The 66,089-nt window shown below is 36.6% G+C and overlaps 2 protein-coding genes across 2 annotated transcripts; both read right to left on the reverse strand.

Moving 5' to 3' along the window:
- Positions 1 to 15,510: 15,510 nt before the first annotated feature.
- Positions 15,511 to 22,726, reverse strand: LOC150083418 (uncharacterized). Its single transcript, XM_090377261.1, has 6 exons — positions 22,533 to 22,726; positions 20,013 to 20,068; positions 19,502 to 19,603; positions 18,552 to 18,587; positions 15,987 to 16,019; positions 15,511 to 15,662 (listed from the first exon to the last, which is right to left on the reverse strand). The coding sequence occupies exons 1-6, from the start codon at positions 22,675 to 22,677 to the stop codon at positions 15,609 to 15,611; spliced, it is 426 nt and encodes a 141-aa protein (XP_090233387.1). The 5' UTR covers positions 22,678 to 22,726; the 3' UTR covers positions 15,511 to 15,608.
- A 24,559-nt stretch (positions 22,727 to 47,285) lies between these two features.
- Positions 47,286 to 54,997, reverse strand: LOC150083419 (uncharacterized). The gene is made up of 6 exons (XM_090377262.1): positions 54,828 to 54,997; positions 52,661 to 52,716; positions 51,161 to 51,262; positions 50,222 to 50,257; positions 47,738 to 47,770; positions 47,286 to 47,413 (listed from the first exon to the last, which is right to left on the reverse strand). Exons 1-6 carry the CDS (start codon positions 54,970 to 54,972, stop codon positions 47,360 to 47,362), a joined length of 426 nt encoding a protein of 141 aa, XP_090233388.1. The 5' UTR covers positions 54,973 to 54,997; the 3' UTR covers positions 47,286 to 47,359.
- Between the last annotated feature and the right edge of the window lie 11,092 nt (positions 54,998 to 66,089).

The raw sequence follows: 66,089 nt of genomic DNA on the forward strand, positions 1-66,089 counted from the left end.
ATGCGAATGACTTATTCGTAAAAATATTATTTAAAGAATGAATATTTTAAATAATATTAAACAAATATAAACCATAAAAAGGTCAGAGTTGGTATTTTAAAATATGAAATAAGAAACTTTCTAAGAAATGGCACTTCAGTTCGTGCCTTTGTACTCAACATGCATTTGCTGATTGGTATCCTAAAAGGAGAGTTTTTTGAAAGGTTGTGGTATAAGCTCGGTTTTGGTATAGATTCTCGGTCGTACTTGATTTACACTCCATCTGAAGGAGGCATTTTCTTATGTCTTGGCAGAATCCCTTATCTGTTATAATGACACGTTAAAATAATTTACAGACATTGAATTGGGAATCACCAACTAGCAGCATTCAAGCTGAGTAAAACATACCGAGGTGTTGTCAGTTCGCTCATAAAAGTCGCTTTTGCTCATTTTTTTGTTATAATTGATGAATTATTAATATTTTTTGAAGGGCCTGAAAAATGACGAACTGTATACATTAAACTATTCGTAATCTTAATTACTTGCCATTTTTTTATTTGATAAGTTTTGTGGGAAGTAAAAATGTTATCCCGGATATATGAAATAAAAGCGCCAGGAAATGATAAATAAAAAAAATCCGCCTGTTTATTTGATAAGCCCAATCAGTGGTCATTAATTTTACAGTTCCTAATAAAGGAAGTAATTTAGGGGCTTCACCCCATCACGTAGCCAACTTTTGTAATAATACGATTATTTAGAAGTAATGGTTTTCTGCATTTAGATTTCGCACTATTAGAAATTAGAAAACTTTCAATAAAGAAATGAGCAGCGTTCACGAGTACCGAGTGCAGAAGTTGGTGTGGTCTGTGGTAGGTATTCGTCTTACGATTTAATATTGCCTTTCAGTCTATCGTATACAGTATGGGGTCGTTTATCCGGTATGCTTCGCATCTGAGGGTTGTCTCATATTGGGTCTATAAGGAAGTTAGACCACAAGGTTTAAAATGTGCAAAAACGAACAAGCAAAAATTAAAAATTATACATATAAAAAAACATTAACTCATTTTTCTCTTTTTTCATTGTTTGGCTGTCATATGAAGGAATGGCGAATTTGTTTATCATCAATTACTTGGAATCATCGAAGTTAAAAAATCTTTACAACTATGGGAAGATGAATTAGTTGTAGAGACAGGATTGTAAATTTAAGGTTGGGATCCACGCATTCATGGCTGCAGGGAAGCGTTCATCGTACAGAATAATATTGTACAAATTTGGAGACCAGACCAATCAGTTTTCTGAAATTTTAAATGTAGTCGTGCAACCAGAGTTTTTCTCATCATATAAATCTCCATCTTTACGAATATGTTTTCACTCTCCAGATAAACATGTGGAAATATGACTTCATGAAAGGCACTAACAGAAACGCTGTAATCAGTCAAATAACAACCCGATCCAATACAACAGTGGTTACGAAACAAGCATTTCAGAACACACAACTCGTCATGCCTCATCATGCATACGGTGGGCTTAGATGAATCAGAGTTCCTAGTGTGTCGCACTGATTGGAGGCTTAGAATATGGTCCAATAAGCCAGATACGTGGATTCGCCGTTCCACATGACAACAATGTAGTTTGGTGATAGTGGCATAACGATGTGGAGAATGTTTTTGTGGTGCTCACTACGCATCTTGATATTAGCGGAGCGACATTTCGATGCTACAGACAACCTACTGCATCGAAATTGGATTCCAAATGAAAACTTACAAATGGAAACAATTTACTGATGTGTCGAGTTCTTTCAGATGGAAGAACACTTGGTTGGGATGGAAGAAGCCAGGCACATCTCTTCACAGCTGCAGGGAAGCGGATGGATTCTTCTACCAGAACAATGCGTAATGTCACAAGGTCAGAACTATTTCCAGAAACATGACAGGGAATTCAGCAAAATTGGAGACAATGGTCTCCACTGTCTCTAGATATCTCAGTCCAATGAAGCACCCGTGGGATAAGGTGGGAACTGTTTGGTTGTAGATTTTTACTCTGAGCTGTTGGTAGTAGAAATATGATACTTTTCAATTCGCAAAAACTGTAGGAAGCAACCGTGAAGTAGCGTCTCTATGGCACGCTTTATGCACTTTGTTGGGTACATATTATGAGGAATACACGTTGTCCTGAGTTCTAAGCAGGAACCTACTTGCTGTTTTTTAGGTGTACTCCTGCTATTATGTAGGAGAACCTAATAAACCGGACTGAATTACCAGCATCAGTTTATTAATTTTTTTCTCAACGCCTCTTTCCATAAGCCCGTGATGGTGTTGTGATGGTGCCTGTATTGTTCTTGGCAATAAAATGAGAATTTATTCATTCGTGTTTGTTATGATAGACCATTACATATCGCACACCAATTCATGTGGTTTATCATGAATTATATGTGTAAAACTGCAGGCCAATTTTCAGCTTCGTCTCATCGTGTCTACCTGACTTCCTTATTTATTTTATTTTTCTATTTTCTTACTGCTTGCTATTTTCATTATTATGTAAAAAAATATATATTCTCTAAATCCCCTCACCTCTGGCTGTTGTTTCGTTCATTATTTGAGATTTATCGCTAATGACACTTTTGCAACATTTCACTCACAGAATTCTGTATTGTATTGACATTGCCAGGGCGGCTTCAGTTTGTACAATTATGCTGTGTCAAATGCATGGTACTTTTGAAATACGCTGTAAGAAATACAGCAAAATACTACAAACAGGACTTTGAATTCAAAAACCTTAATACATAGTGCGACCAGCTTTGCCTGTATTCCAGCGTCTGCCGTCCCTTGCGCTGTATGGTAGTTATCCTACAATTGGGTATGCAGATACATAGTTCTCTACGGACGGTTGTCTAAAGTTCCTGTGGCCTCTTGGTCCTGCTCCCTATTTTGATTAGAGGACACGTGAGGCACAGCTACCTTTATTTATGTGATTTTGTCTGAGTTGATACATATCCACAGTGGGAGGGGACTTCTGGCAGAGTATTCAATATTTGCGGATGAGTGCCCGAAAGCTCTTTATCATATAGTGTGTGCGCGCTTGTCGATTTCCTTGTTTTTTATTGATGGTTTCATACAAAAGGTCTGTTCTGTTGTGCACAATTCGCGATTGCAATTCTTTGAACCACAATCCGAACTTCAGGAGATGAAATATTTCCCGAAAAGGCAATGGCATAAATTTTATTATAGGTCCTAATTAACTGTATCTCCATCCTCTTAATTCTTATCGGAAAAACCATATTTTCTTGAAAAGAAAGCATGATATGTTTAATTTGAATTTGCAGACTGAAACGATATAATTATCAACGATGTCGTTGCAGTCCTCAAGTCATTTTCTTATTCACCACGCCGATCATCAGAAAAATTACTTGAACGTACTCATAACGAATAAATTTACGAAAAATATTTTTTGCCCTCACATGAATTCTTTTTTGGAATATCCTCCTAGGAATTCTGCAGGAGACATGGTTCATTCCCTTGTATTAGGAGATGAATGCTGTCGGCTGGAATGTCGATTGGAAATATTCGATGATGTGCAAAGTAACAGCCATGCTTACTCTCCAGTAATAAATATTGATATTTATTACTGGAAAAACTGTCGGATTGTCAAGCGGATCGTTTTCTAAGGGATTTATCATTATATAAATTGTATTATTATTAGCAACAGTATCACACTGAGTAAATGATGCAAGGAAGCGGACTTTTTCTGAATCTTTCAAAGAAAAGTTCTAGCTTCCCCATCGTGAAGAAGTGACCATCCAATTCCGCTTTGAAATTTACCAAACTGTCAACCTCGACTATTGTGGCAGGCAAAGCCTGGTCTATTACTGTTCAGATATTTCCATTTGTGCTTCCCTCTGTTTATTTTCTCCTCTGTCAGTGGAAATATACCGCTCCCATTCCTTTTACTGATGCTCTTCAGGGGCTTGTACACCTCCAACCGCACTTCGTTAATGATGTCTAGTTGCCAAGTTTAGAGGTCTGCACCTTCGAAGCCATTCTTTACACGGGTATCGATGCACACGGAAGGTATATGGGTATCGATGCACCCTTCATCTACTCTAGTTGCCTTCTTTTGTACTCTTTATAGCCCTCGTTTTTGAAAATTCTCTTTTTTTTTCGAGTCGGCTCGAGATTTCAACAATTAAATGCATATCCCCATCGTCTTATAAAAATAAGATAATGACATCTTTTTCCCTGATTTCGGAGATTTTATATGATAGACAAGGCTCCATTTGGCTTCTAAGCTACATGTTTACACTGCAAGATAATTTTTTATTGAATTGAATTGTAACTCATAAGCCCTTTTCATTCTGAACCATGTTTAACTTCGCTCCCAATAACTTGCCGATAACTGGATTTCTATTTTTAAGGCGCAAACATTTATATTACAAAAATTACATTTCCGGTTACACTTTGTCAAACTATTCATGTAGCGGAAATAAGTCATTTTGAAGTAATATGGCCTAGTTATCGGCGTTATTCATCCTTTCTATCATTAAATCGTCATCAAACTTCGCAAACTTTCCCTGCCCTCCCTTATCACTGTCAATAAGGATTACAAGAAATAGAACTGTCTCCAGTACTGATCTCCGAGAGACTTCACATTGGTGAAGTGGTTTATCCTTATGAATATATATTTCTGACAGCTGTATTTCTATCTTTTAACCAGCCTTGATCTAACGAAGGATCTTTCCATTAATCGTACTTTGTTCCTGTTTATATTGTAGCTTTTCAAGGGGAATCGTATCAAAAGCTTTAATGAAACCAAGATAAATAATAGTAAAGATGTTTCTTGCATCCTACTGTTTTATGACTTCGTCATAATAATTAACTAGATTGTTTGTGCAAGACATCCTCTTCATGAATCCATTATGACCCATTAAGGATTCCGTTCCTCTCCAAATGGATCATAGTGATTTTAACTTCTGTGGTGGGTAAAATAACAGAGCCTCCAGTTAGGATACAATGCAGGAATTATGGGGAATTGCCTATCACAGAAGTAAAACTATTTAGTCTATAGTTGTTCATAATGTCTCTCTCACCTACATTCTGGTTTAGGGTTACTTTAGCGCATTTCCAATCCAGGGAAAGAGAGTCTGCTCGGAGTCCAATGGTGAACTGATCCCATTATCGTCCTCAGTGGGATCATATACTGTCACATGAAAACCATTTTTAATATAATAGGATCTATAGCATTCGTCCTGAAGTTTTACCTTTGTTTACAGTAAATGTTTTTTCAATATACCTTTTTCAGAGACTGACATACCACTTAGTTCACAGCACTGTTACTCCTTCTCACTGATTCTTTGATTAGAATGAATATAAACTGTAAAGATCGCTATGGAAATCGATTTTAATACTTGATTTTTTCTTAAATATTATATTTAATGCGTGCATAATTAACAACTCGAAATTCTTTAACCATTATGTGCTGATGCTCGTTTATACCCAGTTGTACGTATGACAGGGAGCTTCAAGAAATCGAGTAATTCAGGAAAGGAAATGTTTTTTTTGAAAGGGATACATATGATGACTGACAGGAATGTGTTCAGAAACATAATTTGTATGCAGTTAAACATCACATTCGACTGCATAAATAGATTGTATAACGTTTAAAATATTTTGTACATGGATTAATCATAAAGGTCTAAGAAGAATGTATATTTTAATGCGTAGTCAGAGCGAGAATGACTATTGACGTGCCATATATTTTTCGTATCTCACGCCAGGCTGTTTTAAGATTTTTGATAGGTAGCAGCATAGCCAAAGTACTAGCATTTATCCAACTCAACTTGTGTGTAGTAGTTTTTAGTTAGAAAATAATCGTCAATTTTGATAGTCCAATTTCCGTGCTAACTATATACATCCAGCCAGTAATAAGCTGGTAAGATATCCCTCTTAAAATTTCGTTTCGTCCAAGAAGAATTTGAAAACCTTGTTTAAGAGAAGTTATCTCCTTACTGTTTGCGGTAAGTGATAATGGGATTAAATGGAAAAAGAGTCGCGAGCATTAAAAACTATTTACTGTGAGATCCCATAGAGGAATGTACACTTTTCACCATTTATCATGATAGAGGTTTTGCGCAATGTTAAAAACATGCCACGGAACCAAGACTTCGTAAAATGAACTTTCTCATTGTCTTCCGTTGGTAATTGAATGATAGGAAGAGCTAAAAATAGACGCCATTCCAATCCTCCTTACACTTTTTATATTACACAGCCGAACTTCTGGGATCACTGCTCTTGGCGCGTTCCTCCCCCTTATTTCCGGTCTTCAGCACAGCTGCTAGCAAACCGTAACCGGCTAGTACTAACCGAAAGATTCCTGCCAAAGCAAATGCTGCCCTCACTGCAAGCCATCGACGGGGACCTCCAAGAAGTGGTCAATAATAAAAAATACAGGAAGGGTATCCTCGTCGAACTGAAAATGTAAAACTGTTCTTTGTTAATAATCTGATGTAACTTATGTTTTTCTCATGTATCTGATGTAACTTATGTTTTTCTCATGTATCTTTTGTAAATATGTTTTGTAAACCCCTGGCACCACCATGCCGTGACGGGACTAATTGTATGTCTATCATTGCTGCAATTAAAGATTATATTCTATTCTATCTTCATGTCGCATTGCTGGATTGCGGCGTTAAGGCGAGCTTCAAGGAGAAGAATCAGGGACAGGGAAGTACAATTTAAGGATGCGGCGTCTGTACTCCTTATCACTAGAAACTTATTAAGGTCAGCATCCAAAGACTGGGCACATGAAAGTAGCTGATATGGCAGAAACCTATCGGATAGGTGGAGACGGCTGAGATGTGGGCATAGAGTTGGAGTCGCTCTGAGGGAAGGCTGAGGGACTCTCGAAGAGCACAGGTTCCCAGAATGATGGTGCCGAGATCTTCCCAGTGATCATTTTTACAGTTGTGGTAAGGCATTTCACCCTAATCAGCGTCGGAAGCCTGTGAATTTTTATCAAACTGGCCATTTCAGTTGTCCTTAACTGTGGAGGAAGTTTATGTTTGTTTATGGCCCATTTTAAGAGCCAAAACGCAGTAGAAAAGAGTGGTCGAATTGTGCTAGGGGCGGCAGATGCCCATACTTCTGCAGCATATAGAAGCGGAGAGTATACCGTGCTTTTTATATATCTTCTGGTGGTCGTTACTTCATTAATATAATGCAAATGCTGTTTGGCCATCCATCGGAGTCGAGCTGACTGGGTGAGCAGCTTTTCCATGTGGTTACCAAAGCAGAGCTTAGGATCAAAAACAACCCCCAAATCATTATGTTTCTTGACGATGGGAATAGGGGAAATTGCATAGTGTTGGCTGAATATAGGAAGGCGTTTTCTTTAATGAGAATATCATAAATTCAGACTTCTCTGGATTTATTTTTAGTCTAAACTTGTTGAGGTAGTTTGCAAATTCCAGGAGTATATTGCTAATTGATGCTGTTATCATGATAAGATCATCATGTGGAGAAATCAGTGTGAGGAGTTTCATATCATCAGCATAAAATAGAATATCATGCCTGGACTCAACAAGCGGCGAGATAAACACTGTAAATAAGAGGCCGGATAAGACACCACCATGTGGCACGCCCGAAGAGACACATCGCTCGTATGTTTGGCCGTGGACAGTAAGCCGGATTATTCTATTTTGAAGAAGTGAAGTGAGTAACTGTAGAGTGTCTCTCTTGATCTAGGATGTGATATAACATATGATGTCGAAGAAGATATGAACCAGAAATTGGCGAAATTTCAAAATATATGTGAAACAATAAAAAGAACTCTGGCTAAGAAAACAAGGAAAGAAACACAATTCAAATTTTACAAAGTAATGGCAATACCAACACTTCCTTACGGTTATGAAGCAAATAGACATTAATAGAATACAAGCTGCAGAAATGAAATTTTTAAGATATGTTAAAGGATGTACAAAATTAGATAAAATACCAAACGTAAATATCAGAAAAAGGAATTAAAGATTTACTCAATTAATGACAAAATTATAGAATATAGACAAAGATGGAAAGAACATGTAGAAAGAATGGAAGATAATAGATTCCCTAAATTAGCTTATATATATAGAGAGCAAAAGGAAAAAGAGACAGAGGAAGACCAAAGAACAGATGGATTAGGGGGATGCCGTATCTTCCTTCATGGATTAGGCGGATGGCCTAATCCATGAAGGAAGATAAGATAAGATAATAATAATAATAATAATAATAATAATAATAATAATAATACAAAACAATTTATTAAAAATTGTTTAAACTGTATAAACTTGTTAAGAAAATTAATTTTTTTGATAACAAGTTCATCCCATAAAACAGTTTTCCATACAAATTTATTATTTAACATACAACACATAGAACATTCCACTCTGCAACAGAGATAGCAAGGTTTATGCATAGCAATTCTAATCTACTGAATCATTAAGTATCAAAGGTTTTCTTAATAAAATTTTTAATTTGAAAATAGGATAACTTCTCCTAAGTCTGAAATCGACACTAGTCAACAAATTGTTTATTATATTCATTGTATGCCTGTCTCCAAATCTATTTAGTACCCTAATGTGAGGCAAAACAATTGCTTTTGTGTTCCTTAAATTATGTGAGAAATTCCTTTGCTCCTTCAACTCCTCAAAACTAATGTTCAGATTTTTCAAGATTAAAATTCAAAAAGGCGCCTCCGTAGCCAGGTGGAAGGAGCAGCCGTGGATAACACACGCTTCTTGATTAGACCGGGGTTCGAGCCCATCACCACCAAATACGCAGAATGCGGAAAGGTCAGGGAATGACCACCGCATATCCCGGAGCAATATGGTCTTAGTTGCTAATGCTCAAAACAAATTTAAATTCTGTTTTTGAACTGGATAAAGGATTTTATATTTAACAAAAATTGCCTTCTCCTATTCAAGTCATTTCAAATATTTTTTCGCATTATAAGCCTCATAATCCTGTTAATTAAGTTGTTCATGACCCTTATTTCAGCTATATTTGCTCGTGCCCATACATTTACTAAATAATTGAGTTGGGCGTCCAGTAATGCATAATATAAGGTAACTTTGGTTCTAAGATGAACTAATGAGACTCGTGACAGTGAAGAAAAATGCATGGGATGCATATAAATTATCAAGCGACTCAGAAGCCTATGGCAGATATAAGCTCGTCTGTAATCAGGTCACAAAGGAGGTTCGGCAGGCGAAGGCAGATTACGAGAAACCTTTGGCATAATATGCTAAGAAAAACAGCAAGGATTTCTTTACTTATATAAACTCTAGAAGGAAGGGGATGAATCTGATTGGTCCACTTGACATCGATGGTTTGACTGTTGATGATTCTGCTCAGATAGCAAACAAACTGAATGAGTATTTTGCATTCACACATGAGGAGTTATTAAGGTTTGAAAATGGAAGAAGGTTATCAAATTGTAGCAGGGTGCTTAATGATTTTGTAATAACTGAGAGCAAAGTGGAGGAGAAATTGTTGAAGTTAAACATAAGAAAAGCACCTGGGGTGGATGGGATCTATCCAGTTATATTAAAGGAGGCGGCAAAGCAACCAAGCAAACCCTTAGCCATAATTATGAGAGCATCCTTGGACTCAGGAGAGGTTCCCACGGACTGGAGATGTGCAAATGTATCCCCAATTCACAAAGGGGGATCGAAGGGTGACACGGGTAATTACAGACCAGTTAGTTTAACTTCTGTTCCGGGTAAAATAATGGAGTCGCTGGTTAAAGATGCATTGCAGGATCATCTAGACAAGACTGCAGCAATAATTCAGACACAGCATGGGTTTGTTAAGGGAAAGTCTTGTCTGACAAATTTGATAGGATATTATGATGTGGTTACAAAGGAACTGAATGCAAAAAATAATTTTGATATCATATATTTGGATTTCAGGAAAGCTATTGACACTATTGCACATTGGAAGACTATTGTATTGTACAAATTGGAGCAGAATGGTATTAAGGGTAAGTTGCTACAATGGATAAAAAGATAGCCAAAGACTTCCTTGAGTAATAATAAGCTAGTGACTAGACATAACAACCGCCCCAAGCACCCGGTAAAAGTACCGGGTGCTTGGGGAAAAAATAATAAAAAAAGCAACAATAATAATCTGATATATTCAAAACCTTGCTGGTTAAGCTTCACTTTATACAGAGGAATTGATCGAGTATTAAATTTTTTCAAAATATTGAAAGCATTTGCAGAAAAACCCCCGAACGTTTTTGAAAATCTTTTGGAATTAGCATTTAGTGAAGAGTCCGTCAAAGTTGTGTGTAAAGTATCGGCATATCCAATAAGAAAATACAAATTAATTGAAATGTTCTGAAAATTGCGTAGGGGTTGAATTGTTCATAAGATAATCAAATTGCTCAAATTATGCATTGATGAAAATTTTGCTGCCTTGGTTGTAAGACAAGGGAACAACTGAAAAAGGTGCTCCTCGAGGAAATGAAAATTGTGGTCCAGTTCACATTTAGCGATCTTTATTCCTTTTTGTATAATTTCTAGTTCAGGAGAAGTCCTCGCGAATGTGGGCGTTTTTTTGTTTGCATTCCTCAGAAAAACATAAAAATTGAAAGAACATTTCCAGAAATAAATGTTCAGCAATCAGATTTTGAATGTAATTGGATTTAAAAGCAATTTATATCATTGTTTTTATAATTAAATAAATAAATTTTTATTACTAAAATATTGTTTATTGAAAACATCTTTGGCTGCTGCTTTATTTTATTGCAACTCTGCTTAATTAGTCCTAAAATAATTAATAAAGTAATTATTATTTTTTTGCTATATATTAAATGAAACTTTTCGATTTTATGAATGAGTGATTCAGTGCTGAGGTGAACCGAGTCCAAAATCGGGCTTGGTTCACTTCTCATAAGAAAAGATCTCATTTATCCACGTCTTGTTCAGTGCTGAAGTGAACCAGTACGTAGTTACAGTATATTCACGTAGATGGCAGCACTACACATCTCCTCCCATAAATATTACCTCTTTATCGGAACTGTAGTGAACTACACTGTGTTGCCACTTTATTAGGTACACCTACCTAGTAGCGAGTTTAGCCTCCTTTAGCCTTCAAAACAGCCTGAATTCATCTAGGCATGGATTGAACAAGATGCTGAAAACGTTGCGCAGAAATGGAATACCATGCACACATGAGTGTGTCACGAATTTCCTTCAGATTAAAGGGAGGTGTAGGCGAACAGCCCTTTCCAGCTCATCCCAAAGATGTTCAATACAATTGAGATCCACGGACTGAGCGGGCCACTGCAGCAAAGAAAAGTCGTTGTCATGTTCCTGGAACCATTCCATAGTGATTCGGGCTTTTTGCAACGGCGCATTATCCTTATTTAGTTATTTTATTTTGATTTTTTTTAAGAGCATTAGCAACTAAGGCCATATTGCTCTGGGAATATGCGGTGGTCATTCCCTGACATTTTCCGCATCCTCCGTATTTGGTGGTGACGGGCTCGAACCCCGGTCTAATCAAGATGCATGTGCTACGCACTGCTGCTCCTTCCCACCTGGCTACGGAGGCGCCTGCGCATTATCCTGCTGAAAGAAACCATCTGACTGAGGATAAACTGTCAACATGAACGGGTGCACTTGGTCAGCAACGATGTTTAGGTACGATGTGGAATTCAGTCGTTAATATAATGGTATCAATGGACCCAATGCGTACCAAGAAAACATTCCCCACACCATAACAGTGCCCCCACCACCTTGCACAATAGTCGTCAGACATGACGGGTCCATGAGTTCATATTGTTTTCGCCAAATTCTGAGCCTTCCATTAACATGATGCACCAGGAACTTCGACTCGTCAGACCAAGCAACTGTTTTCCAATACAGTACTCGATAGTCCAGTGTTGGTGTTGTTGTGCCCACAGAAGGCGTGTTCTCTTGTTCTTCATTGATAACAAAGGTACGCGATGTGGCCGTCGGCTGGTGTAGCCCATTTGCGACAAAGTGCGACTAGTGGTCCGTTGCGACATTTTGTTCTGCGCACTAAGGTTGTATTCTGACGTGATGTGCGACATTGTTGCCCGTCTTGTTTGCTTGCACAATTCTAGCCATCCTCCTCTGACATCTCTCATCAACAAGCGATTTTCTTCCATAGGAGTGACGTTGAGAGGATGTTTTCTGTTAGTTGCACCATTCTCGATACGCCCTTGAAACTGTGGTGCGTGAAAAGTTCAGGAAAACTGCTGTTTCAGAGATGCTTTGTCCAGCACATCTTGTACCTACCACCATGCCACGTTCAAAGTCCGTTAGATCACTCCTTTTCCCCATTCCACAGTTTTTACGCTTAAGTGATACTAGAAAGATTGTTCTGCTGCATTTATATCCACAACTGTGGTCATCTGACTTGCAACGTTGTGTGGCAAACCATTTGTGTGCAAAGCAGGGGTGTACCTAATAAAGTGGCAGCACAGTGTAAGTCCACAGCACGTGTTGCACCCGTTTCGCTTGGACGATTGCGATGCTTTTGATTATTACACTGTTCACTGTACTTTTAGTGGTATGATGAATTCAGATTCGTTATCTGAAAGTAATGAGAAATATGTACGTTGAAGTGAAATTAAATTTACCTTGAAGTTAAATTTACCTTTTTCCAACATTGCTCGGCACAATTAACAGATCATGTATAAAACGTGGTGTAACTCGTGCAACTTGCGATGAAGCGTTACAAAATTTGGTGTGGTGGTGTACCATAGAATGACGATGAAATCACGACACAGCGAGAAACTTCGGACAGTTAAAGTGGACATTGTAGGGGTTGTATAAGAATTGAATGAACGGTCACATTACAGATATCGACAACACAAGATGCTCGCATGACATCTGTACCACAGATGATCCCTTCAATGGCTAAACACACCTGACAGCGGTGAACCATGCTTCATATAAGGGTGACTATAAGATTTCCTGGAAAAATCTTATCCTTCCACCAGCGCAGACCTTAGCGCACCAAGTGACCGAGGAGTTGGCTGTCGGAGTGCATTGCGACACCCAGGGGCATTCCACACATGTTCGATCGCATTTAAGTCTAGCGATGGTGCTGGCCACGGCAGTCGTCAGATTTCTTCAGTTTAAAGATATTCCTCCACCACTTGAGCTCTATGTACAGTGGCGTTCGTGCATGAAAAGAAAATGTGGGCCAACCGCACCCATAAAAAACACACCTGGGTTCGACGATCTGTTCGTGGTATCTGAAGAGAGGTGCAGCCGTTGATTATTATTCTGCCCCACCAAGAACACCACCTCCATCTCAAGTGTCCCTTTCTCTGATGTTGGAGAGAAATTACTGCATTTCTCCTTATCTCCAGAAGAAACAACGTCTAGAGTATGTTTGTAGGCTTAAACAGGGGTTCAGAACTGTTCCTAATTTTGCGGCAAGCTGCACGAGTTACACAACATTTTCTACCATTAATTAAGGTTAACTTACGAGTTGACCTTAAATAATTGTTTGATCAAATTCCATTTGGTGTTTGGCAAGTAAGTGGTTTTTGATAAATTTAGGAGTATTTGTGCTATTATTAGAAAGAAAGGCTGTGTAAATATTTCATGGCTGTTACTTGATAAGTTGTTTCTTTGCAGTATTGTAAAGCGAACTTCAGCCATCTCACATGGCGTCCGTTTTCCTTTAAGCTGTCACAATGGATATTAGGGCTCTTGATTGACCTTCAGACATTCGTTGGGAGACTCGTCTCCACTGCCATTCAGTTTAATTTAGAAAATTTAAGATAGAGAAAGTTACCAAATTTAAAATAAAATACGAGTTTAGTAAAATTAAGCCAAACTTGTACTAAACTGTCTGGTAATCGAATTCCTTTGTGCTTCCATAAACCATGGTCATGTTGTGGCTTCTTGATAAGTTATTATGTACCCTGGTTTACGATTATTTATATATTTCTTCTATCTTTTCTATGGTATCATGGTAATTTATTTGATCCCATATTACTGCATTAATTTTTACTTAACTCGCTGCTCATTTAAATAAGCAGATGTTATTTAAAAATTATTATTAATAAATAATACAAAAATGTTTATTTAACCTAATTTTCTCTAAAAGTGTATTTTATTATCCCCTCTCGTTTTCCCAGTACAATTTCGTAGGAAACCCTCCTAGGTCCACCCTACCCCACGGTTATTTATATATATAAACTGTGGGGTACTTAAGTGGATAAAATTACAGAGCAAAGCGATCTGGCATGGACCTGTTGAAATAAATAACGGTGTGTACCAAAGGACTCCCTCATCGCAGGTAGTATCGTATTGTCCAAATATTCAGGTTGGCTTCTGCGTTCATGATTCTCACCACAACCACTTAAGTGTTTGAGCCTTACCACGAGAAATAACGTCACACCTTAACCATATCACCACCGAATTTCATTGTTGACACGAATCATTCCAGCAGAAATCTTCAAGTCATCATTCGTGATGTTTGGCTTATGTGCCACCGCTCTTCCACTAAACGCAATGTGTGTTTAACTGTTGAGACATTAACCGCAGTTGAAACTTTATTCCATCGCTGAATTACAAAAATTTGTTGGAACATCTGGAGTAATCCCTTTCTCACGTGAAATGAACTACCGTGATATTCCTGTGCTTTTTTGGATAGTTTTGGTGATATCCTCACATTTCCATTTCATGATATATGTCTGTAGAAGTGTGTTCATGGGCCGATATGATTTGTATCTTGTGCCCTGTTGAAAATACCTGTAATAAATCATTGGGGAACCCCACTGCCACCTCCTCAGATAGGCTATCAACAGCACCGAATGAGGAGTTCTTTAGAAATTTCTCCAGTTTTCGACGGTAAACAAACTCAGACCTTTTCAAACGAATGTCAAACGAAGAAGTATCGTGTCAACTAGACTGCCACGTAGGACAGGTTCAATGGACACAAGGGGGATCCAGATATTTGTTTCCAGGGTAGTGTAAAATCCACTTTATCTAGGTCTGATAATTAAGATATAGTCTTACTGGTAAAAACTTACTCTTTAAGGAAACATACCTAGATTTTTTAAGTAGGTGAAATGATCGCTTCACAGTTAAAAAGGAGAAAACAAGAAGAGAATGAGAATAGCTTTATATAGCGAATATCTATTCAAGAAGTAATTATAGAGTATAGAGATGAAAACAGTGGTAAAGTTCAGAACAATCAGAATGTAAATGTTGGAAGAACTATTTCATAACCAAAAAGAAATCTGATTGAATCGATTATCAAACTGCATGAAAATATTACATAAAAGCTGTACGTCGTCGATGTTAACTGCTGTTCAATGTGAGAAATTTTAACGTTCTTCTAAAATAGTTTTTAAAATTATATATTCTTACTTCAACATTTTGATTCTCAAATACGCATGTTTGAATGAAACCAAAAGTAATTTTGAATTAAAAGAATTTGACGTTATATTTCAAAAACGATTTCAACTCTTTACTTTTTTATTAGTTATATTTTCAAGAAAACAACATTTATAATATCAGTTGAAATGGTGACTGGATAAGTATGTGGATAAGAAACTAAGGAATATTTCTTAGCATTAGTTTCGTTTTCTTCGGAAATTTGAAATCAAATGTTGCTGCGCACTCCCATCACCTCTTCAAAGAAATCCTTCATGCACTCCTTAAAATGAAATAAAAGCATCACCATATATTGCTTCTGAGCATGCATATTCATCATATTTTAAATATGGAATAAAATTATCTATATCGTATTTTAAATATAATTTTATACATCATATTTTAAATTTAAGAGTGTGTGTTAGTTCGTTTATAATTATTATAAAATTAAAAGTGAAACATTATACGAGGTTTTTCTTTTTTTAATTAAATCAATTTCTTAAATTTCATTCAATAAATTTAACAGAAATAAAAATTTAACGAAACTAAATATGAAATTCAATGGCTACTTCAATACAAGATTTACGTAAGAAGAAAAAAGACTTACCACAACTTTCCTGAAATCTTCACTGTGGGGCGACTGAAAGTGGTAAAGAAATAACTCAGAATTACTTTCTTCTCTGGGCATGCTTAAAAACTATCAACCTGAATTCGAAGAATTTGTTTTGAGGGGAGGGGAGGGAAGGTTAAACAGTTTTAAAGAAGGGGGTTAAATGTCTATGCATAACTGAATACATCGAAACGAATTACCAGTTTGTATTCCGAAATGTAATCAAAATTAAACAAACTTAGGAAGCACTCAAACTAGAATTTGTTTTTTTGCAATCTTTAGAATGTTAAAATCTGCTTAATGACTTCAAACCTGGATACGTCTGAAGTTCATCTTTAGACAGAAACGAAAGAAACAGCTTTGAATAAAAAGTGGATTTTTTGAAAATGATTTTGCGCAATGACTGCGATTCATATTCAGAAATGTATTTTTTATAAGAATCCCTTGTTTTCGTTCACCTGTAATTCATTTCAATTTAGGTTAAATTAATTTAAGATAATCATTGACAAAACTGACAAAACTAACAAAAATTGATAATGACAAAACGTATGCTGGAAGGCAGGAGGGCTACGGTCACTCAAATAATAATCCAGTACAGCTGTGGTAACCGAAGAGGCATTTCCCAATGCACGACTTCTCTTAACCTCTTTTTCAAGCAGGAAAATGCCCATATCACAATGCCAGAATTGTATAGAACTGGTTCCAGGAACACTAGAGTGACTTTTGAAGATTGGACTGTTGTGGGGTTTTTTTAAATACAAATGGTGTGTTCTGACTACTTGATGTATAATTAACCCATTGTGGACCATTCAGAATTGGACTGTTTTGGATTGATCTAAATGGGGTTATATTTTTATTTTCAAATAGGTGCTAGAGTTTAACCCTTGAGTGGGTGTACTCTTCCCTGTCTTTGGGCAAGACAAGGGGGATGGTTCTGTTGCAAGAAAGCATTCGTAAGCTGGATACTAAACTAGCCGGCGCCAAGTGCCAGAGATGGTTAAAAGTTGCTGCAACTGTCTGGGTGAAGTGGCCAGTCACTTAATGTAAACAGTGCAACCCAACACTAAACATGATACATGAATTCTATTACACTGATTGGCCTTTATCACTGCTAGGCATATCGAGCAGTAGGTTTTGATTGGGAGCCCTTTGGACCAGAGATATTCCACTATCCAAATTGCAATAACGGTGGGAAGCAATTGAAGGCACGTGCATCTCGCTAATACATAATTGCATCAATGGCATGACGAATGCAGGATTTTCTGAAGGCAAAATTGAGATCTCATCGCTAATTGGTAGGTTTACCTAATGAAGTGGCTACTCAACGTATTGTATGCTATTTTGGGTTATACGTTTCAAGTAGATGGAACCCAGAGACGGCATGGAACTCAATTGCAGTAGCTATTGGGAAGAAGCTATTACTTAGAAAGTGGTTGGTTATAAGAAGGGCTTATGAAAATATAGCACTTATGTAATCTGTTTTCAGCATTTACGTATTCTGTATTTAAGTGGACCTTAGAGGTCTAAACCATGTCATTACGTATAAAAAAAATTATTATTTTAGAGTTAGCCGTAATTAAATACATTAACCCGTATTTGTGTCTGTAAATTGCGTGTGTTCTATGGTTAATTTGCCTGTTTTTTTGGACGAAAAAACCCCAGTTGCTGGGGAGAAAAAACTTGCTATCTACGCCTGAGACCAACTAACTAAGCCACGGAGTGAAAAAAGCCCACTAAAGTTCCTCGCGTCATCGAAGGGATTCGAACCCAGGCCTTTTCAACCCGGTGTGGGGTGGACGGTGACGACACCACTGTGCTACCCGCGCAGACATGTCATTACGTCTAATCAAAGGCCTATATACCTGTGTACAAACACTTGTTTCAAAATTTCTTACGTTTTACGAGAAAAAGAAAAAAACTTTTATTGTCCGCATGTCTCCACTTTACAATTTATTTTAGGTAGCTATCGACATTATTTTGTATACAGTAGTAATAAATATTGTTATGAAAGATGTTAATACGTATTGATGGGAGTCCCTGGAATGTCCCAGACTTGTATACGAACTCCACAAGTGGACTTTGTGAAAACACCGACTTCAAGTGATGATATCTTCGAGCATCGACATTGGAATCAGCTGGACACCATCCGATTGGAAAATAAATATGAAGATATGATTGGAGAAACATTTGAAAGGTTTCATCTTCTTCTACAGACAGAAAAATTCACCTCCACCATAGGATCCTTAGTCACAACGTACCTTGAAAAAAATTAATTTATTCCAAGGTGTCCAAAGTACCATCTGAAGTACGCATTCCCGCCAAAGTAAAGTAACTGAGTTGTCGAATGTAAGGCAGGACAATGCTAGATTAAACGTGAACCAATGTGTCATCATCTTGTGGGTTTCATTTATATTGTCAGAGAAAGCTAACCGACTTATTAGAAGGTTTCTTATTCGAATGGGTGCATTTTAACTTTTCATTTCAAGTGACTTATAAATTGAAAATTTAAAGAAAACTATTTTTATTAAAAGCCGGAAGAAAATTTCTTCAGAAAATACTTACCATTTCTGCAGTTTTTTCTTGTATGCATTCATCCACCTATAAATATAAAGAAAGTAATAGATTGTTAATTACAAGTTGAAAATCACAACATAAAATAACTGTGATTATAAAATCGCTGAGTGCTTTACATCATTCCACAAAGAATGGAAAAATGAAGATTAAGGAAACTGTACAAATTGGCTTTAACTAGCAAGGAAATAGGTTGGATAGACCGGAACAGGAGCATAAAAATGCACAATCAGTTACTGAATCTAGTGATATCTCTGGAGGTTAATTTTTCCTGTAATCAATGACTCGCTGGCTAAAATAAAACATCCTATAATCTAGTCTGAATCTCAACAACTGAAATTTGAATTTACAGCCCCTAGTTCTGGTTATCACAGTGAAAATTCCACCTTCATTCTTTTTACTGAATCAGTGAAGATTGCTAACCTTCTGAGAGCCTTATAAACTGCAATAAGGTCTCCTCTGAGGTGCTTAGTTGCGAGAAACTCTGTAGCGCACATAATCGGAAACTTGAAAATATTCAGAGAGAGAGAGAGAGAGAAAATATGACAATGACTTATTTCATCAAGTCTAGATGCGTCACTTTTGGGCGGTTAAACTTTCTAATCTTAAGTAGAATAATCCTGTATCCGCACCTAAATTGATAGTACAATAAAGATTCCTAATTTAATTTCTTAAAATTTAAATTGGAGTTCAGGGTCCCCCAATTTCGCGATTTCTCTCTGCAATGGATATCTTAATTACGGAGAGAATTCGAGAAATATGCGCAATATTTAAGGCAGCAACACCGAAAACGTATTTTCATTATTTGTAATTTGTATAAAAGGTGTCTTCTATTTGCAAAAGTGACATTAATATATTTTTAAAACATAAATTCATTAACATAGACAGGGATGTTATACTGATGTAACAGCGTACTAAATATGTTTCAATGAAGTACATACCTCTCTTGTAGGTTCTGTACAAGAATGATTGACATAAGTCAACTCTGGGTGTTCACTGTCAGGGTAGTGTTCTGACAAACATTGAGAAATGGCATCCTTGAACTACAGAAAGAAATTTCATTAGATATCCATTCGAGTTAGTCCACATACGGCATAATTTCATTTTAAAATTCTGACAAGCTGACCAAAATAATTTTAATTTTTACTCAAAAAGTAAATGTGGGACATCACAGAGACTTTTTCTTTGAAGACTGACCTAAAGGTTATAACTAATTGTATTTCCAGTACACTAAAACTCAGGTGATTGCTCAACCACCGTGTGTTACTGATGCTAACATAAATTTCTATTCACTTTTTAAAGGAAAGGAGAGATCTAAACAGTAAACTTTACTTTACACCATCAAATAACATATTCGGGAACAATAACTAAATGTACATTTTTAATTGAGTAGTTTATTAATTTCGTTTAATTTTTAAGAGAGAAGAGTGCAGTACAAAGGTGTATTCTTACCTCGCCAGTGGGTAACTTAATACATTCTGCAATTCTATTTCGGGTTTCGTCGTCCCCTGAAATCAGAGTAACAGGTTTTAATTTATAACTAACTCCATGAAAAGAACTCTTTGTGTAATCACTTAAGAGAATTTATCTCTGTTTGTGAGTGTTAAGATCAAATTAATTGTATTTTTTAGGTCACGATATTCGTTAAAGAGGAAGGAGACTATATACAACAAAAGTTTGCATTCTGTATTGAGTTAGGATGTTATTCCATCGTTGTTGTCTGTGCTGTGTCGAAGTTTGCAGATGGTACAAAAGTTGGCAGGGTTGTTAATGAGAGTAATGGCAGTGTGCTACTGCAACAGGATCTAGATGATTTGGGCAGATGGGCTAAGAAGTGGCAACTGAAGTTTAACCTTGACAAATGCAAAGTACTGCATATGGGTAACCCCAGAGAAACGTACCAACTGTGTGGTACTAAACTTAAGGTGGTAGAAAACGAAAAAGACCTGGGATGAATTGTGCAGTCAGATATGAAGTTTTCTGAGCAATGCAGACAGGCTGCCAGGGCAGGTCATGGGGTTTTGTCAATGATATATAGGAATTTTGCTAGCAGCGAGAAGGAGGTGATTGTCCCTCTGTATAAGGCAGTGGTCAGGCCAAGCCTTGAGTATCGCGTACAGGTCTGGAAGCCTCATTTTAGGAAGGATGTCGATTTGCTTGAGCGTGTACAGAGAAGGGCAACAAGATTGGTGAGGGGAATGAAGGGATCCTCTTACCAAGAGAGGCTTAAGTTCTGCAAATTGCAGTGGCTGGAGACTAGACACCTGCGCGGTGATCTGATTGAGGTGTATAAGGCCTTGAATGGGTTGAGCACGCTGAATTCTGATGGGATCCTTCCACTTGTTCAGATTACGAACCTAAGGGGGCATAAATTCAAATTAAGAAAGGACAGATGTAGAATAGATGTGTGGAAATTTGCCTTTAGCCAGCGGGTGGTTAATTGCTCAAACAAACTTCCATCTGTCGTTGTGGAAGTTGATAGGTTGAATAAATTTAAGGAGGAACTGGACAGGCACTTTGTGGGAATGGTGTGATTTTTTTTTTTTTTTTTTTGGCTGATGCTGCATAAGCTCATACACTTGCTTTCTTGCATCACATGCCACTACTAGTACTACTGCTACTATGGTCTGTTAAAAAATTGCAAATTTACAAAATTAAAACATTACAATTACAATTTAATTGTCATTAAAAATTACAATTAAAAACTTAGAGAATTATAATTACAAACTTATTGCAATTTGAATTCTCTAGGACCAACATTACAAGAGTGTATATAAAATAAGGTTGCTTGAATGTTAAGCGCTAAAGCAGCAAACGCCGAGAGGCTTGAGTATATTGTGTCTGTAAATGGCACATCTTTTTCGGTTAACTTGCTTGTTTTTTTGTAAGAAAATTCCCAGTTTATGGGAAACAAGGATGTGCGAGTGTTGCGTTACAGGACCGACTAACTTGCCCATGGTATGAATAAAACCGTTAATAGTTTCTTCATTCGCGAAAAATAAAAATTCCTCCTGTCTGTTCACACCATGGTAGGACAGGTGAAACATTTTTCATAAAATCTGCGCGGATAACTTAACAATTTTCAAATAAACCTAGGGCATATTTAAATAAACACTTATTGGTGAAATGACATCACTCTTAAGATCACTGTCCAAAACTGTACAGCATACTTTTGAAAAGAGTTAATCTTAATGTTCTTTATAAATGCTCTTGCTTTCAAAACATTTCAACTCACTTCCTCAATGAATCTTATGATAATAACAATTGGGAAATTTATTACCGCCATTATAAATGTCTTACAGCTATCAGATGACTATTGGATCGTCAGTTCCTCAGGTTTTATAACAGACTTCTGTAAAATGAGAATCAGGGGCTTCATCGGATTGACGGGTTTTTCCAAATTACGCCCCTATATATTTTTTTGCTCGCTATGCTTATTCCAAATGAATTAGTGGTTTAGGGCACAATGTCCTAAGTTGCTGATGCACCCCAAAACAACCCTCTCTCTAAAAACAACTCTCCCTATTCTGAAATAGTAATTTAACTTAGAATTTCAGTAGTCCATAAACTTTTAAAACTCATGTTTGAAGAGAATTCTTTTCTTCAAAGATTTTTTAATGAAAATTTAATAACTGAATATTTTAACAACCGAATAATATCTTTCATTAAATGGCCAAAATTCTACTAGGATACATTTTTCACGCTACGAGGGTAGAATCTACAATTTGTTTTGAACGAGGGAGCCCGTTTCTACCATTAACAAAAGTGAAGTGGTTACGGGCATGAATCTCTAATCAAAACTGTAGCAGACACAGAGAATATTCCAACTTTGGAGTACAAAAAACGTTTAAGTTTCTCTTTATGTAAATGGTTTATTTACAAAAATTCGCAACCTTTTCTTTAAAATAGAAATAAGATATTGAATTTACTGCAATGCATACTGAAATGAGAAGTCTATCACGAATTACTTACTGCAGACAACAGCCATAAAATCATTTAACTCGGGGCGATCAGATATGTCTGATGGAGGTTCCGGAGGTACTTCCTGTCCTGTTGGAAATGCGAATCCAGAACATAATGCTGCACCCGCAAGGAATAAGGCAAGCTGAAAACTCATCTTTCGTTCTTGCAAATTTCGAAAGTAAAATACGAACGGAATACGGTAAGGGTTTGTGATCATCTTTTTATACCAGCAGATTTCCTTGATTACTTCACACCGGCCTTGAATTACTTCCTTTCCTTTCTCATTACCGCAGGAAATTGAAAAAGAAGGTACAATGACTACGCTTATCAAATATTATAAAAAATATTTGGTCATTTATGAAAGCATCAAAAATCAGAGTTTAACCCAAGTGTTTGATAGATTTCGATTTCGTAGTACATACTTTGCAAGTATATATGATTATAATTATTATTTATTCGATAAATAAATAATTAGTAAAGAAAATGAGGGATTACCTCTATGATGTTTTGATAGAACATTTCTGTGGTGATACTCTCTGTTGTCGAATTAACTATGCAAATAATTTACATGGATTCCTCACACTCGTAGACAAAATCAATGATTCTATGCACCACGGAATTGGAGGCCAGCGGACCACAAACCCGAACCAAAAATACATCGAATCACCAACTGAAATCTTTGAGTGAGTGATGATCATGAGTCCATACTTTAAAAACAATTTAAATGCTTTGAAACCAATTTAAATATTGAGTACATACTTTAAATACTTTAAAATCAAATATTAAAACATAAAAATAAAAAAAAAACACCAAGAACCCTATGACACGTTAAGAAATTAAAAGAATTGTGTTGCTTCCCTGAAGCGGAGGGGCTTTTCGACTAGTGTCATGATCACAGGAAAGTGAAACCGCCGGTTTGTGACGGAATTTATAGCATGGAGATTAGTTGCTATCTTGGGACGTGCCTGTGAAGGACCATGAATCTGAGATGAGATTGGGGCGACGCACATTGATTGAATTTTGATGTAATTTAATTTCAAGGGCAATGATTACAACAAATTATTAATTTCTCAGCAATTAATAATTTGGTGTAACCATGCTGGATGCTAAGTATTTTTGCTTCGTTGAATAGAAAGGTGTGGCCTTCACTGATCACATGGAAGGCAAGTTCCGAAGCAGAGGAGCGGGACGCAAGGACGGACATTGAACGTTGTTTTATTCTCGTATTGAGTGTACAAGGAGTTTATCTTTGGTATAAAGAGCTTCAATCCTTTTAAGAAACATTGTAGACTAAATCATTTATTTGGAACGTGGATTGTACTGCATGATTATTAAGGGCTACGTGTAGTTTATTTGTGGGTTTGGCTAATCAAGTGCGTTAGCTGGTAACATGTTATCCAAACAGCTCAGCTGATCAAGGGAGGGACATATCTGCTCCATCACTTGGTCTATAATTTTCGATTATGAGTCTATGGAAGTCTGGAGCATCAAGCCTTCCCGTTATAGGTTTAACGAGGGTGTTTATTTTCCAAGAACCCTTGCTAAACTTATGTTAGCAATATCCAGTACTCCAGTCGGATATACCGTTTCAGATGTGCATGTGGGGCTGTTACCCAAATCACTAAGGCATAAAGAGCAACAAGGGTGATGCGTCTCTCTGCATATTGACATATCAAGAAATTCATATCAAAATATACGTAATTTGTATAAAACGAATGAAAAATAAAGACTATCAGAGTTTTATCAAGAAATGTTTATTATAATTTTTTTTAAAGTAAACAACAGAATTTTATATTAAACGAAACATGCGTAGCATTCTCGTATTTAAATGCGTGTTATTAGTGGAGTAGCTAGAATTTTTGGGCCTCGATTTCAAAGTCCACCGAAGAGCCCTTCTCTCTGTGTTCATTAACGTGAAATGGAAATGACTTATTCGTAAAAATATTATTTAAAGAATGAATATTTTAAATAATATTAAACAAATATAAACCATAAAAAGGTCAGAGTTGATATTTTAAAATATGAAATAAGAAACTTTCTAAGAAATGGCACTTCAGTTCGTGCCTTTGTACTCAGCATGCATTTGCTGATTGACATCAAAAAAGGAGAGTTTTTTGAAAGGTTGTGGTATAAGCTCGGTTTTGGTATAGATTCTCGATCGTACTTGAGATACACTCCATCTGAAGGAGGCATTTTCTTATGTCTTGGCAGAATCCCTTATCTGTTATAATGACACGTTAAAATAATTTACAGACATTGAATTGGGAATCACCAACTAGCAGCATTCCAAGCTGAGTAAAACATACCGAGGTGTTCTCGGTTCGCTCATAACAGTCGTTTTTACTGATTTTTTTGTTATAATTAATGAATTATTAATATTTTTTGAAGGGCCTGAAAAATAACGAACTGTATACATTAAACTACTCGTTATCTTAATTACTTGTCGTTTTTTTATTTGATAAAGTTGTGTGGGAAGTAAAAATGTTATCCCGGATATATGAAATAAAAACACCAGGAAATGATTAAAAAAAATCCGTCTGTTTATTTGATAAGCCCAATCAGTGGTCATTAATTTTGCAGTTCCTAATAAAGGAAGTCATTTACGTGCTTCACTCCATTAAGTAGCCAACTTTTGTAAAAAAAACGATTATTTAGAAGTAATGGTTTTCTGCATTTAGATTTCGCACTATTAGAAATTAGAAAACTTTCAATAAAGAGATGAGCAGCATTCACGAGTACCGAGAGCAGAAGTTGGTGTGGTCTGTGGTAGGTATTCGTCTTACGTTTTGAGTATTTCCTTTCAGTATATCGTATACAGTATGGGATGGTTTATCCGGTATGCTTCGCATCTGAGGGTTGTCTCATATTGGGTTTATAAGGAAGTTGGACCATAAGGTTTAAAATGTGCAAAAACGAACAAAGAAAAATTATACATATAAAGAAAACATTAACTCATTTTTCTCTTTTTTCATTGTTTGGCTTTCATATGAAGGAATGGCGAATTTGTTTATCATCAATTACTTGGAATCATCGAAGTTAAAAAATCTTTAGAACTATGGGAAGATGAATTAGTTGTAGAGACATGATTGTAAATTGAAGGTTAGGAATCAGGAATTCATGGCTGCAGGGAAGAGTTCATCGTACATAATAATATTGTACAAATTTGGTGACCAAGCCTATCGGTTTTCTGAAATTTTAAATACCAGAGTTTTTCTCATCTCCATCTTTACGAATATGTTTTCACTCTCCAGATAAACGTGTGGAATACGACTTCGTAAAAGACACTAACAGAAACGCTATAATCAGTCAAATAACAACACGATCCAATACATCAGTCGTTATTAAACAAGCAATTCAGAACTCACAACTCGTCATGCCTCATCACGCATACGGTGGGCTGAGATGAATCAGAGTTCCTAGTGTGTCATACTGAAGGGAGACTCAGATTATGGTCCAATTAGCCAGATACGTGGATTCGCCTTTCCACATGACAACAATGTAGTTTGGTGATGGCGGCATAACGATATGGAGAATGTTTTTGTGGTGCTCACTGTGCACCTTAATATTAGCGGAGCGACATTTCGATGCTATAGACAACCTGCTGCATCGAAATTGGATTCCAAATGAAAACTTACAGATGGAAAAATTTACAGATGTGTCGGGTTCTTTCAGTTGGAAAACACCTGGTTGGGATGGAAGAACCCAAGCACATCTCTTCATAGCTGTAGAGAAGCGGATGGATTCTTCTAACAGAACAATGCGCAATGTCACAAGGTCAGAACTATTTCCAGCAACATGACAGGGAATTCAACAAAATTGGAGACAGTGGTCTCCACTGTCTCTACATATCTCAGTCCAATGAAGCACCCGTGGGATAAGGTGGGAACTGTTTGGTTGTAGATTTTTACTCTGAGCTGTTGGTAGTAGATATATACAACTGTCCAATTCGCAACAACTGTTGGAAGCAACCGAGTCAACAAGAACTAGCATCTCTATGGCACACTTTATACACTTTGTTGGGTACATATCATGAAGAATACACGCTGTCCTGAGTTCTAAGTAGGAACCTACTTGCTGTTTATTAGGTGGACTCCTGCTATTATGCAGGAGTACCTAATAAACGGGACTGAATTACCAGCATCAGTTTATCATTTTTTTTCAACCCCTCTTTCCATAAGCCCGTGATGGTGATGTGATGGTGCCTGTATTGTTCTTGGCAATAAAATGAGAATTTATTCATTTGTGTTTGTTATGATAGACCATTATATATCTCACATAAGTTCGTGTGGTGTATCGTGAATTATGTGTTTAAAACTGCAGGCCAATTTTCAGCTTCGTCTCATCGTGTCTACCTGACTTCCTTATTTATTTTAATTTTCTAATTTCTTACTGCTTGTTATTTTCATTATTATGTAAAAAAATATATATTCTGTAAATCCCATAGCCTATGGCTTTTGTTTTGTCCATTATTTGAGATTTATCGCTAATGACACATTTGCAACATTTCACTCACAGAATTCTCTATTGTATTGACATTGCCAAGGCGGCTTCAGTTTGTAGAATAATGCTGTGTAAAATGCATCGTACTTTTGAAATACGCTGTAAGAAATACAGCAAAATAATAAAAAACAGGGATTTGAATTCAAAAATCTTAATTCATAGTGCGACCAACTTTGCCTGTATGCCATCCCTCTGCCGTCCCTTGCGCTGTATGGTAGTTATCCTACAATTGGGTATGCAGATATACAGTTCTCTACGGACGATTGTTGGAAGCTCCTGTGGCCTCTTGGTCCTGCTCCCCATTTTGATTAGAGGACACGTGAGGCACAGCTACCTTTATTTATGTGATTTTGTCTGAGTTGATACATATCCACAGTGGGAGGGGACTTCTGGCAGAGTATTCAGAGTATTCAATATTTGGGGATGAGTGCCCGAAAGCTCTTTGTCATATAGTGTGTGTGCGCTTGTCGATTTCCTTGTTTTTCATCAATTGTTTCATACAAATGGTCTGTTTTGTTGTGCACCATTCGCGATTGCAGTTCTTTGAACCACAATCCGAACTTCAGGAGATGAAATATTTCCCGAAAAAGCAATGGCATAAATTTTATTATAGGTCCTAATTAAATGTATTTCCATCCTCAATTCCTTTCGGAACATCCATATTTTCTTGAAAAGAAAGCACGATAAGTTTAATTTGAATTTGAGGACTGAAACGATGTAATTATCAGTGATGTTGCAGTCCTCAAGTAATTTTCTTATTCACCACGCAGATCATTAGAAAAATTACTTGAACGTACTCATAATGAATAAATTTAAGAAAAATATTTTTTGCCCTCACATGAATTCTTTTTTGGAAAATCCTCCTAGGAATTCTGCAGGAGACATGTTTCATTCTTTTGTATTAGGAGATGAATGCTGTCGGCTGGAATGTCGATTGGAAATATTCGATGATGTGCAAAGTAAGAGCCATGCCGACTCTCCAGTAATAAATATTGATATTTATTACTGGAAGAACTGTCGGAATGTCAAACGGATCTTTTTATAAGGGATTTATCATTATATAAATTGTATTATTATTAGCAACAGTATCACACTGAGTAAATGATGCAAGGAAGCGGACTTTTTCTGAATCTTTCAAAGAAAAATTCTAGCTTCTCCATCGTCAAAAAGTGACCATCCAATTCCGCTTTGAAATTTACCAAACTGCCAACCTCGACTATTGTGGAAGGCAAAGCTTGGTCTATTCTTGTTCAGATATTTCTATTTGTGCTCCCCTCTGTTTATTTTCTCCTCTGTCAGTGAAAATATACCGCTCTGTGGGGGTGGGACTGTTTATGGGGGGGGGGGGGGTGTGGTATTATTGTTTTTCTTGGTTGCCCTAATTTTCTTTATATTTTAATTATTATAATTTATCCCCTTTTTTATATGTATATCCCCGTAGTCGAATCCTCCCACTTAGCATCTGACTTGTTTGTTCTCAGAAGATTACCTGACTCGTAGGGGACCTTAATTATTTTAAGTATTTCTCCACAGGATTGGCTGAGTTTCGGAATGACAGACTCCAACACATGAATGTAAAATAAAACAATGTTTATTAACATATCATACAGAAATTAGCAATAGTATTTGGTCAAACTATACTTGGCTGGTAACTTGTTAATTCATTAACCTTTATATGTGTAAATATCTTGTTCAAACTCAATTGTTTCATCATCTGATATCCTATTCTAATACACATTATTATTCATTATGTCATGGTGTCTCTTCATGTTCTTTACAGGGACTTCAATAGGTCGTGTCATACACTTTACATAGATTCTTCCCACTCTTCTTATGAACAGTCTGTATAATAAACCAACAACTACCAGCCAATGAACTGGCTCACAAAAACCTTCAGAGTTCGTGTCTCAGTTTGGAAGAAAAATTGCATTTATTCAATTAGACACCCTTTCTTGCAATCAGGTCAACAGGAAATATTAATCAATTCAATTTAACATTACCCTTCTGAACAGTTAATCCTCTATACCTTTATAATATCACTTATTAATTAGCCCCTACTTAAATCAGAAATACTCCCCACAAATCAACTCATAATAAATTGAAATTTCAACCTTCAATTTCATACATATTATAAAAACCTTTCCCAACATTAAACAATTCTCAGTTAACTATCATACCCTCTCCTTCCAGCAAGCATTTATATGAGGAGCTTCACTTCAAATTATAGGCTGCGTCCGTCTTAAATATATTACCCCTTTATTCATATATTCATTACTTAAATATACACATTTTTCTCCTAAAGTCCTCTCCTTAATAAATTAAGTACACCTATTTCGGTAAACTCTCTAGCACTTACGTGTTTGGCCTGGAACTTCCCTCTCTGCTCGGCTTCCTTTCATATCGGTCATTCAGGTACTGGAATGCGGGGGCGCTCTTTTGGGGATCTCGGTGATTACGGTGTTTCCCTACCGGATACTGTACGGCTGGAATCAATCAGTGTCGCATACTCTTTATCGGTCAGCATTTCTTCTTCCGTGGATAGAGGGGTTTTCGAGTAGGTCAATGGTTCGACCACTCATTCGACTGGCTTCGCCTATATAATTCTCAGGGTGTGATTCTTCCTTCTTCCTCACTACGGCTTCCATGTTTACAGGTGAACATTCCTACTGGCTGTCGGGATATGCAGAATTTCTATCACTGCTTCCATCTACCTCAGGTCTGCAGCTATCACCCAAATTAGACTACTGCTCTGCTTTGTATCGTTCTCCAACTCCTTCAAATCATTCTCCAGACCGCTCCGTGAACTTCTTCCGACTCCTCCGAAAACTTTTCCAGAAATGCCACGAAAACCTTTTCAGAATCTCCCTCTCAAAATTCCCTCTATTGTCTTCCTGGCCAATAGGAGATCTGCACATCCCTTTTCCTGTGTTCTCGTTTGTCTCCTCTCCTCTTCCGTGGGCGGGTCTTCTTTACTCTTTGTGCCCCAACTTCCGTGAACCTCGAACATACGAGAACAATCTAGAAAGAGAGGCGGAAGTTCCGGTCAGCTGAGAAGCGTCACAGTTCCTCCCGTGACCTCACGCGCGCACACCTGGTGACGTCGCCCACCTCTAATAGCGTTTCACCGTGAAATCTTTAAGAGGGCCAGCTTAAGCACTCTTGGCCCTTTCTATGGTGCATCTGCCTCTGTCTTAATGGGGGATTTGTCATGGTATATTACTTTCACTCACTCATCAAAGAACTTCTATACAAACAAGCTACTACTAAACAGAGAGTGACTGGAAGGTATTTTTGAATTCCAGTGTTTCTTAATCCATGTTGTTTGTACCAGAAAACCACTATTCGTACTACAGTTAAATTTCTCATAATATTTAACAATTTTTATTAATTACTGTAAGGACGGGTCCTTACATAGCATTCCTCTTCCCCTAAAAAAATTTATATTCCATACATAAATTTTTTTCTTTCTGTCCTCAGACGGATATGCCTTTATCCCAGATCCACTTAATCGACAGCCAATCTCCTCTAATTGCCTTTCTATATTTTCTAATTACACTTATATACCAGACATTACTTAAACTTATATTAAGCTTCATTAACTACTCCCATCCCATATTTTCGTCGAATACTGCTCCTAGATACATTTGCTGCATCCTGTTTATTTCCTTTATACACGGCTACTTATGGTACATTATCCTCTGACACCAAACTCACCTTGGTGAAGTCTCCTATAGTCCGTCCTTGGGGTATTTCGCAACTGGTACCTTTCCTTGCCGACTTGTTGGGGACACCTTTGCTCCTCCCCCCTTCGTCCAGTGGTTATTTCTCTTGACCGTGTTTGCACACATCTCCTCCCTCTTCCTTCCAAAACGCAATCATTTATTATTGGTTTCACTTGGAAGTGATACCTTTTTAACCTATCTTCGTGTTCAACCCGTTCGTTTCGGGGGTTATTTACCTGTCTCAACTTATAAGTTACGGGGGAAAGTTTCGCTATCACCCTGAACGGCCCCTTAGCTTGTTTAAGCCATTTTTTTCTTTTTGTCCCTCATTTTTAATTAAAACCCAGTCTCCTTCATTAATCTGCTTATGTATCCGTCCCTTATTGGCCATATCCTAGCACTATTTCGTAGGCTGGCTTCCTTGGCCATCTCTCTAGCAGTCTCGAATCGATCGATTAGCTCTCTCTTGAAATCCTGAATGTCATTATATTTCGGCCGGGTGCTGTCATCCGACAAATCCCACGGGAACCTAGGATCGAACCCGAGTAGTAGAAAGGATGGCTTCTCCAAGACACTGCGGTGGATGGCTGTCCTAACAGCGAATAATGCATAGGGAATTTGCTCATCCCAGTTGTCTCCCACTCTATTACTAAGATGAGACAGTGCTTTCTTTAATGTTCTATTTAGTCTCTCACACATCCCATTGCATTGTGCCCTATAAGGTGCCGTGAATATTCGCTTTATCTTTAGTAACTCGCATACCTGCAACATTAATTCTGACTGGAAATTCGGCCCGCGGTCAGTTAATATTGTGTCACTGCACCCGTATCTACACACCACGTGTTCTAAGTATGCTTTGGCGATAGTTGAAGCTGCCTGATCCTTCAAGGGAATGGCTTCCGGATACCTGGTGAGCATGTCAATCACCGTAAGAAGGTACCGATTTCCATTCCTAGTGATGGGCAATGGTCCCACAATATCCATAGAGATCGCCTCAAAAGCTTGATTAGGACTCAGGTGTGCTTGAAGGGGGGCTCTACCCGTGAAGGTGTTCCGCACCTGACATTCGTGACAACAACGGCAAAACTCCCTTACATCCCGATCCAAACACTTCCAATAGTACCGGGTTTCAATCCTCTCCTTTGTTTTTCGGTAGCCCATATGCCCAGCCATAGGATGAGAATGGTACCGTCTTAATATCCACTCTATCATTTTCCTGGGGGCTACGAGCCTTCCCCCCTTTCCTTTCTCCCTTGACCCAGTCGTTTCATAACGGAGGATGCCTTCGCTATCCAACTTCAAACGATTGTTTTCCCCCTCCCTTTCCTTGCTGCTACCACCACTCTCTAGTTCCAGGTTTCGTATGAAGGCCTTTAGGTCGGGATCTTCCCTTTGTGCCTTGCGTACGCGAACCCTTTCCCAATCGTCCTCTCCACAGATCTTGGCGTCTCCCTCGTGAGTTACCCCTAATACGTGTACCTGTTGCGTGCCCCCTAGTTCCCTCCCCTGATGGTCATATTCGGCTCTACTCAAAAAATCCGCCACCACATTTTGTGACCCCGGTATGTACTGCACCTCCAGGTCATACTCCTGCAGTGCTATGCTCCACCGGACCAGCCTGTCATTCTTGTCCCTTATGTCCCGCAGAATTCTTAGAGGTTGGTGATCAGACAGAACGATTACCTTACGTCCATATAGGAGAAATCTAAATTTCTTCACCGCAAACACGATTGCTAGTGCCTCCTTCTCACAGGTGGCATAGTTCTTCTCATGTCTATTCAGCGGCCGACTACAGTAGCCTATAGGCTGCCTACCCCCATCCATTTCTTGCTCCAACACCCCTGCTATAGTCTCCCTAGAGGCATCACAAACCAAAAAAAAATGGTTCTGAGGGGTTTGGGTGTGCCAGCAGAGGTCGCTGTGTTAGGGCCCCCTTTAAGGTTCTGAAGGCCTGAGCTGCCTGCTCATCCCATACGAACCTCTGCCCCTTTTTGGTTAAAGCGGTTAGCGGCCTCATTATCTCAGCACCGTTTCTTATGTGTCGCCTGTAATAATTTGCCATACCGAGCACTCTCCTCACTTCCTTCACAGTGCGAGGGGGCTTCAAATTCTGAATTGCTTCTATATTTTTTTGGTTTGGCTTTATACCTTCTGTGGAGATGGTGTGCCCCAAATATTCTATCTCAGGGATCAAAAACTTGCACTTTGATGTTTTCAGGGATAGGTTGGCCTCAGTCAGTCTCTGGAAAACATCCCGTGACAGCTCTCTGTGCTCCTCCAACGTGGGGGAATAAACCAGAACGTCGTCTATGAAGCACATTACCCCTCTGTCTAGCAGGTCTGCAAAAATAGTGCTCATAACGCATTGAAAAGAGGCCGCAGAATTTCGGGCTCCCTGTGGCATTCTGGCCATCTGATATTTTCCAAAAGGGGTTTGAAAAGCAAAGTATTTCTTGTGCTCAGGGTGGAGAGGTATCTGGTAGTAACCTGAGTTTGGATCCAGTTTAGAGAAATACGTAGCTCCCTTTAGACTGCTCAGAATCTCTGACACATTTGGCATGGGGAAATCGATAGGTTTTGTGACTTGATTAATTTTCCTGAGGTCCAGCACTATTCTAATTCCCCCTTCAGCTTTTTTCACGACTAGCAGTGGACTATTCCACTTGGATTGCGACCTTTCTATAATTCCGGCCCTTTCCATCAGCGAGATCTCTTCCCTTAGTTTTGGGATTTGGGCTTGGGGAATACGGTACTGCGGAGTGAAAATGGGGTTGTCCTGGGTTACATGGACCTCGTGCTCGGTTAAATTCGTAGAGCCCAGCTCGGACACCCTTTCGGTAAACAAATGCCCATATCCGTTTATCAGATTCCTTACTTCCGCAGGCCAATTTGGTCCTTCCGGCACCCTATTTTCTTGAGTCACGCATGTCTCAATCTCTCCAGTGGTTCTCGTGATACCTGAGACTGGTGAACTGACCCCTTGCTCGAACAATAACTTATTTTTCTTCAGGTCTATAACGCATCCAGCCTCCCTTAATAGGTCTATCCCCACTATCACATCGTATCCAGCGCCCATTATCCCCGGAGCTACTAGAAACTGGTATCTCACTACTTCGCTTCCCTTTCCTAATGCTGCATCCTCTGTTACTAAATACTTTGTCGGCCAATCGCCCCGGCCTATACCCTTCAATGTATATTCCTCGCAGGCCTGTACATTGTTTTCTCCCCGGATGTCCCTGTACTTTAAATAGAAATTCCAGGTCATTAGTGACCGGGTAGCCCCGCTGTCGATGAGCATCCGGCTATCCACCCCGCCGATGCTGCCGTCTACGTAAAATAAGGTATCGTTGCTTGCATTGCTTCTTACCGACTCTATGTGTATGCCCTTTCTTGGATAATGCTTCCCTATATGCCCACTTGGTCCCCCGGTGACGGACTTTTTTGTATTAAGGCTGGCCTATCTCCTCTGTAGCCCTGCAAATAGCTGCCCTTCTTATCCGTAGTGTGTCTTTCCCCCATCCGTTGGTCCGAGTGTATGGGCCTACTCACGTGGTGATTTCTATTTTGGTGGCAATATTCTCCCCTTTCCCAGTTATCTTTGGTACCCCGTTTCACTTTGCAGTTGCGGGTCCAATGGTCTGAGTTCTGGCACTTATAACACCATTTACGACCGCCATCCTTGTCTCCCCCCTCGTTTGTTCGTGAAACTATACCCAATCTTTGTTTCACTTCCGTTTGTTGCTGAATTTCTGTAGCATCATTGCTTAAGGAGAGCCTTTCCATCATCCACTCCATCTTTCTTTCGATGCTATTTAAATGTTTAGCTAACCCTTCGATTTCGCTTCCCCACTCCCTCGATTCCTTTCCTGTTTCAGGCTGCTTTCTGTCTGTTATCGCGTTTATCTCCTTTGCCCCCGTATTTCTACTAAAGTTTTCAAGTCTTTCCTCCTCTAATGAGAGGTTGTATGCGTCTGTTAATGTTTCTGGTTTTTTTCTTAGTACTTCCTTTTTAAAATTGTGCCTGAGCCCTGTGATGAATTGCCCTGTTAGTATCTTTTCGAACGCCTGTTTCTCCGATTCTGATGTTTCTGTATTTATTTTTAAATTTAGAAGTCGCTGGTGGAATTCGCTTACTGTTTCGCGAGTGGTCTGCGTGTATCCTCCCAATTTTCCTATGCTGGTTAACAAGTCATTCTTTTTCCCAAATAATTTTCTTAATGTCTCAGTGAATCTGTGGAGTGTTACTATTTCTTCTGCCACTGTAGCCTGCCTGTATTTTTCTAATGCCTGTCCTTCTAATTTAAATTCCCCTATAGTTATGACATCCATATCGCTTAACTCTTCCTTATCCTTAATTAGCTTTAATTTATTAATAAATTTTTCCACTCTTTCACCTGATTCCCCCTTAAATGGTTTCAAATACTTGCTGTATTTGATTTGTCCTGACCCCTTTGCTACCCCGCTTACCATTCTCACCTCTGGTTTTTCTTGGCCTTCATGTTCGTCACTGTGGCCCCCAAAATTTTCGCAGTCCTCGCCGCGTTTCCTACCCTTTCTTGGCATTTTTATTTTATATCTATTAATCTCTAGCTATCAACTTTAACTAATCAATATGTCTGCCGAATAATCTTTCTACTATTCCTTAACTATATTAGATAATCCAATTCAATTTACCATTAACATTTACCTGCTTGATCAATAATCAATTAGTAAAATTTCAACACCCAATAATTATAAAACTTATTAATTTTTACCTATCTATCCTTGAGGTTTCCCTGTCCGGTCTCACTAATTAATTCAATTGTACATAAATAATAATTTCCAGTTCAACGCTAAATCAATACTTGTCTGTAAAATCCACCGTTATTTACCTGTTCCATCTAAAATTCATTCAACAATAATCAACTCAGTAATTCTAACTTACGCTTTCTGGCTCGCCAGCTGAATTTTTTCTATCAGTTTCAGCAACTGGATTGCATGTATATATACATGTATATATATTTTCCTGTCGTTCTGAACTCAGCCTTCCGTTGTGCAGAATTATCCTGGCTTACGCTCGCCAATTGTGGGGGTGGGACTGTTTATGGGGGGGGGGTGTGGTATTATTGTTTTTCTTGGTTGCCCTAATTTTCTTTATATTTTAATTATTATAATTTATCCCCTTTTTATATGTATATCCCCGTAGTCGAATCCTCCCACTTAGCATCTGACTTGTTTGTTCTCAGAAGATTACCTGACTCGTAGGGGACCTTAATTATTTTAAGTATTTCTCCACAGGATTGGCTGAGTTTCGGAATGACAGACTCCAACACATGAATGTAAAATAAAACAATGTTTATTAACATATCATACAGAAATTAGCAATAGTATTTGGTCAAACTATACTTGGCTGGTAACTTGTTAATTCATTAACCTTTATATGTGTAAATATCTTGTTCAAACTCAATTGTTTCATCATCTGATATCCTATTCTAATACACATTATTATTCATTATGTCATGGTGTCTCTTCATGTTCTTTACAGGGACTTCAATAGGTCGTGTCATACACTTTACATAGATTCTTCCCACTCTTCTTATGAACAGTCTGTATAATAAACCAACAACTACCAGCCAATGAACTGGCTCACAAAAACCTTCAGAGTTCGTGTCTCAGTTTGTAAGAAAAATTGCATTTATTCAATTAGACACCCTTTCTTGCAATCAGGTCAACAGGAAATATTAATCAATTCAATTTAACATTACCCTTCTGAACAGTTAATCCTCTATACCTTTATAATATCACTTATTAATTAGCCCCTACTTAAATCAGAAATACTCCCCACAAATCAACTCATAATAAATTGAAATTTCAACCTTCAATTTCATACATATTATAAAAACCTTTCCCAACATTAAACAATTCTCAGTTAACTATCATACCCTCTCCTTCCAGCAAGCATTTATATGAGGAGCTTCACTTCAAATTATAGGCTGCGTCCGTCTTAAATATATTACCCCTTTATTCATATATTCATTACTTAAATATACACATTTTTCTCCTAAAGTCCTCTCCTTAATAAATTAAGTACACCTATTTCGGTAAACTCTCTAGCACTTACGTGTTTGGCCTGGAACTTCCCTCTCTGCTCGGCTTCCTTTCATATCGGTCATTCAGATACTGGAATGCGGGGGCGCTCTTTTGGGGATCTCGGTGATTACGGTGTTTCCCTACCGGATACTGTACGGCTGGAATCAATCAGTGTCGCATACTCTTTATCGGTCAGCATTTCTTCTTCCGTGGATAGAGGGGTTTTCGAGTAGGTCAATGGTTCGACCACTCATTCGACTGGCTTCGCCTATATAATTCTCAGGGTGTGATTCTTCCTTCTTCCTCACTACGGCTTCCATGTTTACAGGTGAACATTCCTACTGGCTGTCGGGATATGCAGAATTTCTATCACTGCTTCCATCTACCTCAGGTCTGCAGCTATCACCCAAATTAGACTACTGCTCTGCTTTGTATCGTTCTCCAACTCCTTCAAATCATTCTCCAGACCGCTCCGTGAACTTCTTCCGACTCCTCCGAAAACTTTTCCAGAAATGCCACGAAAACCTTTTCAGAATCTCCCTCTCAAAATTCCCTCTATTGTCTTCCTGGCCAATAGGAGATCTGCACATCCCTTTTCCTGTGTTCTCATTTGTCTCCTCTCCTCTTCCGTGGGCGGGTCTTCTTTACTCTTTGTGCCCCAACTTCCGTGAACCTCGAACATACGAGAACAATCTAGAAAGAGAGGCGGAAGTTCCGGTCAGCTGAGAAGCATCACAGCTCCTCCCGTGACCTCACGCGCGCACACCTGGTGACGTCGCCCACCTCTAATAGTGTTTCACCGTGAAATCTTTAAGAGGGCCAGCTTAAGCACTCTTGGCCCTTTCTATGGTGCATCTGCCTCTGTCTTAATGGGGGATTTGTCATGGTATATTACTTTCACTCACTCATCAAAGAACTTCTATACAAACAAGCTACTACTAAACAGAGAGTGACTGGAAGGTATTTTTGAATTCCAGTGTTTCTTAATCCATGTTGTTTGTACCAGAAAACCACTATTCGTACTACAGTTAAATTTCTCATAATATTTAACAATTTTTATTAATTACTGTAAGGACGGGTCCTTACAGCTCCCATTCCTTTTACTGATTCTCTTCAGGGGCTTGTACACCTCCAACCGCACTTCCTTGATGATGTCTAGTTGCCAAGTTTAGAGGTCTGCACCTTCGAAACCATTCTTTTTATATGTATCGATGCACCCTTCTTCTACTGTAGTTACCTTCTTTTGTACTCTTTATAGTACTCTTTTTTGAAAATTCTTTTTTTTTTTCGAGTCGGCTCCAGATTTCAACAATTAAATGCGTATCCCCATCGTCTTATAAAAATAAGATAATGACACCTTTTTTCCTGATTTCGAAGGTTTTATATGGTAGACAAGGACCCATTTGGCTTCTAAGCTTCCTGTTTACACTGCAAGATAATTTCCTGTTGAACTGAATTGTAACTCCTAAGCCCTTGTCATTCTGAACCATATTTAACTTCGCTTCCAATAGCTTGTCAGTAATTGGATTTCTATTTTTAAGGCGCAAACATTTATATTACAGAAATCACATTTCCGGTTACCCTTTTTAAAACTATTCATGTAGCGGAAATAAGTCATTTTGAAGTAATATGGCCCAGTTATCGGCGTTATCCATCCATTTTATGTTTAAATCGTCATCAAACTTTGCAAACGTTTCCTGTCCTCCCTCATCACTCTCAATAAAGATTACAAGAAATAGAACTGTCTCCAGTAGTGATCTCCGTGGGACTTAACATTGGTGGAGTGGTCTATCCTGATGAATATATATTTCTGACAGCTCTATTTCTATATTTTAGCCAGCCTCGATCTAACGAAGGATGTTTTCATTAATTGTACTTTGTTTCTGTTTATATAGTAGCTTTTCAAGGGGAATCGTATCAAAAGCTTTAATGAAACGAAGGTAAATAATGGTAAAGTTGTTTCTTGCATCCTACTGTTTTATGACTTCGTCATAATAATTAACTGGATTGTTTGGGCAAGACGTCCTCTTCATGAACCCATTATGATCAATTAAGGATTCCGTTCGTCTCCAAATGGATCATAGTGATTTTAAGTTCTGTGGTGGGTAAAATCACAGAGTCTACAGTTAGGATACAATGCAGGGACTATGGGGGAATTGCCTATCACAGAAATAAAACTGTCTAGTCTATAGTTGTTCATAATGTCTCTCTCACCTACGTTCTGGTTTAGTGTCACTTTAGCGCATTTCCAATCCAGGGAAAGAGAGTCTGATCGGAGTCCAATGGTGAACTGATCCCATTAACGTCCTCAGTGGGATCATATACTGTCACATGAAAGCCATTTTTAATATAATAGGATCTATAGCATTCATCCTGAAGCTTTACCTTTGTTTACAGTCAATGCTTTTCAATATGCCTTTTCCCGAGATTGGCATACCACTTTGTTCACAGCACTGTCACTCCTTCTCACTGATTCCTTGATTAGAATGAACTGTCAACTGTAAAGATCGCTATGGAAATCGATTTTAGTACTTGATGTTTTCTTAAATATTAGATTTAATGCTTGTATAATTAACAACTCGAAATTCTTTAACCATTATGTGCTAATGCTCGTTTATACCCAGTTGCACTTATGACAGGGATCTTCAAGAAATCGGGTAATTCAGCAGAGGAATTGTTTATACAATTTGTATGTGAAAAGGATACATATGATCACTGACAGGAATGTGTTCAGAACCATAATTTGTAGGCAGTTAAACATCACATTGGACTGCATAAATAGATTGTATAACGTTTAAAATATTTTGTATGTGGATTAACCATAAAGATCTGAGAAGAATGTATATTTTAATGTGGATTCAGAGCGAGAATGACTATTATTGAAATGATTGACGTGCCATATATTTTTCATATCTCACGCAAGGTTGTTTTAAGATTTGTGATAGGTATAATCATAGCCAAAGTACTAGCATCTATCCAACTCAACTTGTTGTAGTAGTATTTAGTTAAAAAAACAATCGTCAATTTTGATAGTCCAATTTCCGTGCTCACTATATAGATCAGGCCAGTAATAAGCTGGTAAAATGTCCCTCTTAAAGATTCGTTTCATCCAAGAAGAAAACCTTATTTAAGAGAAGTTATCTCCTTACTGTTTCCGGTAAGTGATAATGGGGTTAAATGGAAAAAGAATCCGAGTATTAAAAACTATTTACTATGAGATCCCATAGAGGAATGTACACGTTTCGCCAGTTATCATGATAGAGGTTTTGCGTAATGTTAAAAACATGCCACGGAACCAAGACTTCGTAAAATGAACTTTCTCATTGTCTTCCGTTGGTAATTGAATGATAGCAAGTGCTAAAAATAGACGCCATTCCAATTCTCCTTACACTTTTTATATTGCGCTAAGCGCATTAGAATGGGCCATTCGATCGTTGTCATATTATTCTCCGAATACCAAGTTAATAGATACAAACCCATGTATTCTGTTGTAGAGTTGTCTAATTGTAGGAATCCGCTGTGCCACCCTCAAGAGATTCTGAAAAAGCAAAATTGCTGCCACTGTGCGAGGGTTTATAATTTCCAGAAAGACCTTGAAAAGTTATGAAGAAGAATACTGCATACGCTGGTTCTACAACGATTCATTGATATTAAATTTATGTATACTTTATTTCAATTGTTAGAAGAGCCTATTTTAAATCTCTTCTAATATTTGACACCAAACATTTTCCAGATTTTAAATTCTGAATTTCTTATGCCTTTTATGCTATTTTATGACTTTCATAACGTAGTGTAAAATACACCGAAAAATAATAAATAACAGAATTAAAATTATCTCTGGTTCAATATTAATAGAAGAACAGGCAGGATTCAGAAAAGGAAGATCATGTACAGGTAATATAGACAAAAAAAGTTATAGACGATAAAATAATCGAAAAAGTAAAACATTTTAAATATCTAGGATGTGATATAACATATGATGTCGAAGAAGATATGAACCAGAAATTGGAGAAATTTCAAAATATATGTGGAACAATAAAAAGAACTCTGGCTAAGAAAACAAGGAAAGAAACACAATTGAAATTTTACGAAGAAATGGCAATACCAACACTTCCTTACGGTTCTGAAACAAAGAGACATTAATAGAATACAAGCTGCAGAAATGAAATTTTTAAGATTTGTTAAAGGATGTACAAAATCAGATAAAATACCAAACGTAAATATCAGAAAAAGGAATTAAAAATTTACTCAATTATAGAATATAGACAAAGATGGAAAGAACATGTAGAAAGAATGGAAGATAATAGATTCCCTAAATTAGCTTATACATATAGAGAGCAAAAGGAAAAAGAGACAGAGGAAGACCAAAGAAAAGATGGATTAAGCGGATGACGTATCTTCCTTTATGGATTAGGCGAACCGCCTAATCCATGAAGGAAAAAAGATAACATAATAATAATAATAATAATAATACAAAACAATTTATTAAAAAAATGTTAAAACTGCATAAACTTGTTAAGAAAATCAATTTTCTTGATAACAAGTTGTAATTCATCACATAAAACAGTTTTCAATACAAATTTATTATTTAACATACAACACATAGTACATTCCACCCTGCAACAGAGATAGCAAGGTGTATGCATAGCAATTCTAATCTACTGAATCATTAAGTATCAAAGGTTTTCTTAATAAAATTTTTAATTTGAAAATAGGATAACTTCTCCTAAGTCTGAAATCGACACTAGCAACAAATTGTTTATTATATTCATTGCATACAATGAATATAATAATTGTTTATTATATTCATTGTATGCCTGTCTCCAAATCTATTTTGTACCCTAAGGTGAGGCAAAAGAATTGATTTTGTGTTCCTTAAATTATGTGAGAAATTCCTTTGCTCCTTTAACTCCTCAAAACTAATGTTCAGATTGTTCAAAATTAAAATTTAAAAAGGCGCCTCCGTAGCCAGGTGGGAAGGAGCAGCAGTGCGTAGCACACGCTTCTTGATTAGACCGGGGTTCGAGCCCGTCACCACCAAATACGGAGGATGCGGAAAGGTCAGGGAATGACCACCGCATATCCCCGGAGCAATATGGCCTTAGTTGCTATTGCTCCTAAAAACCAAATAACAACAATAAGCCTCATAATCCTATTAAATGAGTTGTTCATTACCCTTCTTTTCAGTTATATTTGTTTGTGCATATACATTTACTAAATAATTGAGTTGGGAGTCCACTAATGCATGATATAACTTTGGTTCTAAGATGAACTAATGAGGCACGCGATAGAGAAGAAAAATGCATGGGATGCATATAAATTATCAAGCAACTCAGAAGCCTATGGCAGATATAAGCTAGTCTGTAATCAGGTCACAAAGGAGGTTAGGCAGGCGAAGGCAGATTACGAGAAACCTTTGGCATAATATGCTAAGAAAAACAGTAAGGATTTCTTTACTTATATAAACTCTAGAAGGAAGGGGATGAATCTGATTGGTCCACTTGACATCGATGGTTCGACTGTTGATGATTCTGCTCAGATAGCAAACAAACTGAATGAGTATTTTGCATCTACATTCAAACATGAGAAATTATTAAGGTTTGAAAATGGAAGAAGGTTATCAAATTGTTGCAGAGTGCTTAATGATTTTGTAATAACTGAGAGCAAAGTGGAGGAGAAATTGTTGAAGTTAAACATAAGAAATACACCTGAGGTGGATGGGATCTATCCAGTTATATTAAAGGAGGCGGCAAAGGAAGTAAGCAAACCCTTTGCCATAATTATTAGAGCATCCTTGGACTCAGGGGAGGTTCCCACGGACTGGAGATGTGCAAATGTATCCCCAATTCACAAAGGGGGATCGAAGGGTGACACGAGTAATTACAGACCAGTTAGTTTAACTTCTGTTCCGGGTAAAATAATGGAGTCACTGGTTAAAGATTCATTGCACGATGATCTAGACAAGACTGCAGCAATAATTCAGACATAGCATGGGTTTATTAAGGGAAAGTCTTGTCTGATAAATTTTTTTGGTTATTATGGTGTGGTTACAAAGGAACTGGATGCAAAAAAATAATTTTGATATCATATATTTGGATTTCAGGAAAGCTTTTGACACTGTTGCGCATGGAAGACTCTTGTACAAATTGGAGCAGAATGGTATTAAGGGTAAGTTGCTGCAATGGATAAAAGGATAGCCAAAGACATCCTTGAGTAATAATAATATAGTGACTAGACATAACAACCGCCTCAAGCACACGGTAACAGTACCGGTGCTGGGACGGAAAAGACACACATATGGAGAAAAAATAATAAAAAAAGCAACAATAGTAATCTGATATATACAAAACCTCGATGGTTAAGCTTCAGTTTATACAGAGGAATTGATCGAGTATTAAAGTTTTTCAAAATATTGAAAGCATTTGCAGAAAAACCCGCCGAACGATTTTGAAAATCTTTTGGAATTCGCATTCCGTGAAGACTCCGTCAAAGTTGTGTAAAATGTATTGGCATATCCAATAAGAAAATACAAAATAATTGAATGTTCTGAAAATGGCATAAGGGTTGAGTTGTTCATAAGATAATCATGCTGAAATTATGCATTGATGTAAATTTTTCTGCCTTTGTAAGACCAAGCAACTGTTTTCCAATCCTCGATATTCCAGTGCTAGTGTTGCTGTGCCCACAGGAGGCATCCTCTGTTGTTTTTCATCTATAACAAAGGTACGCGATGTGGCCTTCGGCTGTTTTAGCCCATTCGCTACAAAGTACGACTAGTAGTCCGTTGCGATATTTTGTTCTGCGCACTAAGGTTGTATTCTGACGTGATGTGCGACATTGTGGCCCGTCTTGTTTGTATGCACAATTCTAGCCATCCTCCTCTCATCCACAAGCGATTTTCTTCCATAGGAGAGCCATTGAGAGGATATTTTCTGTTCGTTCCACCATTCTCGATACACCCTTGAAACTGTGGTGCATGAAAAGTTCAGGAGAACTGCTGTTTCAGAGATGCTTTGTCCAGCACATCTTACACCTACCAGCATGCCACGTCCGAAGTCCTTTAGATCACTCCTTTCCCCCATTCTACAGTTTGTACGCTTAACTGATACTAGAAAGGTTGTTCTGCTGCATTTATATCCACAACTGTGGTCATGTGATTTGTAAGGTTGTGGGACAAACCATTTGTGTGCACAGCAGGGGTGTACCTAATAAAATGGCAGAACAGTATAAGTCCACAGCACGTGTTGCACCCGTTTCGCTTGAACGATTGCCATGCTTTTGATTATTAAACTGTTCACTGTACTTTTAGTGGTATGATGAATTTAGATTTGTTAACTGAAAGTTGTGAAAACTATGTACTTTGAAGTGAGGAAAACTCCTTCAGAGAAGTTAAATTTACCTTTCTGCAACACTGCTCGATACAATTAACAGATCATGCATAAAACGTGGTGTAACTCGTGCAGCTTGCGATGAAATCAGGACACAGCGAGAAACTTCGGACAGCTATAATGGACATTATATAAGAATTGAAAGAATGGTCACATTACAGATATCAACAACACAAGATGCCGCATGACATCAGTACCACGTATGATCCCTCCAACGGCTAAACACACTTGACAGCTGTGAACGTTGCTTCATATAAGGGTGACTAAAAGATTTCGTGGAAAATCATCTTATCCTTCCACCAGCGCAGACCTTAGCGCAACAAGTGACCGAGGAGTTGGCTGTCAGAGTGCATTGCGACGCCCATGGACGTTTCACACATATTCGATCGCATTTACGTCTGGCGATCGTGCTGGCCACGATAGTCGTTAGATATCTTCAGTTTAAAGATATTCCTCCACCACTTGAGCTCTATGTACAGTGGCGTTCGTGCATGAAAAGAAAATTTGGGCCAGTCGCACCCCTAAAAAACAAACATAGGAATTCGACGATCTGTTCTTGGTATCTGAAGAGATGTGCAGCCGTTGATTATTATTCTGCCCTACCAAGAACACCACCTCCATCTTAAGTGTCCCTTTCTCTGATGTTGGAGAGAAATTACTGTATTTCGCCTTGTCTCCAGAAGAAACAACGTCTAGAATATGTTTGTAGGCTTAAACAGGACTCATCGGAGTTCAGATCTGTATCTAATTTTGTGGCAAGCTGCACGAGTTACACAACAATTTCTACCATTAATTAAGGTTAACTTACCAGTTGACCTTAAATAATTGTTTGATCAAATTCCATTTGGTGTTTGGCAAGTAAGTGGTTTTTGATAAATTTAGGAGTATTTGTCATATTATTAGAAAGGAAGGCTGTGTACATTTGTCATGGCTGTTACTTGATAAGTTGTTTCTTTGCAGTATTGTAAAGCGAACTTCAGCCATCTCACCTGGTGTCCTTTTTCCTTTAAGCTGTCACAATGGATATTAGGTCTCTTGACTGACCTTCAGACATTCGTTGTGAGGCTCGTCTCCACTGCCATTCAATTTAATTTAGAAAATTTAAGATAGAGAAAGTTATCAAATTGAAAATAAAATACGAGTTTAGTAAAATTAAGCCAAACTTGTACTAAACTGTGTGGTAATCGAATTCCTTTGTGCTTCCATAAACCATGGTAATGTTGTGGCTTCTTGATAAGTTATTATGTACCTTGGTTTACGATTATTTATTTATATATTTCTTCTATCTTTTCTATGCTATCATTGTAATTTATTTGATCCTATATTACTGCATTAATTTTTACTTTACTCGCTACTCATTTAAATAAGCAGTTATTATTTAAAAATTATTATTTAAAAATAATACAAAAATGTTTATTTAACCTAATTTTCTCTAAAAGTGTATTTTATTATACCCTCTCGTTTTTCCAGTACAATTTCGTAGGAAACCTTCCTAGGTCCACCCTAACCCACGGCTATTTATATATATAAACTGTTGTTATGTTTTTATTTGGTTTTTAGGAGCATTAGCAACTAAGGCCATATTGCTCCGGGGATATGCGGTGGTCATTCCCTGACCTTTCCGCATCCTCCGTATTTGGTGGTCACGGGTTCGAACCCCGGTCTAATCAAGAAGCGTGTGCTACGCACTGCCGCTCCTGCCCACCTGGCTACGCAGGCGCCTATATATAAACTGTGGGGTACTTCAGTGGATAGAATTACAGAGCAAAGCGGTCTGGCATGGTCCTGTTGAAATAAATATGGGTGTGTACCAAAGCACTCCCTCATCACAGGTAGTATCCTATTGTGCAAATATTCAGGTATTCTTCTGCGTTCATGATTCTCACCACAACCACTTAAGTGTTTGAGCCATACCACGAGATCTAACGTCACACTTTAATCATATCACCACCGAATTTCATTGTTGACACGAATCATTCCAGCAGAAATCTTCAAGTCATCATTTGTGATGTTTGGCTTATGGGCTACCGCTCTTACACTAAAAGCAATGTGTGTTTAACTGTTGAGACACTAACCGCCATTTAAACTTTATTCCATCGTTGAATTACAAAGTTTGTTGGAACATCTGGAGTAATCTCTTTCTCACATGAAATGAACAACCGTGATTTTCCTGTACTTTTTTGGATGGTTGTGGTGATATCCTCAAATATAGATTTCATGATATATATCTTTAGAAGTGTATTCATGGGCCGATATGATTTGTATCTTGTGCCCTGTTGAAAAAACCTGTAATAAATCATTGGGGAACCCCACTGCCACCTCCTCAGATAGGCTATCAACAGCACCGAATGAAGAGTTCTTTAGAAATTTCTCCAGTTTTCGACGGTAAACAAACTCAGACCTTTTCAAACGAGTGTCAAACGAAGATGTATCGTGTCAACTAGACTGCCACGTAGGACAGGTTCAATGGACACAAGGGGGATCCAGATATTTGTTTCCAGGGTAGTGTATAATCCACTTAATCTAGGTCTGATAATGAAGATATAGTCTTACTGGTAAAAACTTACTCTTTAAGGAAACATACCTAGATTTTTTAAGTAGTTGAAATTATCGCTTTACAGTTAAAAAGGAGAAAACAAGAAGAGAATGAGAAACAGAAAAATAGCTTTATATAGCGAATAACTATTCAAGAAGTAATTATAGAGTATAAAGATGAAAACAGTGGCAAAGTTCAGAATAATCAGAATGTAAATGTTGGAAGAACTATTTCATAACTAAAAAGAAATCTGATTGAATCGATTATCAAACTGCTTGAAATGATTACATAAAAGCTGTACGTCGTCGATGTTAATGGCTGTTCAATCTGAGAAATCTTAACCTTCTTCTAAAATATTTTTTAAAAATTTATATATTCTTACTTCAATATTTTGATTCTCAAATAAACATGTATGAATGAAACCAAAAGTAATTTTGAATTAAAAGAATTTGACTTTATATTTCAAAAACGATTTCAACTCTTCTTTTACTTTTTTATTATTTATATTCTGAAGAAAACAACATTTATAATATCAGTTGAAATGGTGACTGGATAAGTATGTGGATAAGAAACTGGGGATTACTTCTTAGCATTAGTTTCGTTTTCTTCGGAATTTTGAATTCAAATGTTGCTGCGCACTCCCATCACCTCTTCAACGAATTCATATATGCACTCCTTAAAATGAAATTAAAACTATCACCATATATTGCTTCTGAGCATACACATTCATCATATTTTAAACATGAAATAAAATTATGTATATCGTATTTTAGATATAAATATAATTTTATATTTTAAATTTAAGAGTTTGTGTTAGTTCGTTTATAATTATTATAGAATTAAAAGTGAAACATTATACGAGGTTTTTCTTTTTTTAATTAAATCAATTTCTTAAATTTCATTCAATAAATTTAACAGAAATAAAATTTTCGCGAAACTAAATATGGAATTCAATGTCTACTTCAGTATAAGATTTATGTAAGAAGAAAAAATACTTACCACAGCTTCCTTGAAATCTTCACTGTCTTGCGGCTGAAAGTGGTACAGAAATAGCTCAGAATTAGTTTCTTCTCTGGGCATGCTTAAAAACTGTCAACTTGAATTCGAAGAATTTGATTTGAGGGGACGGGAGGGAAGGTTAAACGGTTTTAAAGGAGGGGATTAAATGTCTATGATTAACTGAATAAATCGAAACGAATTACCAGTTTGTATTCCGAAATATAATCAAAATTAGAGAAATTTAGGAAGTACTCAAACTAGATTTTTTTTTTTCAAATCTTTAGAATATTAAAATCTGTTTAATGACTTCAAACCTGGATACGTTTGAAGGTCATCTTTAGACAGAAACGAAAGAATCAACTTTGAATAAAAAGCGGGTTTTTTGAAAATCAATTTGTTAAATGACTGCGATTCATATTTAGAAATGTATTTTTATATAAGAATCCCTTGTTTTCGTTCACATGTAATTCGTTTCAATTTAGATTAAATTAATTTAAGATAATTATTGACAACACTAACAAAAATTGATAATGACAAAACGTATGCAGGAAAGCAGAAGGGCTACGGTCAGTCAAATAATAATCCAGTCCAGCTGTGGTAACCGAAGAGGCATTTCCCAATGCACGACTCGTCTTAACTTCTTCTTCAAGCAGGAAAATGCATCATATCACAATGCCAGAATTGTACAGAACTGGATCCAGGAACACGAGAGTGACTTTTGAAGACTGGACTGTTGTGGGTTTTTTTTTAAGACAAACGATGTGTTCTGACTACTTGATATATAATTAACCCATTGTGGACCATTCCGAATTGGACGGTTTTGGATTGATCTAAATGGGGTTATATTTTTATTTTCAAATAGGTGCTAGATTTTAACCCTTGAGTGGGTGTACTCTTCCTTGTCTTTGGGCAAGACAAGGGGGATGGTTCTGTTGGAAGAAAGCATTCGTGTCGTAGACACTAAACTAGCCCGCGCCAAGTACCAGAGATGGTTAAAGGTTGCTGCAACTGTCTGGGCCAAGTGGCCAGTCACTTAATGTAAACAATCCAACCCACACTAAACATGATACATGAATTCTATTACACTGATTAACCTTTATCACTTCGAAACATAACGAGCAGTAGGTTTTGATTAGGAGTACTTTGGACCAGAGATCGTCCACCATCCAAACTACAATAACGGTGGGAAGCAATTGAAGGCACGTGCATCTCGTTAATATATATAATTGCATCCAAAGCATGAGGAATGCAGGATTTTCTGTAGGCAAAATTGAGATCTCCTTGCTATTTGGTAGGTGTACCTAATGTAGTGGCTCCTCAATGTATTGTATGCTATTTTGGGTCATACGTTTCAAGTAGATGGAACCCAGAGATGGCATTGAACTTAATTGCAGTAGGTATTGGGAAGAAGCTATTACTTAGAAAGTGGTAGGTTAGAAAAAAGATTATTTAGAAAAAAGAAGGGCTTACGAAAATATGGCACTTAGGTAATCTCTTTTCAGCATTTAAGTATTCTGTATTTAAGTGGACCTTAGAGGTCTAAACCATGTCATTACATATAATCAAAGGCCTATATACCTGTGTACAAACAATTGTTTCAAAATGTCTTACGTTTTAGGAGAAAACTAAAAAAAAAATTATTGTCCGCATTTCTGCTCTTTACAATTTATTTTAGGTAGCTATCGACATTATATGGGTTTCATTTATATAGTCAGAGAAAGCTAACCGACTTATCAGAAGAGTTCCTATTCCAATGCGGGCATTTTAACTTTTTATTTCAAGTGACTTATAAATGCGTGTAATCGGGTCGAGCACGCATGTACTCTTGTTTATTGTGCATGTGTTCCTCGCACCTTAGTCTGTAAATATTTACACCCTTCTGGCACAGAGCCGTCCCAGGGTGACCCAAGGTTTTTTGGGAAATAAACTGATTTAATAAATTATTTTGAATACAGTAGTAATAAATATTGTTATGAACGGTGTTAGTACGTGTTGATGAGCGTTCCTGGAATGTCCCAGACTTGTATACGGACTCCGCAAGTGGACTTTCTAAACACCCCGACTTCAAGCGATGATATCTTCGAGCATCGACATTAATTGGCGAAACATTTGAAAGGTTTTCATTTTCTTCTACAGACAGAAAAATTCGGTTCCTCCATAGCATCCTTAGTTACAACGTACCTTGAAGAAACTTAATTTATTCCAAGGTGTCACAATACCATCTGAAGTACGCATTCCTGCAAAAGTAAAGTAACTGAGCTGTCGAATATAAGGCAGGACAATGCCAGATTAAACGCGAACCAGTGTATCATCATCTTGTGGGTTTCATTTATATAGTCAGAGAAGGCTAACCGACGTATCAGAAGAGTTCGTATTCCAATGCGGGCATTTTAACTTTTTATTTCAAGTGACTTATAAATTGAAAATTTAAAGAAAACTATTTCTATTAAAAGCTGGAAGAAAATTTCTTCAGAAAATACTTACCACATCTGCAGTTTTTTCTTGTATGCATTCACCCACCTATAAATATAAAGAAAGTAAGAGTCTGTTAATTACAAGTTGAAAATCACAACATAAAATATCTGTGATTATAAAATCGCTGAGTGCTTTACGTAATTCCCCAAAGAACGAAAAAATGAAGATTAAGGAAACGGTGTATAAATTGGCTTTAACCAGCAAAGAAATAGGTTGGATAGACCGGAACAGGAGCATAAAAAAAAATCAGTTACTGAATCTAGTGATATCTCTGGAGGTTAATTTTTCCTGTAATCAATGACTGGCTAGCTAAAATAAAACATACTATAATCTAGTCTGAATCTCTACAACTAAAATTTGAATTTAAGGGCGTAGTTCTGGTTATAACAGTGAAAATTCCACCTTCATTCTTTTTCCTGAATCAACGAAGATTCCAAACCTTCTTAGACCCTTATAAACTTCAATAAGATCTCCTCTGAGGTGAATAGTTGCGAGAAGCTCTGTAGTCCACATAATCGGAAACTTGAAAATATTGAGAGAGAGAGAATATGACAATGACTTATTGCATCAAGTCTAGCTGCGTCACTTTTGGACGGTTAAACTTTTTAATCTTAAGTAATAGAAGAATCCTGTATCCGCCCTAAATTGGTAGTACAATAAAAATTCCTAATTGAATTTCTTAAAATTTAAATTGGGGTTCAGTGTCCCCCAATTTCTCGATTTCTCTCTGTAATGGATATCCATTACAGAGAGAGAAATCGAGAAATATGGGCAATATTTAAGGCAGCAACACCGAAAACGTATTTTCGTTATTTGTAATTTGTATAAAAGTTGTCTTGTATTTGCAAACTGACATTAATATATTTTTAAAACATTAATTCATTAACATAGATAGGGATCTTTTACTGATGTAATGGCGTACTAAATATGTTTCAATAAAGTACATACCTCTCTTGCTGTGTCTGTACAAATATGATTGACATAAGTCAACTCTGGGTGGTCACTGTGAGGGTAGTATTCCGAGAAACATTGAGAAAGGGCCTCCTTGAACTATAGAAAGAAATTTCATTAGATATCCATTTAAGTTAGTACACATACGGCATAATTTCATTTTAAAATTCTGAAAAGCTGACCAAAATAATGCGGATGGACAAGTGATTCTAAGGCTATGGAAGAAGAAATATTATAGAACTGCAGAGATGTGAATCCACAAGTAGCCATAGAGATTGGTCAATGGTCGGTCATCTGCAGATAATGAACATCACTTGATGTATATGAAAAGTTCAGGTTTATGCGCATTGATCATTTTTTTTCATTACCTATTCATCAATTTTCTTTTTGTATAAGTAGAAAATTTCGGCAATAAATTTGAGACTAAGTAAGAAAGTAGCGAATAATGAAGTATTATGGAAAACATGAATAGAAAAGGTATAACATCACAGAGCAACTATGCGAATAACTGCTTTTGATTTTAAGAAATAATGTTCAGTTCTTTTTGCATTTTGTACGTGATGAGTACATATTCATGCTTTGAGAGCTGATCTGTTAAAAATCGGTCATCTACAGAGTGCTGGGCACTCAGGATGAATTGTTCGTAGTCACGAATGGTCGTTAGTGTAGTATCTCAAATAGAGAGCTTTGTGGTAACTGAAAAAAGTTTTTAGTACCCCGGCTTGGCCTAAAACTGAGGAACTAATGAAAACTGTATTTCAGTCTTTCCAGTTGTGAACGACAAGGGTGGGAGAAGCGACTCCAACGTCTTCCTGGAGAAGCGATTAAAGTCTTGGAGAGTAGCGACCCCAACTTCTTCCTGGAGTACCGATTAGTCTTGGGAGAAGCAACTGGCAGAAAAGGGCCGTGCAAGACTCTGCGCAGGCGTCTTTCCACCGCCGCCGCCCCAACTTTGGCTCTCTGAGCCCACGTTGCCGGGACAACTCCAGCTTTGAAATTTGTTAAAAAATACTTCTCTTCGCATAATTTATAAATAACCTTTATACAATTATTAACTAACTACTTAGCAACCTTTTTGTCACCAAAAGGAGAGTTACTTAGTAAAAGAAACGCGCTATCGAAGTGCAATAAAATGAATGTGTTTTTTTATTTTTAACTCAAATAATAAATGTGGGACAACACAGTGAATTTTTTTTTTGAAGGCTGACGTAAAGGTTATAAGTAATTGTATTTACAGTACACTAAAACTCAGGTGATATTTAGTGTACTGTAAATCACTAAAAATCACCTGAGTTGTAGTGTACCGTGTGTTGCTGATGCTAAGAAATTTCTATTAACTTTTTAAAGGAAAGGAGAGATCTAAAGAGTAAATTTTACTTTACACCATCAAATAACATATTAGGGAACAATAACTAAATGTACATTTTTAATTGAGTAGTTTATTAGTTTCGTTTAATTTTTAAGAGAGAAGAGTGCAGTACAAAGGTGTATTCTTACCTCGCCAGTGGGTAACTTAACACAGTCTGCAATTCTATTTCGGCTTTCTTCGTCCCCTGAAATCAGAATAACAGTTTTTAATTTATAAATAACTCCATTGGAAAGAACTCTTCGTGTAATCACTTAAGAGAATTTATCTCTTCTTTGTGATTGTTATGTTCAAATTAATCGTATGTTTTAGGTCATGATATTCGTAGTCACGATATTCGTTAAAGAGGAGGGAGACTATATTCAACATAATTTTGCATTCTGTATTGAGTTAGCATGTTATTCCATCGTTGTTGTCTGCGCGTGTAGCACACTGGAATCTTCACCGTCTTTCTCACACCGGATGGAAAATTCTATGGTTCGAAAGCCGCTGTTTTCCTTTCTTGGCTGAGTTGATCGGTCTGAGGCGTAGATAATAAGGTTTCCCCCAAATGGAAACTCGGTTTCTTGTCCAGCAAAATAGGTAAATCGATAGAGAACACACGCAATTCATGCGCATAATACACTTGAGTAGTTGATTTAAAATTCCTGGCAGTCCTAGTGATATTTACTAATATTATTGTTCTGTAGGAGTACTGATTTGTAGGCTGTGAGAGGCATCCTAGCAGTTTGGATGAAAAGCCACATTGAAACTGTTCTAAAGTGATTTCCGGAAGTATTTGTTATTTTGGTGAGTAATGATGATGTTTTCTAAATACAATGTAAATTTGTATATAATAGCAAATATTTAAGGAGTTCAATGTATGTTGTGGTCAACTCTTTCACGCTTCAATTTAGGCGTTTATTGCTGAAGAATCGTTAGGTGGGATTTAGTTGACATATAAATGTATAGGTAAAACAAGGGCTATAGTGGCCCTGCAGAAACTCAAAAAATATTAATGTTGAAGCAAGCAGAACCTATCCCACAGTCCAAAGACAATGGATTTATATTCTTTGCTGTTCTGAAACTAATGTGAAAGATGTGATGTGTTCTGTGAAGTAGAATTGGGCTCATGATAAAATTTTCGGATTCTGCGAAAAGAAAACCGAAGAAAGTTTCATTTATATCCTTGTTAGATTGAGAAGTTTTGTTTTAAAAGCATTTTTCCACCAAAATTTAATCAATTTATTTTTAATTAAAAACCAAATGTTCACATTACGCTTCAAGACCAGAATTTTTTAAAATAAGCTTTATCCTATTTAAATAAGCAAAAATTAAAAAGTGGGGCTATTTCAGGCTATTTCTTCGTTTTTTATTTTTTTTCACTTATTTATGTGGTTCATGTTTGTAGTTTGTTTATTTGGAGCATTAGCAACTAAGGCCATATTGCATGTGGTTCCTAATTTATTTTGCTATAGTGTGTTTAAAAACAGCCATTGTTACTTAACTATAAATAAAACCTAATTCGTTCGCATGAGTCAAAAAAGAGAGCATAGGGCAATGTTTATAATGTTCTGTTAAAAAAATTACAATTGTAATTGCAAATTAACAAAATTAAAAGATTAAATTACAAATGTAAGATATTTGTAATTGTAAATGTCTTACACGTATTAGATGACTATTAGAATACAGATTTGATAACTCTCTTCTGTAAAATGAGAATCAGGGGCTTCATTGGACTGTCGGTTTTTCTAAATTACGCTCCTATATATTTTCTTGGTCACTTTGCTTATTCCAAACGAATTAGTGGCTTAGGACGCAATGTCCGAGGTTGCTGATGAACACAAACACCCCAAAACAGCCCTCTCTCTAAAAACAACTCTCCCTATTCTGAAATAGTAATTTAACTAAGAATTTTAGTAGTCCATAAACTTTAAAACTCACGTTCGAAGAGAATTCTTGACTTCAAAGATATATTTAATGGAATTTTAACAACCGAATAATATCTTTTAGTAGATGGCCGAAATACTACTAGGATACATTTTTCACGCTGTGAAGGTAGAATCAACAATTTGTTTTGAATGAGGGAGCCCGTTTCTACCATTAACAAAAGTGAAGTTGTTACGGGCACGAATCTCTAATGAAAACTGTAGCAGTCACAGAGAATATTCCAACTTTGGAGTACAAAAAACCTTTAAGTCGGTGTTTATGTAAACGGTTTATTTACAAAAATTTACAACCTTTTTTTTAAAATAGGAATAAGATATTGAATACTCTGCAATGCATACTGAAATGAGAAACCTATCACGAATTACTTACTGCACACAGCAGACGTAAAATCATTTCTCTTGGGAGGCTCAGATGTGTCTGATGGAGGTTCAGGAGGTACTTCCTGTCCTGTTGGAAATGCGAATCCCGAACATAACGCTGCACCCGCAAGGAATAAGGCAAGCTGAAAACTCATCTTTCGTTCTTGCAAATTTCGAAAGTAAAATACGAACGGAATAGGCTAAGGGCTTGTGAATATCTTTTTATACCAGCCGTTTTCCTGGATTACTTCCCACTGGCCTTGAATTACTTCCTTTCCTTTCTCATTACTGCAGGAAATTAAAAAGAAAATCGGTAGAATGACTAGGCGTATCAAAGAAACATTTGGTCATTTATGAAAGCATCTAAAAAAATGCAGTTTAACGCAAATGTTTGATATATCGATTTTCCAGTACATACTTTGCAAGTATATATGATTATAATTATTATTTATTCGATAAATAAATAATTAGTAAAGAAAACGAGGGATTACCTCTTTGATGTGTTGGTAAAACACTTCTGTACTGATAATCTCTGTTGTTGAATTAACAATGCTAATAATTTACAAGGATTCGTCACAGTCGTAGACAAAAATCAATGATCCTATGCACCACGTAATTGGAGGCCAGCGGACCACAAACCCGAACCAAAAATACATCGAATCACAAACCGAAATCTTTGAGTAAGTGAAGATATAAGTCCATACTTTAAAAATAATTTAAATGCTTTGAAACCAATTTAAATAATGAGTACATACTTAAAACACTTTAAAATAAAATATTAAAACATAAAAATTAAAAAAAAAAAAACGTCTAGGATTCTCTGGCACGTTAAAAAATTAAAAGAAGTTTGTTGCTTCCCTGAAACGGACGGGGCTTTTCGACTAATTTCGTGATAACAGGAAAGTGAAACCACCGGTTTGTGACGGAATTTATAGCATGGAGATTAGTTGCTATCTTGGGACATGCCTGTGAAGGACGATGAATCTGAAATGGGGTTGGGCGACGTACATTGACTGACTTTTGATGTAATTTAATTTACATGGAAGGCAAGTTCCGAAGCAGAGGAGCGGGACACAAGGACGGACGTTGAATGTTGTTTTATTCTCGTATTGAGTGTACAGCGAATTGATCCTTGTTATAAAGAGCTTCAACCCTTTCAAGATACATTGTTGACTAAATCATTTATTTCGAACGTGGATTGTACTGCATTATTATTAAGGACTACGTGTAGTTTCTTTGTGGGTTTGGCTATTCAAGTGCCTTAGCTGGTAACATGTTATCCAAACAGCTCAGCTGATCAACGTATCTGCTCTATTACTTGGTCTATAATTTTCGATGATGAGTCTGCGGATGTCTGGTGCATCAAGCCTTCCCGCTATAGGCTTAACGATGGTGTTTATTTTCCAAGAACGCTTGCTAAACTTATGTTAGCAAGGGCGTATTTTACGCATAAGTGGAGTTGTTTTCAATAGTGAGAGTGAGGCTGTCTTGTAGATGGTGAGGGAGTTCCAGATATTAGGCTAAGCCATTTTAGTATCCAGTACTCCAGTCGGATATACTGTTTCAGATGTGCATGTGGGGCTGTTACCCAAAACACTAAGGCATAAAGAGTAAAAAGGGTGATGCGTCTCTCTGCATATTGACATATCAAGAAATTCATATCAAAATATACATAATTTGTATGAAACGAATGAAAAATAAAGACTATCAGAGTTTTATCAAGAAATGTTTATTATAATTTTTTTAAGAGTAAACTACAGAATTTTATATTAAACGAAGCTTGCATAGCATTCTCGTATTTAAATGCGTGTTATTAGCGGAGAAGCTAGAATTTTTGGGCCGCGATTTCAAAGTCCACCGAAGAGCCCTTCTCTCTGTGTTCATTAACGTGAAATGCGAATGATTTATTCGTAAAAATATTATTTAAAGAATGAATATTTTAAATAGAATTAAACAAATGTAACCATAAAAATGTCAGAGTTGGTATTTTAAAATAACAAATAATAAGAAACTTAGAAACTTTCTAAGAAATGGCACTTCAGTTCGTGCCTTTGTACTCAGCATGCGTTTGCTGATTGGCATCCTAAAAGGAGATTTCTTTGAAAGGTTGTGGTATAAGCTCGGTTTTGATATAGATTCTCGGTCGTACTTGAGACACACTCCATCTGAAGGAGGCATTTTCTAATGTCTTGGCAGAATCCCTTATCTGTCATAATGACACATTAAAATAATTTACAGACATTGAATTGGGAATCACCAACTAGCAGCATTCCAAGCTGGGTAAATCATACTGAGGTGTTCTCGGTTCACTCATAAAAATCGTTTTTGCTAATTTTTTTGTTATAATTGATGAATTATTAATATTTTTTAAGGGCTTGAAAAATGACGAACTGTATAATTAAATTACTAGTTATCTTAATTAGTTGTCATTTTTTTCTATTTGATAAGTTGTGTGGGAAGTAAAAACATTATCCTGGATTTATGAAATAAAAGCGCCAGGAAATGGTAAAAAAAAATCCGTCTGTTTATTTGATAAGCACAATCAGTTGTCATTAATTTTGCAGTTCGTAAAAAGGTAGTAATTTACGGGGTTCACTCCATCACGTAGGCAACTTTTGTAAAAAAACGATTATTTAGAAGTTATGACTTTCTGAATTTAGATTTCGCACTATTAGAAATTAGAAAACGTTCAATAAAGAGATGGGCAGCGTTCACGTGTGCCCAGTGCAGAATTTGGTGTGGTCTGTGGTAGGTATTCGGCTTACGTTTTCAGTATTATCTTTCAGTTTATCGTATACAGTATGGGATGGTTGATCAGGTATGAGAGTTGTCTCAGATGCGAAGGGAAGTTGGACCACAAGGCTTAAAATGTGCAAAAACAAAAGAAAATTTTGTACGTATAAAGAAAACATTAACTCATTTTTCTCTTTTTTCATTGTTTGGCTTTCATATGAAGGAATGGCGAATTTGTTTATCATCAATTACTTGGAATCATCGAAGTTAAAAAATCTTTAGAACTATGGGAAGATGAATTAGTTGTAGAGACTGGATTGTAAATTGAAGGTTGGGAATCAGGCATTCATGGCCGCAAGAAAGCGTTCATCGTACAGAATAATATTGTACAAATTTGGAGACCAGACCTCTCGGTTTTCTGAAATTTTAAATGTAGTTGTGCAACCAGAGTTTTTCTCATCAAATAAATCTCCATCTTTACGAATATGTTTTCACTCTTCAGATAAACATGTGGAAATACGACTTCATAAAAGGCACTAACAGAAACGCTATAACCAGTCAAATAACAACCCGATCCAATACAACAGTGGTTACGAAACAAGCATTTCAGAACACACAACTCGTCATGCCTCATCATGAATACGGTGGGCTCAGATGAATCAGAGTTCCTAGTGTGTCATACTGATGGAAGGCTTAGATTATGGTGTAATAAGCCAGATACGTGGATTCAACTTTCCACATGACAACAATGTAGTTTGGTTATGGCGACATAACAACAATCTGCTGCATCGAAATTGGATTCCAAATGAAAGCTTACAGATGGAAACAATTTACAGATGTGTCGGGTTCTTTCAAATGGAAGAATACATGTTTGGCATGGAAGGCCCAGGCACATTTCTTCATAGCTGCAGGGAAGCGGATGGATTCTTCTAACAGAACAATGCGCAATGTCACAAGGTCAGAACTATTTCCAGAAACATGACAGGGAATTCAACAGAATGCAGTGGTCTCCAGTGTCTCCAGATACCTCAGTCCAATGAAGCACCCGTGGGATAAGGTAGGTTTGAACTGTTTGGTTGTAGATTTTTACTCTGAGCTGTTGGTAGTAGAAATTGCCACTGTCCAATTCGCAACAATTGTAAGAAGCATCCGAGTCAACGTGAACTAGCGTCTCTATGGCACACTTTATACACTTTTTTGGATACATATCATGAGGAATACACGCTGTCCTGAGTTCTAAGTAGGAACCTATTTGCTGTTTATTAGGTACTCCTGCTATTTATGCAAGAGTACCTACTAAACGGGACTGAATTACCAGCATCAGTTTATCCATTTTTTTTTCTCAACGCCTCTTTCCATAAGCCCATGATGGTGTTGTGATGGTGTCTGTATCATCGTGTCTACCTGACTTCCTTATTTATTTTATTTTTCTACTTTATTACTGCTTGCTACTTTCATTATTATGTAAAAAAATATATATTCTGTAAATCCCCTCGCCTCTGGCTGTTGTTTCGTTCATTATTTGAGATTTATCGCTAATCACACATTTGCAAAATTTCACTCACAGAATTCTTTATTGTATTAACATTGCCAGAACGGCTTCAGTTTGTAGAATTATGGATGTGCCAAATGCATTGTACTTTTGAAATACACTGTAAGAAATACAGCACAATAATACAAAGACGGCTTTATATTCAAATCTCTTAATAGATAGTGTGACCAAATTTTCCTGTATGCCATCCTCTGCCGTCCCTTGTGCTGTATGGTAGTTATCCTACAATTGGGTATGGAGATATATAGTTCTTTACGGACGGTTGTCGAAAGTTCCTGTGGCCTCTTGGTCCTGCTCCCTATTTTGATTAGAGGACACCTGAGGCACAGCTACCTTTATTTATGTGATTTTGTCTGAGTTGATACATATCCACAGTGGGAGGGGACTTCTGGCAGAGTATTCAATATTTGCGGATGAATGCCCGAAAGCTCTTTATCATATAGTTTGTGTGCGCTTATCGATTTCCTTGATTTTCATTGATGGTTTCATACAAAAGGTCTGCTCTGTTCTGTTGTGTTCAATTCGCGATTGTAGTTCTTTGAACCGCAACCCGAACTTCTGGCGATGAAATATTTACAGATAGTTTCATTTGTGCTTCCCCTTGTTTGTTTTCTTCTCTGTGAGTGAAAATATACCGCTCCCGTTCCTTTTACTGATTTTCTTCACGGGCTTGTTCACCTCCAACAGCACTTCCTTGATGTCTAGTTGCCAAGTTTAGAGGTCTGCACCTTTGAAGTCATTCTTTACACGGGTATCGATGCTCACGGAAGGTATATGGGTATCGATGCACCCTTCATCTACTCTAGTTGCCTTCTTTGTACGCTTTATAGCACTCTTTTTTTGGAAATTCTCTTTTTGTTTCGAGTGGGCTGCAGATTTCAACAATTAAATGCATATCCCCATCATCTTATAAAAATAAGATAATACACCTTTTTCCCTGATTTCGAAGGTTTTATATGATAGACAAGGACCCATTTGGCTTCTAAGCTACCTGTTTATACTGCAAGATAATTTCCTGTTGAACTGAATTGTAACTCCTAAGTCCTTTTCATCCTGAACCATGTTTAACTTCGCTCCCAATAGCTTGTCAGTAATTGGATTTCTATTTTTAAGGTGCAAACATTTATATTACAGAAATCACATTTCCGGTTACCCTTTTTAAAACTATTCATGTAGCGGAAATAAGTCATTTTGAAGTAATATGGCCTAGTTATCGGCGTTATCCATCCTTTTTATCTTTAAATCGTCATCAAACTTCGCAAAGTTTCCCTGCCCTCCATCATCACTGTCAATAAGGATTACAAAAAATAGAAGTCTCCAATACTGATCTCCGTGGGACTTCACATTGGTGGAGTGGTTTATCCTGATGAATATATATTTCTGACTGCTATATTTCTATCTTTTAGCCAGCCTTGATCTAATGAAGGATCTTTTCATTAATCGTACGTTGTTCCTGTTTATATTGTAGCTTTTCAAGGGGAATTGTAACAAAAGATTTAATGAAATCAAGGTTAGTAAATTTGTAAAGTGGTAAAGTTGTTTTTTGCATTCTTCTGTTTTATGACTTCGTCATAATAATTAACTAGATTGTTTGGGCAAGATGTCCTTTTCATGAACCCATTATGACCGATTAAGGAATCCGTTCCTCTCCAAATGGATCATACTGATTTTAACTTCTGTGGTGGGTAAGATCGGAGAGTCTCCAGTTAGAATACAATGCAGGAACTATGAGGAATTGTCTATCACAGAAGTAAAACTGTCTAGTCTATAGTTGTTCATAATGTCTCTCTCACCTACTTTCTGGTTTAGTGTTACTTTAGCGCATTTTCATTTGAGGGAAAGAGAGTCTGCTCGGGGTCCAATGGTGAACTGATGCCATTAACATCCTCAGTGGGAAAATATTCTCACATGAAAAGTCATTTTTAATATAATTGGATCTATAGCATTCGTCCTGAAGTTTTACCTTCGTTTTGTTTACAGTCAATGTTTTTTCAAAATGCCTTTTTCAAAGATTGACATACCACCTAGTTCACAGCACCGTCACTCATTCTCACTGATTCCTTGATTCCAATAAACTTTAAACTGGAAAGATCTCTATGGAAATCGATTTTAATACTTGAATTTTTCTTAAATATTAGATTTAATTCGTGTATAATTAACAACTCGAAATTCTTTTACCATTATATGCTGATGCTCGTTTATACCCAGTTGTACATATGTCAGGGAGCTTCAAGAAATCGAGTAATTCAGCAAAGGAAATGGTTTTTTGAAAGGGATTCATATGATCACTTACAGGAAAGTGTTCTGAAACATAATTTGTATGCAGTTAAATATCAGATCTGACTGCATAAATAGATTGTATAACGTTTAAAATATTTTGTACATGGATTAGTCATAAAGATCTGAGAAGAATGTATATTTTAATGTGGATTCAGAGCGAGAATGGCTATTATTAAAATGATTGACGTGCCATATATTTTTTGTATCTCACCCCAGGCTGTTTTATGATTTGTGATAGGTAGCATCATAGCCAAAGTACTAGCATTTATCCAACTCAACTAGTGTGTAGTAGTTTTTAGTTAAAAAATAATCCTCAATTTTGATAGTCCAATTTCCGTGCTCACTGTGTACATCAAGCCAGTAATAAGCTGATAAGATATCCCTCTTAAATATTCGTTTCATCCAAGACGAATTTGAAAACCTTATTTAAGAGAAGTTATCTCCTTACATCATAGATGTTTTGCGCAATGTTAAAAACATGCCACGGAACCAAGACTTCTTAAAATGAACTTTCTCATTGTCTTCCGTTGGTAATTGAATGATAGAAAGTGCTAAAAATAGACGCATTGCAATTCTCCTTACACTTTTTATATTGCGCTAATCGCATTAGAATGGGCCATTCAATCGTTGTCATATTATTCTCCGAATACCAAGTTAAAAGATACAAACCCATGTATTCTGTTGTAGAGTTGTCTAATTGTTGGAATCCACTGTGCCACCTTCAAGAGCTCCTGAAAAAGCAAAATTGCTGCCACTGTGCGAGGGTTTATAATTTCCAGAAAGAGCTTGAAAAGTTATGAAGAAGAATACTGCGTACGCTGGTTCTACAACGATTAATTAATATTAAATTTATGCATATTTTATTTCAATTGTCAGGAGACCCTATTTTAAATCTCTTCTAATATTTGACACCAAACATTTTCCAGATTTTAAATTCTGAATTTTTATTCCCTTTATGCTATTTTATGACTTTCATAACGTAGTGTAAAATGCGCAAAAAATCAAAATAATAATAATTATTAGTATGGAGGAAGGTTTTTAAAAGACATGATACTAAATTTATTTAATAAATGTTGGGAACAAAATAAAACACCAGAAGAATGAATGATAGCAAAAATTATTTCAATATTTAAAAAAGGAAATAGAAATGATACAAAGAATTACAGAGGGATTAGCGTACTAAATACAAAGTATATAAAATGTACAGAAATATTAAATAATAGAATTAAAATCATCTCTGAAGAAATATTAATAGAAGAACAGGCAGGGTTCAGAAAAGGAAGATCATGTACAGATAATATATTTGTATTAAAACAAATAATAGAAAAACGAAAAGAATTTAATTTAGAAAAGCATTTAGCATTTATAGATTATGAAAAAGCATTTGATCGAGTAAACAGGCGAAAACTATGGGCCATATTGAGTAATAAAGGATACCCAAAGCATCTTACAAAAATAATACAGAGTTTATATCAAGGAACAAAAATAGTAATAGATACAGGTAATAAATTAAGAGGAGAAAGTATAATAAATCAAGGAGTTAGACAGCTTGCCACCAACGTTGTTTAACATATATATCGAGGACACGATATGCAAATGGAAAGAGGAAATTAATTCAGGGATATATTTAAATACAAAGTATAGGATCAATACACTGTTATTTGCATTTGATAAAGTAATTATTCAAGATAGTGAGCAGTATTTAGATTAAACCAAATAACAAAAAATATAAAGTTAAAATATCAACGATGAAAACTAGAACAATGGCTTTTAAGGGGGAAAATACGTTGAGAACAAAAATAGTTATAGACAATAAAATATTAGAAGAAGTGAAACCTTTTAAATATCTAGGATGTGATATAATATATGATGTCGAAGAAGGTATGAACCAGAAATTTCAAAATATGTGGAACAATAAAAAGAACTCTGGCTAAGAAAACAACGAAAGAAACACAATTGAAATTTTACAAAGTAATGGCAATACCAACACTTCCTTACGGTTATGAAGCAAAGAGACATTAATAGAATACAAGCTGCAGAAATGAAATTTTTAAGATTTGTAAAAGGATGTACAAAATTAGATAAAACACCAAATGTAACTATCAGAAAAAGGAATTAAAGATTTACTCAATTATAGAATATAGACAAAGATGGAAAGAACATGTAGAAAGAATGGAAGATAATAGATTCTCTAAATTATCTTATACATATACAGAGCAAAAGGAAAATAGACAGAGGAAGACCAAAGAAAAGATGGATTAGGCGGATGACGTATCTTCCTTCATGGATTAGGCGATCCGCCTAATCCGTGAAGGAAGAAAAGATAACATAATAATACAATACAATACAATACAATACAATTTTATTTATCAAGAGAATTCGTTTACAATAAATGAACTTGTTAAGAAAAGTAAATTTCTTGACAACAAGTTGTAATTCTTCCTTTACAACAGTTTTGTACAAATTTGTTATCTTACAGAAAAGACTATGAAGTCACTACACATAGTACATTCCACACTGTAAACAGAGGTAGTTTATCTGCATATCAATTCTAATCTACTGTGTCATTGAGTATCAAGAATTTTCTTATTAGGAATTTTAATTTGGAGATGGGGTAACTTCTCCTGAGCCTGAAATCAATGCTAGCCAACAAGTTGTTTATTATATTCATTGTGTGCCTATCTCCAAATCTATTTAGTATCCTAGGGTGAGGCAAAGTAATTGCTTTTGGGTTCCTTAAATTATGTGAGACATTTCTTTGCAGATTCGACTCTTCAAAAATAGTGTTAAGATTTTTTAAGAATAGATTTAACTTCAGTTTGTGAACTGGATACAGTATTTTATGTTTCAACAAAAATTGCCTTCTCTTGTTCAGGTCATTCCAAGAGTTTGTCCCCATTAAAAGTTTCAGAATCCTATTCATTAAGTTGTGTATTGCCCTTATTTCTGTTTTATTTGCTCGTGCCCATATATTTACTAAATAATTGAGTTGGGAGTCCACTAATGCATAAAATAAGGTAACTTTTGTTCTAAGATTTAACTTATTCTTAATGTAGTAGAAAAAGTACACATAAAATCTCATTTTTTTGTACGTTTGTTATATGCATTGCCCAACTTAGTCTGTAGTCGATCCATAACCCAAGGTAACAATGATTTGAAACTTCTTCCACAGTTAGACATTCGCAATTCTGGAAATTCTGATCATGTAGGCAATCACGTTTGTGCAATTTGATAGAGGGTTGAATGTCCAAGGTTTGATGTACCAAACATTTTGGTTTTTCAAACCCGAGTACTAATTTATTATCGTGCAGCCAAGTTTGTAAATGTATTGCATCCTGTTGTAAATCATTCGCCATTTTTGTTAGGTTCTTTTCTATTGTATATAAGATTATATCATGTGCATAAATTTTTATAAAGGAGTTCTTAATTACTTCGAATATGTCATTTATATAGATGTTGAACATGATTGGCCCAGCATGAGTGCCCTGAGGTACTCCTCTCTTTACATTATAAGATTTTCCCTTTGTATTTTCTACTTCTACTGTTATTTTTCTCTTGGTTAAATAATTTGCTAGGAGTTGATTGAGTCTTCCTCTTATACCATATTTCAGTAATTTCTGTTGCAATATTGGGATATTAATTAAGTCATATGCTTTGGTCAAATTTATAAATAAAATCAATATGAAGTTATTGTTGTTTAAATGTGACTTTAGAGAGTCTACTTAGTTCTCTAATAATGCTTGTGTGCGCTTGCCCTTCTGATATGAGAATAGAGAGTTGTTTAACAGTCGATATTGATGTAAATATTTGCTTATATGGGAAAATATATAATTTTCTATTATCTTATTTAAAACTGACTGTATTGTTATTGGTCTGTAGTTGCAAAAGTCATCAGGTGGTCCCTTTTTATATAAAGGAATTATCTTAAATGAGAGTAAGTTTGTAGGATAGCTTCCCGACTCTAACCTCCGTGCTATTAGCTCTACCAAGAGAACAGAGAACTGTTCTTTGTTTCTCTTTACCTCGGTTACTGTAATACAGTCAAGTCCATAAGATTTCTTGTTCTTTAATTGTTCTATAATTTTAAGAATCTCAGTATAATGTGGAGGTAAGACTACACAAGAATTCATTATCTGAGGAAGCCTATCTTGTTGGGTAAAGGAATCTTGGCAATAATGTATTAAATATCTGTTGAGATCTAATACAGCTTTGGCAAACCTATTTGCAGCCTCATATTGATTGTTCGCACCAGAGATCTGTTCTACTAGTGTTTTAATTTGGTTTCCCCTTGACTTTTTCTTCCTTGTACTTAACATGTTATTTATAATGCTCCATTTCCCCTTTTGTGTTATCTGCTTATCCATGAAAAGATGATTGTAATAAGTGTTTTTTTGCTTTTTTATCATGCCCGTCACTTTATTTCTGAGTGTTTTATAATTGTGATAATGTTCTTTCTTTGATGGACAATTTCTATACTGCCTGAAATATTTATCTCTTTGTACCATTAGTTCTTCTATTTCTTTAGTCATCCAAGGTTCCTAAGCTTAATCCTGCTACTATAATAATAATAATAATAATAATAATAATAATAATAATAATAATAATAATACAATACAATACAATACAATTTTATTTATCAAGAGAATTCGTTTACAATAAATGAACTTGTTAAGAAAAGTAAATTTCTTGACAACAAGTTGTAGTTCT

This window comes from Mastigoproctus giganteus, chromosome 7 (assembly GCF_048544385.1).
Source record: "Mastigoproctus giganteus isolate SK-2022 chromosome 7, ASM4854438v1, whole genome shotgun sequence".
Lineage (NCBI taxonomy): Eukaryota > Metazoa > Arthropoda > Arachnida > Uropygi > Thelyphonidae > Mastigoproctus > Mastigoproctus giganteus.

Bases quoted from the DNA above. Each gene is read 5' to 3' on its own strand.
- LOC150083418 (XM_090377261.1), bottom strand. From the start codon at position 22,677: ATGAGTTTTCAGCTTGCCTTATTCCTTGCGGGTGCAGCATTATGTTCT. The intron at 18,588-19,501 runs GTATGTACTTCA...TTATATTTATAG, and splicing joins GTACAGAACCTACAAGAGAG to GTGGATGAATGCATACAAGA. The intron at 15,663-15,986 runs GTAAGTCTTTTT...TTTCATTTTAAG, and splicing joins AAGATTTCAGGAAAGTTGTG to GAGTGCATGAAGGATTTCTT.
- LOC150083419 (XM_090377262.1), bottom strand. From the start codon at position 54,972: ATGAGTTTTCAGCTTGCCTTATTCCTTGCGGGTGCAGCGTTATGTTCG. The intron at 52,717-54,827 runs GTAAGTAATTCG...TTCTGATTTCAG, and splicing joins TTTTACGTCTGCTGTGTGCA to GGGACGAAGAAAGCCGAAAT. The intron at 51,263-52,660 runs GTAAGAATACAC...TTCTTTCTATAG, and splicing joins TTAAGTTACCCACTGGCGAG to TTCAAGGAGGCCCTTTCTCA.